This window comes from Rhinolophus sinicus, linkage group LG06 (genome assembly GCF_036562045.2).
Source record: "Rhinolophus sinicus isolate RSC01 linkage group LG06, ASM3656204v1, whole genome shotgun sequence".
Classification (NCBI taxonomy): Eukaryota; Metazoa; Chordata; class Mammalia; order Chiroptera; family Rhinolophidae; genus Rhinolophus; species Rhinolophus sinicus.
Window position 1 is genome coordinate 24,365,302 of NC_133756.1, and position 72,089 is coordinate 24,437,390.

The 72,089-nt window shown below is 42.7% G+C and overlaps 1 long non-coding RNA gene across 1 annotated transcript; it reads left to right on the top strand.

Moving 5' to 3' along the window:
* The first annotated feature begins 9,805 nt into the window (after positions 1–9,805).
* On the top strand, positions 9,806–22,608 carry LOC141572371 (uncharacterized). The gene is made up of 4 exons (XR_012497730.1): positions 9,806–9,991; positions 10,125–10,293; positions 18,504–18,663; positions 22,060–22,608. It is a non-coding gene; the product is annotated as an uncharacterized LOC141572371 (long non-coding RNA).
* Positions 22,609–72,089: the final 49,481 nt, after the last annotated feature.

Consider the following 72,089-nt stretch of genomic DNA (forward strand, 5'->3'; position numbering starts at 1 on the left):
TGGTACAAATTCATAATGAATAATCCCTCTGATATCAAAAAAGTTTAGCAACATCGTTGCAACAAGATTGTGATCATATTTGTCCAACCTTACTGGTTGTGTGACCACAGCAAAATAATTCCTTTCTCTGGGTCTTGGCTGTCGTTTCTGAAAAACTGAGGTTGTTGTTTGTAAGAGCTCTTTGAGATGTTCACATCCTCAGGACACAGTTTTGATTCTGTAGTTTATTCATCTATAAGATGGAGATAACGCTAATATCTGCCTCTCAGAGTTGCTCTGCATAATAGTTAAAATAATCGACATTATTATACATATTAGAAGGATGAGTTTTCTGCATTTTCTATCAGCCCACATTGTAAGGAGAAGCCAGGAAGAAAAGTTCCAAACTGTTTAGTTGAGGCGTAGGGAGGGAGGAGTAAGGATGATTTTGGCTGTAAGTAACAGAAGACCTCAAATATCGTAAATGATAAGATAATTTGTCATTTCATATTCTCAGCAGCCCCAGTAGCATACTTTCGCATTTCACTGCTTTCTCCCCTAAGCATGAAGCTGACAGACACCTCATCAGAAAGTGTATGAGAGCAGGAAAAAGCAGGGCCTGGCTGTTGAACAGACAAGCAGCAGTGTAGCATCTCCCCCAGAGTGTCACAAATATACACCACAAACCCAGCTGTGGGGTGGGGGGATTACGGTTGGTTCTAGGTCAACGACTACTTCAGAAATAATTCAGTCTGCCTGGTACAGAGGGAGGTAACATGATGGACAGGGAGACACATAGTATCTTTAGAATCAGTTTACCTTCTCAAATTTGGCTCCATCATGACCAGACATGAGTTTAGACAAATATTTGATGGCTATGTGTTTCGTCAGTCAAGGGAATGCAAATCAAACCCATAATGAAATACCACTAAATACCAACCCACAAGAATGGCTAAAATTAAAGAGACTTTAATTTTAGGAGTTGGAAGAACTGCGACTCTTATAACATTGCTGGTAGGAGTAGAATAGTATAATTCGATATATACTCTATGACTGATTCAGCCATTCTGTTGTGGTTTATGTCTAATAGAAACAAGTGGTTATGTCCATCGAAAAACATCAGTAAGAATATTCATAGCAACCTTATTCATAGTAATGCAAACTGGAATCCACCCAAATGTCCGTTAACAAGAGAATGGGGAAATACCTTGAAGTATGGTGGACATGGTCATGTGCTGCCCAGAACCCTCTTCAAGGTGGGAGTTGTAGCCCCACCTTTTGGGGATGCTGCCAGCAGACAACCTTTAGGCTGTCAGTCCCTTCCAGAATTGCCCCAGCTGCAGAGAGCTCACTTGCTCTAGGCTGTCTTTCCTGGGGCAGCCCACATTCACACAGCATGGCTAAGATGGGCCGTTTTAGCTTCAGAGCTCTGTGTGGGGTTGGCTGAGGCAGTCCTCGGGTCTGCTTGGAGCGCTGAACTTCTCCCTGTTTGTTCCCAATCCTGCTTCCTGTCCCTCCTTCCACAGCTTCCATCCCAAAGGCACTTCCTAATAACTACACTGCTTGCTAATCTGTCTCAGCGTTGGCTTCCCAGAGAACAAACCTGCAGTTTGCGGTGTAGTCATACAACAGAATATGGTACAGCAAGAAAAAGAACAAACTATGACACAGGCAACGTGAATGAATGTCAGGGGAGGTAAGCCACGTATGAAAGAGTACTCACTAAACAATTCCATTTAAATGAAGGTGAAAAACAGCAAAACCAATTCATAGTGTAAGAGGTCAGAAGAGCAATGACCCTTGGTATCAGGGAGCCTTGTGTGGTGCTGGAAATAGTCTGTATCTTGATTCAGGGGGTAATTATACACACATGTGTACACCTTGAATTGTGCCATTTACTGAGTTAAGTTACACCTCAGTAAAAATAATAAAATAATAAAAAGCCCAGATTGTATTGTAATTACTGATATACCCTGATAGTCTATAACTCCCTGAGGGCAGTGACTGCTTGGCTCAGAGTGGGTGTTCAATAAACATTTTTTTGAATGAATCAATGAATATTTCCATAGATGATGAATCTACCAGTGTTGTGTTGGGTAGACGTGAGTGAATCTCACCACTTCGTGAACTTCATTTTACAAGAAAGGAGACCCACACAAATAGCAAACTCTAATTCATAGGCAGGTTATACAAATTACATAAGATAATTGATGGAAGTATGCTTTGTAAACTTCTGTTTAAGAGTTAGTACACAGGTTCTGAAGTTGGACTGACACAGGTAAAAAATACACTCCGTAGCTATCAACTGTGTGACCTTGGGAAAGTTACTTAACACCTCTGTGCCTCAGTTTCTTTATCTGTAAAATGGGGTAAAAAAAAGTACCTACCCTATTGGGTGACTCTGATAATTGAGATAATCTGAGTCACTTACAATAAATAGTGGCTGACACTTAGTAAGTTCTCAAGTGCTAGCTAGGATCCTGTAAAGAATTTTCCTGCAGGTAGCATCTTTCTGGTAAAGCATTCCTCTCCTACCCCTTGCCCTACTTGGCTTTCTTCCCCTTATCTCTTCTCTGGAGCTCACTGGCATCCTGGGATCCAGTCATTTGTAGCCTTAAAGAAATGAGTTTTCCCACAGGGTAACTGGCCTCCTCCAAAGGAGATTATCCACTAGGCAGCCCCACACTCCTGATCAGGAAGTCTGAGCATCATTTTTTCCGCCAGTGGAGGAAAAGAGGTGTTAATTGACTGCTTGTGAAATATCTGGGCTTCTCTGAGCAGAACAGCCTGTGAAGGGGTGCTGCAAACGGTGAGGGGGCAGAATGGCGCTCACCTGTAGAAACCTTTAGCGCTCTTGAGGCCTTGAGGGCAGAACATGATCTCAGAGTAGACTTTTTCTCCAACACATGCTAGACTGGGTGAAGTGGCCAAAGATGGAGTCAGGTTCCAAATAAAAACCAGACTCAGCAGGGGTGATGTGGTGTGGCAGAAGCGGGAGTCCCAGCTTCCCCAATACCTAGCTGTACAACCTCAGCTTGTCACTTCATCTCTAGATTTCAGTAAAATGAGCCATGGGGACTAGATAATCTGTAAGGACTCATTCAACTCTGAATTTGGGGATTCTAAGAAGTGCAGCTTGGTACAGGAGGCTCAGGGGAAATGAAATTTAAATCCAGCTCTGCCATTTGGCAGCCCTATGTTCTGGGGCAAGTGATATCACTTTGTCCCTTTGGGTTCTACCTGTAATAGGGGGTAATAGAAGGAAATAATAGAGGTCTGCTGTAAACAGGAGCTTAGTAAGTAACTGTCCCTGTGATGGTTCATTTTATGTGTCAACTTGATTGGGCCACAGGATGCCCAGATATTTGGTCAAATATTATTCTATCTGCGAAGGTGTTTTGGATGAACTGAACGTTTGAACTGGAAGGCAGATTGCCCTCCCTAATATAGGGGCTCATTCAATCAGTTGAAGGCCTGAACAGAACAAAAAGGCTGAACTACTCTTGCCCGAATGACTTTGAGCTGGATATTGTTTTTTGCCCTGCCTTTGGACTTGAATTGAAACACTAGTTCTTCCTGGGGCTCAAGCCTGACCTTTTGGACTGAAACTAAACCATCAGCGCTTCTGGGTCTTCAGCTTGCTGACTATAGATCTTGGGACTTGTCTGCCTCCATAATTGTGTGAGACAATTTGTAGTAAATCACACACACTCACACACACACACACACAAAATGTAGGTTCTGTTTCTCTGGAGAACCCTGAGTAATACAGTCCCCTTCCAATCTGCCTTGTCAGTTTTTGCAGAAACATATTCATATTTTGCTTTCATGTATCTCTCAGCTCTTACTCCCCACTCCCAAATAAGAGAGTGACTACTTACAGAGAGCAAAAAGTCTCCAACAATAGAATACACTCCATTTGTCTTATGTTGTTTGTGCCCATTTTTTTACTTCAAGCATTTTTATCATTATTATCTAATCCTAGGGACACACCACCCAGAGAGATAAATAAAGTAGAAATTGTTCCTTTTTATTTTAGCAACATTATTAAGGTATAATTGACATATAATAATCTACACTTACATAAGTTTACAATTTGATGAATTTTGACGTACATATGCACACCTGTGAAACTACCAACACAATCAATATAAAGAACATACTCATCATCCCCTAAAGTTTCTTTATGCTTCACTGTAATCCCTTCCCATCCCCCCACCCCCACTACATCCCAGATAAGCACTGCTGATCTGTTTCTGTTTTTATAGTCACCGAGAAAGCTGAGGACCAAAAGGTGACTTCTTCTGCCTCTGCCACTGCTGTCATCCTGTGTCCTGACACAGTCCAGTATTCATTCTAGCAGAGACCATCTTCAACCATCCCCAGAAGAAAAGGAGAGGGAACTATTTACTGGGTAAATATGCTAAGTCCCAGACTAGGTGCTTTATATACTCATGTGTAGGTATAAAAACAGAGTAGTCTGAGTACCCTTTTGGCTTTAGGTGCCTTGTCTCTGACGAATGTTCTCCTTTGTCCGAGTTCTCACTGAGCTCACGTATCTAAGTATGATTTTGGCTATGTCTCTGCCTTGGATGTCTAAGAAGTATCTCAAACTGAACTCACCTGAACATCACTTTGCTTAGAATCTACCTGCCCCCTAGCGCCCAATCTATAGCCCCGCTGAGTCATTTGCTCAAATGCTCAAGTCAAAAAATTTGAGTCAACTTTGATGCTTCCCTTTCCCTCACCTGGGACATCTATCTAATTCATTGGCAAGTTCCATTAGGTATGTCTTCAAAAGAATCCCAGTCTGCCCTCTGTTTTCTATGTCCACTGCCACCGCCTGATCCAAGCCACCCTCATGTCCCACTTGGTGTCCCTGCTCTCACTCTTGCCCAGGCTTCTGCAATCTTTTCTCTATGCATCAACCAGCAATCTTCTTAAAACAAGTCAGATCATGGCAATCCCGTTCCTGAAACCCCTCAATGGCTTCTCAACACATTTGGGTTCATCTTATATTCTCATTCAGCCTTGTGAAGTTCTATGTGATCTATCACCTTCGGGACCAGGTGCTGTCATCCTCCAACCCCAACCTGGACACACACACAAGTTTCAGCCAAGCTGACCTTCCTTTTGTTGTTTGAACATACCAAGCTTTTTGCTGCCTTAATCACTGCCTAGAACACCATGCTTCCCTCTGCTTAACATGGATAATTTCTATTCTTTCCTAAGGTTTCACCTGAGAAAAATAAATCGTGGTTATCACCATTTGAAATTATCTTGGTATTTGTTTGATGACCTGTCCATTGCCGATCTTCCTTCTTGAGAATGAGAGTAGGAACCTTGTCTGTTTTATTTACTGATGTGTTTACTAATATATTCCCAACACCTAGAAAATCATCTGGCACATACTAGATGCTCAATGAGTATTTGTTGAATAAATGATCAAATAACAGGGATCTTAATTTTAGTAATTGTTAACCCTCTTTACAGTTAAATACTTCTGTATCGTCATATAAAAATTCAATAACTCTTCCTAATTCTTTCTCCCCTCAATGTTTTACTTGGCCATGTGCTCTCCACAGTGATGAAACATTTAAATGTTTTTATTTCTTCATTTTCCTACTCCCTTGTGGAATCTTGCCCCCCCTCACCCCCGACCTCCGGGTAAATTTTGCTGAGTAAATTCAGAACTTTCATTTTGTTATCCCATATTTTTTTTTTTATAATATGCCTCTTCTGTTTCAAAAATCCTTAGTTAACTCATATTACAATTCCCAGTCCAGCATTCATCATTCTTTTAGATTTAACTATAAAATACTATAAAATTTATTGCCCACCACTTTTTCTTATACTTGTTACCTTCCCTATCTTGAAACTTTTGTTTTAATTTCATTTTCATTTGGTTAGAAGTCTTCTCAAGTGATTTCCTCAGCTAGGGGCATGGGCACAGACCCTGACTTCTTTGATGTTTGAAATTTTCTTTAAAAAACAACAGCAGCAGCAGCAGCAACAACAACAAAAATATATCTGGTAGTAGTTCATGCTGTTCCTGGGCAAAGGGGGTGTGACAGAATAGTCAAGGGCCTTACCCTCAGGGAGCTTACATTTTTCTCTGGCCTTTGCACTAGTGGAATAGACTAGCTTATGCCACTCCAATGTCAAGGGCTTAAAAAAATAATGTTTCCTTTTTGCTCATGCAGAGTTTGCTGCTTGTCCCAGGGAACTTCCTAGAGAGGTTGTTCACCATGTGAAAGCTGAGTGTTGCCTGCTCTGTATCAAGTTGGGCTTCCCAGATCACAGCAGCTAGGGGAGAAAGCACCGGAAAGTTTTGTGCCACTATTAAATGCTTCTGCTAAGGGACATGATCATTTTCATTGGCCAAAGAATGTCACCATGTCAAACTGCAAATGGGGCAGAATAATGTCAAGTTCCTTGAGTACCTGGAAGGCAGACAACTGGAAATACTTATAAGCACCATTGATATCTAACTCAGCCTCCACTTAAAATTGATGTCTTTGCAGAATATAGGACATTTGAAATGCATTATTTTCCTCTCAGTGATCTAAAGATTGTGATTCAGTCTTCTATTACCAGAGTTGCATATAGAACCAGATTTTCAGATCTATCTATCTATCTATCTATCTATCTATCTATCTATCTATCATCTTTCTATTTATCTAGCATTTTTATCTATCATCTCCTTCCCCCCCCCCACACACAATTTACCTACCTATCTGTGTTAGTTGAGGTCAGCCAAGATGACACAAAAATAGGATTAGATATGTAAGCGATTTATTGAGACAGGAGCAGGTAAGGCTGGGAACTCTTCAGACCATGACGGAGGTCTAAAATGTATAAAAGCAGAGTGGAAAAGAAGCATTGAGGTAGGAGTTGTCTGTGACTACAGCACAGCTCCAAGAGAGGTTTGACCAGGCCTATAGGGAGTCCTTGAGCCAAAGTTGTCCATGGCAAGAGTCCCACATCTCTCAGGAATGGTCCTTCTCTAGGACCCTGCACATTTAGTCACTGGCTGGGAGCAGTCTGCAGGAAACATGGCCTCAGCGTGAACATGGCAGTAGGTTGAAAGAGGTCGTAGATGGGGCCATCAGTTAACTAGGTTTGCTGTAGTAGGATATCTGAGAGGCACATCTTCATGGCTGCCACAAGACTCTTATAAATATTTTTTCTTCTTTTTTTGGATTTTGGTAATTTTGCCAGGGCATATCCAGGTGCGTGTCACCTAAAAATTACTCCTATTCATCACAACTTCCATATGAAGTTTCATGTCTTTCCTCACTTCAGTGAAATTTTAATTGTATCTTCCATTATTAATTCTCCTCCATATGTTTCCTGTTTCCTTTTTGGAACTCTGTTACTTACATAATATATCTCTTGCATATGTCTTTCATGTCTCTTACCTTTTCACATGTGATTTTCAATTTATGTAGTTTTTGCTCTGTATTGTGGGTTGTATTTTTCTAATATTTAATTTTCTAAAATGCTATAGTTTTGGAAATTAATGCTTAGTTTTGAAATTTTTCTATTGAATTTTAAAGTTCAGAAATCATGTGTAAATGGGATTTATAGATGATGTAATACAGAATTGTACACCTGAAATCTATGTAATTTTACTAACAATTGTCACCCCAATAAATTTAATTAAAAAAAAATTTCCGAAATTAAAAAAAAAAAAAAAAAAGAAATCATGTGTAAAGGACCAAGACCTATTTTTTTGGTGTGTGCTTTCAAAATATCTCATTAAGAATTCTGACTATATCTTGCCTCCTTGAAAGCTACCTGTTCTAGTTGTTGGGACTGGTCTCTTTCCTTCACTGGCTTTTGATCACTTTAATAATATCTGCTCTGTACATGCTTGTTTTGGGGGGTATGCACACCAAGCATTGGAGTCTTTTGGGTCATGGAGATTGATAGACAGTGGAAGATAGGGAGAAGTTTATTTTCTAGTAGGTTGCTGATGACAGGTTTGTTAAAATTGGGTGAGAAAGGGAGGCCTCTTTCCGTTCTAATGCCCCAGTGGAAATGGGGGTGTCCTCAGCCCTACATTGCCACGCCCCTCTGACTCAGATGCCTGTGAGAATAGCTGACCTTCCCTTGAGTTACACATAGCTAATTTGAGGAATGGTTCCCCTTTCCCTCCTAGAGGATTGACTCATCGGGCTTTCTTCTAATGACCTCAAAACTGAGGTTTTCACTGCAGATTCTTCTAGAAAGGCAATCCTCTTTCCAGGTAAGGTTTTGGGTCTTCCCTTGTTATTACCATAAGTGAATCCCCTGTTCTATGTCTTCTTTCCTAGTATTCGAGGTGGTGGCCATATGTGACTTCTCTAGGCTGCTATAACCAGCCCAGCCAAGTTTGTTTTGGTGATTAATTCATCCCAGGGAGTTGGAACAGTGAGAGGATCCTGAGCACATATTCAGGTCATTATTTTGTAGAATGCCCCAAGAACTTCCCCCTAAATCTTGGTAGTTAAAGTACCCCTCCCATCTTATCTTCCTGTGCCTCCCCTTCCCCCCCTTTTTTTGTTAGTATTGGTATATCAGCTTATTCTCACCAAGGCAGTCTTACAAAAGGGGGAACAATAGTTTGAATTTGTCATTGTCACTGCACTTCTACTTTCCTACAGGTGAGATACCCTACCTGGTGTTGACAATTGTCTCTCCTAACTCTGGGGTCAGCAGTCTAGAGCTAGCTCTGGGAATTGACACAAGGCTGTCATCATTGGAGTGGTCCCCAACCAAAGATGGGCAAGTCGGCTTAGGCACAGTGGGAGAATGTGTCTCTGGCCAAGGGGAGTGAGTTAGGTCATGTAATAGTTGTGATAGTGGTAGTCTCATCATGAGAGGATACCTTTGAAATGCTTTTGTTGTTTAAGTTTCTTTCCTGATGGTTGGCAATATTGCCAGTGTTTCCAATCAAGAGGTATAAAGGGCAATTAGTGTGTCCAAGCTCTGTGCAAGGCATTTTACACACGCTAACTCATTTACTCCTTACCACACCTCTGTGTTGTTATCTTCATTGTACAAAGGGGCATCTGGGGCTCAAAGAGAGGAGGTAAATTAGGTGGCAGAATTGGTGTGTGAATATGGTCTGGGTGATTCCAGTGTCCATAAGCCGGTTCTGTGCCACCAATCCATGCTGTGTTCAATTGTGAGCTGACTTTTGAAAGGTGAGGCAAGATTTCAATAACAAAGAAGGAAAAAGAGGGCAGTCAGTGTGAGACACCAGCACATGAACAGGCAGGGAGTCAGGCGTGAATGGGAAACTGGAAGTGGTCCCATGTGATTGGATTATAAATTACACAAAGGGGTTGTTGTAGGGACAGATGAGATTTGAAAGAGAGGTTAATGCTAGATGGTCAAAGATCACATAACTTCCAAGCTGTGAGACCTTAGGAAAGTTTCTTCACCTCTCTGAGCCTTAGTCTTCTGACCTGGAAAATGGAGATGAAATGCAAGCACGTGTGCGTGCGTGCTTAATGAAAGCATGTAAGAGCTTAATGAAAGTTCATCCTCCTCCCTGTTTTTCAGGGAAGAGGCAGCTGGCTGGAAGGGGGTGGTGAAGAGGGAGTTAGGGGTGGGAGTCATGGAGGTCTGGCAATGTTTTAGCAGCTCCACAGGCCCCAGGTTTCTTCCAATCCCAACAACCTCTTCATCATTTGAGAGATCAGTCTCGGGCCCATTTGGTGTTAATTACAACAACCCAGGCTTCTCTCTGCAAAGGAAACAGGCCCTCATTTCTCTCATTAAAGTAAAATATGACCCATTTTTATGCCTGCATATTTTGTTGCCGAGATTACGAGAATCATCCTCTCTGTTTATACGGAACGAAGAAACGTTATACCAGGAGAGTGGCCTGGGCCCCGGAGTCTGGGGAATAGAAAGCAGATGTTGTCCTCGCTATTATTTTCCTGTCTACCCCCAGCTTCCACTCTCTTCCTCTCTGCTTCTCCCTTTCAGAAGCACAATGCTCATTTCAGATCAACACGAGGTAAGTGGATTGTAAGAGAAAAAGCTCACATTTATTGATCTCTTTACCAGGTGTCAAGCCCTATAAACAAGTTTCCCCTTTAATTCTCCCCAGAAGCTTCAGGAGTTGTTGGTATTAATCTTTTCTTTTTCAGCTCCAGTTCTCTCAAACTAAGAATGCTCAAAGTCTTCCTGCTGCCCTGAGATGTGAGAAAATCGAATCCTGCTGATCACAGATGTAATGACAGACCTTTGTGCACTGCCTGGCAGGGTCCACAGAACTTGCATATGCATCGTCCTTGCAGAGCCTCAGCACAGGTCAAGGTAACTAGAGGTCACAGGGGTTCAGGGATTCAAACCAGGTCAATTTAGCAAGTGGTAAGGACTTGGGAAGATTTTAAGGGGAGAATTTACAATGTAAGATGTATGATTTTGAAAGATTGCCCTGCTAACAGTTTGGAGAATGGTTGGGAGGGAAGTGAGAGTGGAAGAGATGTAAAAAATCTTCCCCAACATGGATATAAGGCAGAGAGGTCTGTGTGCCTTCTCATGTATAAGCCAGAGCCGCGTCTAACAGGCCCACCCAAGTCTTACTTAATTCTCTATGGCAGGGTTGACAACTTTTTCTGTAAAGGGCCAGATAGTAAATATTTTAGTCTTTGTGGTCCATGTGGTCTCCATTGTAGTTACTCAACAATACCATTGCAGCCAGGAAGCAGCCAAAGGCAGGATGTAAACAAATGAGCATGAGTGGTGTAAATAAAACTTTATTTACAAAAATAGGAGGTGGCTGCTGGCTCTTGCCCTGTTGGAATGTACTTTTGTTGGACATGTTATTTACTATTGATTAGAGTCTAGGTTCTGTGAAATTACATGTTGATTTGTGAATTTTTTTCTGAAAGAAATGCAAATCATTTCTCTCTGATAAAAAAAAAAAAAAAATAATTCCAACAGTTCTGTTTTTATTTTCCTGAAGGACATTAACTCATTTTGTATCTAACAAGAAATCTATTCCAATGTTCTTTCTGCAGTGCTACGTGATATCACTACTCAGCTCTTCAAATACTTTCTGAATCAGCTTTACCATCAGGCTGGTTCCCTCATTAATGAGTTAAATGACTCTCTAACTGTACTAACTTTATATTAGTATGGCAGTCATTTTATTTTAGCTCTCTGAAAATGAACTGTAAAACAGGAGGGATTGAGGCTGAGGCTGTTGGAGTAGAGTCCATAGAAAACATAGAAACTGTGGAGATGGAGCCACTAGGACATGAGACTTTTTCGAAAGGTATAATTGATAGGACTTGATGACTGATGATACCAAGGAATGAACAAGAGGAGAGAGAATGAATGGTTCTCAAGTCTAGCTTGCTATGGTGACTAATAAATGACACTGCTCTTCACAGAGCTAGCAATACCATCACAGAACAGTCCCTAAGACTTGGAAAGTTGTATGGTTGAGAATGGACCTGGGAGGGGTTGGGCAAATGACAAAGGACCAGGCCAACCTTTAAGGCCCACATCCTCTCTGCTTGTTGGAAATTCAATTTCCTGCATGTTGATAGGTTAGTATTTAGCAACCTGACATGACCATTCAACTAAATTAATTCCTGGAGTTTCGAGATACATCTGGATTAGTTTTTAGGGGAATATAATAAGGAGGTCCATTGAGTGTCACTTATGGGGAGAGGGGTTAAAAAGGGGAAAGCACTGGTTATGGTATCCTTTCCAAGTGGGGCTGTGGGGTTGGAGGGTACAGAGACCAGCTGGGACCTCAACTCTGGCCCCGTGCTTGGTGAAGACACATGTCCTAGTCCTTACGAGGCTTATGTTTGAACCCTTTGAACCGGGGAAGACATTACACTGTATTATAACTGCCTTTTTCTCACTTCTGGGAATTTCTCCTATAGACATACCTGCACACTTACAATATAGCAGGGATACAATCTGCATTTTCATCAGTGGGGACTGATTCCATAAATTCCATACAATAGAATGGTCAGCTACTGTAGGAAAGAATAAAGAAGTGCTCTATAAAATGACAATAATTTCAAGGCAGAGTGTGAAGTGGTCAGAGCAAGGTGAGAAACGCATGTGGAATGCGCCACTTTTCATGTCAGAAAGGGGGAAAGTAAGAATCCGTATTTTTATTTGCCTGAAGTAGCTCTAAAAGGATACACAAGAAACTAATGAAAGTGGTGATTTGTTGGGATGAGAAAGGTGTGTTGGATGGGGCAGGGTTCGAAACCAGGTTTCCCCAGTATACCATTTTATGTTCTTTGGATTTTTTTTTAACCATGCAGAAAAATTACCTGATTACCTAACAAGTGAAATGAAAGGGAGAGTATAGTCTACTCATAGGAGGAGCATAACCCAGCCTGAGGTAACAGGGAAGGCCCCTTGGAGGAGGTGACATTTAATCTGAGGCTTAAGAACAGCTGGAGCTGTTGGGGAGCAGAGCAAAGGGAACAGCATGGGTGAAAAGCTTAAGGTGAGGGAGTGGGGAATTTAAGGAACCTTAATTTGTTGTGGCTGAGCAGAAACCTTAAAGCTCAGCAGTGAGGTAGGAGGAAAGGGTCTGACATTATCAAGGGCTAACTTTAGGTCTTGCCAATGACAGCCACAGCCTGCATGGCGCATGGGTTTCCCAGACACCAGGCATCTTACCTAACCCACTACCTGCATTCTCTCATCTGTTCCTCACATGAGCTAAGCACCATTTTTTTATCATCACCCCCACTTTCCAGAGCAGAAACAGGAGCTCGGAGAGTGTAAACAACTTTTCCTGGGTCGTGCAGCCACTGAGTGGCAGACAGTCACCCAGGCCGCCTGCTCCTCTGTTGCGTCATCTCTAAAATGAGGAAGCCAACCTCGGAGATGATACAAAAGGGATGGGGAGCCCCTCGCTCAGTGACCGACATGTTACAAGGATGTGCCTACTCTCAGCTACTACTGACGGGTGGCTCCCCAAATCCAGGCAACTCACACTAAACAGTACAGCCTGCTGGGAAGGGCTGAGTCAGAGAGAAAATAGAGCTCAGCAGCCAAAATCCTTTACTAAGAGAACAAAAACAATTATTCTAAAGAATGGTACAGGGGGACCCGTAGTCAACCCAAATCTCCTAAATACAAGATTCTCAAACCCCTAATCTTTTGTGGCCCGGGCAAGTCATTTAAAGGAGGTGACACTGAGCAGAGTTGCCCAGAGCACTGGCCCCCTGCCAAGCGCTCTGCAGGCTGTCTCCGCAACAGTCTCAGTTACTCCTTCTGCAGCTGGCCAAGCTGCACACTGTTATTCCCATTTTATAGACAAGGAAACAGAAGCTAAAGGAGGTTAACTGACTCGCCCAAGGTCAAGCAGGTAGTAAGCACTGAACCGGGACTTGAACCCTGGTCTTGAATGACAGCGCTCTTTGCATGTGAACATGTACCCACGTGATTAGGACACAGTGTGAAGAGAGCAGTGGTTCCACCTAAGTCTATGGCTCAGTGAGCCTGCAAAGGAGGGGCCCGGAACCTTTCAGAAGAATGATGAGGTTACCTTTGATTGGAGTCCTAAAGCACAAAAAAGCTGGCCAGATGGAGAGGAGAGGGAAGAGTGCTCCAGGGAGAAGGGTCAACCTGGACAAAGGTTTGCAGGGACCCGGGTCTGTGGCTTATTTAGAAAGCAAGTGGCCTAGAATGGCAGCGGGAGGGAGTGGGAGGAAGATGGGGGGCAGGCTGTTAGCAACTGGACCCGATTTAACACATGAAACAAACTTATCTTTTCCCTTAGCCAAGTCCATTGTCTCCCTCTAATCTGAAAATGAGAAGAGAGAGGCCACTGAAAAGTGTTTTCCCATTTGAACCAGGTTTGCATTGAGAAGACCCAGCTGGCTGGTGGCTCGGGGAGGATCATGTGTCAGGCCTGGAAGGCGTCCAAGGAGGGTCTTCTGAGGGGCTGCAGAGCACGGCCAGCCCGGTTCCGTGCCTCTGTTTAATCACCCTGCCCCATTTGCTCTCTCATTTGTTCCTCGTCCAGTTGCTGCCCCCACACCTCATCAATCACCCAGGGCTCATGGAGAAAGACCCACCACGCTGCTGTGGACACCCCCAGAGCCTGGTGCTGACAACGGAGAGCTGGATTCCATCTGTCCTGATGATCTGGGAGCAGATAAGGGCCATTAACACCTTTCTTAATTAGGGAACCCCAACACAGGCCTGCAGTCCCTGACAGGCAGAGCTGGGACTAAACATGGAGTTCCAGGCTTCATCTTATTTATTTTATTTAAATGAGTTAATCTAGGAAAGCCGTTGGAACCGTGCCCAGCACAAAGCAAGTGCTGTAGAAATCTTTGCTATTGTTGTTATTACTGCTGTCATATTTATAGGTAGAAAGGGGACTTGCCCAGTTACACAGCAAGTGACAGGCTGAACTGGGACAGGTCCAGGCCTGGGCTCTTTCCAAGGCATCTTGCTGCCCGAGGGAGGGCTCCACAGGCTTTCTTTACAACCAGTGACTGACGTTTTGTTTCTGATTTAGGGTCAGTTCTAAAAAAAGGGCACATTAGGAAGCTTATTGGCTGAGGGGATGCATGACAAAGGCCGTCCTTTCTCACACACACAAAAAAGGCTCTTTATTTGATCTCATCTTCAAATAGCACTGTACAGTAGATATCTCCAGTTCATGGGTGGAAAAATTGAGTATATACATACCGCATCCGAGACACCCTCTCCGAAGATGCTCAAGCAATTTTAGCTTCCTCAGTCCTCTGGGCGAGTGCAGTCTGACTAATGGAGATGTCTGCCTTGCAATGTATCTCCCACCCAATGCTGACCTTTCTCCCCTCCCAGAGTGAGAAATGAGAAATGATGACCAGGAGAGGGAGAGACTCACCAGCTTGGTGGGGTCAGGGCTGGATGGGCAGCCAGTGGGTGGCCAGCTGCTGAGTGGGACAAGAGCGCCTTGAGAGGCACCCATTTGTTTTGTCCCTTGACATTTGGGGTAAACTTGTACCTGCTACCCACTCTGTGAAGCATCTGTACTATTTGCTGCTGAGAAGAATGTCTAAATAGAATTCAAGCACGCTGACTTGAGAGAGTTTCTGTACCAGGTTGGGAAAGGTGGGTCGTGGACCAGGGTCACTGAGATGTCCTCAGCCCAGAGAGGTAAAGCTAAAAGGAGAAAATCAAGGAGATACTTGCTCAGGGAGTGGCCACCAAGGCCTGTGGTGCTAGGCCAGAATCATTTCTGAAATTTGCTAAAGCTGGTTTTAGGGGAAGTGAAAAGCAGCTAGTTCTGTTTTACCGAGGGGTATAGCTTACAAAAGGGGACAATACAGCACATTAGTTTAGATCCCTGTCTCTGGAGCCAGGGTTCAAATCCTAGTCATCCTGCTGCTTACTGTGTGACCCTCAGCAACTTTCTTAATCTTTTTTGTGCCTCGGTTTTCTCATCTGTCAAATGGGATAATATTGCTTGTACTTGCCTCATAGAGTTGATGCGAGGATTAAGCGTTAGTGTTCATAAAGTGCTCAGAACAGTGCCTGGCACATAGTAAGCCCTATGTTGCTACTATTAATGTTATCATTAATGTCTAGTATGTGTCCGGTGCTTTCATGCATTGATCTCTTACTAAATCCTCACAACAGATTCTTCCCACAGACAGTAAGTGGGCTGAGGTGTGGACCCTGATTACCTACCTCCAAAGATTGTGGTTTATTCCCCCACCCCTACCCGGGCCAGGCTGACTCTAAAATTCTTTTGGTCCTCCTCTGAAATCTCTCTTTTTCTTGAAATGTCCTTCACTTTTCCCCATCGGATGAGAGCACGGCGAGATGAATGAGAAGGCGACTTTATGGGCATCCTCTATGCTAAGACGAAGCTAGAAGTCGTCAGCCTCGTCTCTGAGGCCTGTGTTCTTTGCTGGGTAAAATGGCGCTGTGCACACAGCCTGCTGTCAGACGTCCTGGTTTGCCTCTTGCGTTGTTCTCGGCAGGTGTGTGGCTGCAGGCAAGTCAGTTCTGGGAGCCTCATTTCTCTCTGCCTTTCCCATCTCCACAGCACTGTGGCTGGGTGGGCAGCTCCTGGGGGACTGACTATGTGGAGAGCTGCTTAGACATGCAGTTTTGCAGAGATTAGAAGAGGCCTAAGCCATTGCCAGCTTGGAGATGCTTCTATAAAAGAAAAAAACCCAAAACATTTAAAAAGGCAAAGAGCATTATAAAATCGGATGTGTTTGTAGTCATACAGTGAGCATGCCCTTCCTCTAATGCTGCTGGGACCGTGCATAGCACCTCCTTTGGAGCCTACATGGAATGTCTAATGAGACCCTCTGGGGCTGCAGGGTGGGGCCGAGACCCTGCTGACTCCTCTGAGACAGGTCATGGGTTTCAGCTCTGCTGCTACCCCTGGCCAGGCCTAGACTGAGCTCCTTGTGTGGGGCCCCCATCTCTATTCCTCAGAGTGCCTGGCATACCAGTGTTGGAGAATCTGTCTGACAGAAAGAAATTGACCTTCCCTCCCTGCTTCTAGGATGCCTGGAGTCTCTTACCTCCCTGCTTTTTCTCATCAACTGTCTGGCAGGCCCTTCCACATCTCCCCACCTTCTTCTGTGACTACTTCAGGCTTAGAATATAGGTCGCCATTCCTGTGGAACAATCACTCCCTCCTCTGTGCCGCCTCAGCTTTTGGTTCCCTATAGAGGTATAGAGCTATCGAGGCCTAGAGCTAGAGAGCCATAGAGCTGGCTAGGCATAAAGCTATAGAGGTTTAGCTATATCGAGGTCTAGAGCTAGACAGGCATAGAGCTAGAGAGGCATAAAGCTCGAGAAGTCTTAGAGCTATAGAGGTATAGCGCTGTAGAGCTAAGAAGTACAGTGCTATACTTTTGTGACAGTGCTGTGTCCTACACGTGGGTGGATGAGAAGAGTCCAGTCACCTGGGCTGTGAGCAGCGCAAACCCTGAGACCAGATCTGATGATGACCCAGATAGCCAGTGCCTAGCCCAGAGCCTGGGACACATCAGGTGCTTATGAATGAGGGGAGCTGTGAATAAAACAGACCTGGATGCTGGCTTCCAGGTCCCCATGGTGTACCCCTACGCGTCTTTTCTTCCTTCAGTCACAACACTGACCCCATTTCGTGATGGATCTGTCTCCTTTGCTTATGAGCACTGGGGCTGGCTTTGTGTCTTGCCTCAGTATCTTTAGCACCCAGCATAGAGTCTAATACACAGCAGGTGCTCAATACATATTGAAGGGATGAAGGAATGAATGGCCGGGTCCTACGTTTTATGCACCTGTGACTGCAAACTAGAGGAGCCACACCAGGTACTGGAGCCCAAGTGTAGTGAGCTCTACTTCCATCACGCTCTTCCCTGCTGCACACGAGCCACTTTATAACTCCAGGCAGCAGAAGGAAAGTGTTGTGGGAAGAACAAGGTGGGAGTCATGTCCAGACCTTTCAGGAAGCATCACTGCAGATACAGCCTGCAGTAAACGGGCAACTCTTCAGAAAACAGAACCAAGACACACTGGCCTGGAAGAATCAGTTTTCTTGCTTAAGTCTGCCCAGAATTGGTTCATCTCCTAAGTGGCCAATGAGTTCCCTCCTCATTGGAGAAGCATGTTAGTAGGGGCCCATTCAAGGTTTAAGTGGAACAAAATGTGTCCTAAAAATTCTTTCCTAAGGCTCCTCATTTTACAGAAGAGGACTTGGAATCTAAGAGTTAAGTTACTCTCTCAAGACCACATGACTAATCAGTAATTATACTTCTAGCTATGATGTATTGAACATTTACTGTATATTAGCCACTAGCACAAATGCTTTGCATGTATTATCATATTTGATCCTGGTTAAAACAACTTTATGGATTGCTTAATTATCCCCATTTGACAGAAGTAGAAACTGAGGCTCAGAGAGATTCAGTTAACTTGTTAGCTATTGGCATAGCTGGGACTCCTGTCCAAATCTGGCAAACTCAGAGCCAGTGCTGCAGTTCTTAGCACAATGTATACATTGGCAGTGTCTCTGACACTTTTTAAAAAAACTCATGCCAGAGCCCCACCTCAGACCTGCCAATTCAGAACCTCTGTGTTCTGAATAAGCTCCCTAAGTGTTTCCAGTGTGCTCCCATGCTTGAGAACCTCGGTATAAACAACTCACCTTCTCTGAGTCTCAGGTTTTCTTATCTGAAAAACATGGCCTGCAGGGACCGAAGGCTCTTTGCAAGGATCCAAAGAGCTTATGCCTGTGAAAAGGTCCAACACAGTGCAGGGTGCTCAGTAATTGTTGACTTCCTTGTCCCAGCAACCAAGAAGTGCCTGGAGGGCTTCAGGTCTCTTGTGTGTGTACATGACCCCACTTTGCCAGAGACCCAGAACACTGTTTTCTGGGCTTTGGGGTTCAGTTTCCTGATTGTTTGTTATTATTCTTAATAGAATTCAGGAGAAGGCCACGAGTGGGCCAGACATCTGTGATAAATCTGCTGGGGTTTTTACAGGAAAGATTTCCCAAGTTCACTATATTCTATATTTCTTGCTTTTCTTTCCAGCTACAACACAGCCAGGAAAATATCTTGCTTGAACTGAAAGAAAACATCCCGTTAGCCTCTGGTGAAAGTTGACTTAGGGAATATGAGTGTCGTATTATATGGCAAATGAAGGCAAGGATATTTGGAGCTTTCTTTCTGAAACACCCACCTGAAAGGGAAAGTGAGTATTTATTGCAAACCTTCCTTGTTTCAGTCCTTGTACCAAGTGCTTCACATATGTTATCTCATTTCATGGAGGACCTCCCTCATGGGGAGGTGAGGAGCATTATTATCCCTATTTTACAGATGAGGAAACGGAGGCTCAGAGGGTTACATGACATGACCAAGGTCTGGCGGAGAGTATGTGGACTCAAACCTCATCTGTTTGGTTTTGAAGTGTGGAGTCTTCTCTGTACCACAACTGTCTGCTCAGGTCTTCTGTTTTCTTCTAATAGCAACAATAACCTTAAATTAATTTCGTGACAAAAGCAAACAAATTTTAAAAGCTTGCTCCAAAAAAAAAAAAAATAGTAGAGCTCTTTCCAAAATGTAACATTCTTGCTATGTTTGATATCCTGCATGCTGGATTCTAGAGGTGTGCAATAAATGACTGGAGATTGAACAGACAAATGGGTGAATCTTCTGCCCACCTGCTGGGGCATCCCACGGGATCTCTCTGTGCTCAGTTTTGCCTCCACTTCAGGCTTTCTTCCACTGTGTCTATGTCTGCTCCCTGGAAACTCCTTTGCTTTGTGGCAAGTCTGGATTCCAGGGTTTCCCTCTCTCTGTTTAGCTTATTTTAGGAATAAACTAGCTTCTCAATGCTCCTTCCAGTACTCGTGGGTAAGTCATTTTTTTTCTCTCTAGATCTACATTCTAAGATGTTAAGTCATTATCAACTATATGTCCAATTTTACTTTTAATATGTAAAATAATAATAATAATAATAATAATAATAATAATAATAACAATAACAATGGATATAATTTTTAGGGCTTCCTATGTTCCAGATGCTCTGTTGAGCACTTCAAATACAATGTCTTAAATACTCACGATAATCCTATTATAGCGGATTGAATAGTATCCCTCCAAAAAAGAAATGCCCAAATTCTAACCCCTGATAACTATGAATGCGACCTTACTTGGAAATAGGGTCTTTACAAATGTAATTAAGTTAAAGATTGTGGGATGACATTCTAGATTTACAGTGGGTCCAAAATCCAATGACTGGTGTCCTTTATAAGAGAAAGGAGAGGGAGATTTAACAAGGAGCCCCCGAGAAGACCACGTGAGGACAGAGGCAGAGATTGGAGTGATGCATCTACAAGCCCAGGATGCTCAAGGATTGCTACCAGAAGCTAGTAGAGACATGGAATGGATTCTCCCTCAGAGTCTCCAGAGGGAAATAACCCTGCTGACACCTTGAGTTTGGACTTTTGGTGTCCAGAATTGTGAGAGGATAAAGTTCTATTGTTTTAAGCCAGCAAAATTTTGGTAATTGGTTACACCTATAATATAGGTGTTATTTTCTATTTTACAGATAAGAAAACTGAGACTGAGGAAGATTTTATAACTTTGTCCAAAGTCCCAGAATTAGCAAGTGCTCTAGACTGGATTCTAACCCATTTCCAGGGCTGCCACCTTTGCACTCACGAGGGCCCTGTGTTTGTTTTAATGCTCTCTTGTTGCCTTGAGATTATGAATACTTATTGAACAAGGAGCCCCGCATTTTCATTTTGCTCTGGGCCCTACATATTACCGTGTTTTCCCAAAAATAAGATCTAGACGGACAATCAGCTCTAATGTGTCTTTTGGAGCAAAAATTAATATAAGACCTGGTATTATATTATATTATATTATATTAATATTATACCAGGTATTAATTATATTGTATTATATTGTATTGTATTGTATTATATTATATTATTATATTAAAGACCTAGTATTATAGTAAAATAAGACTGGGTCTTATATTGATTTTTGCTCCAAAAGACGCATTAGAGCTGATGGTCCAGCTAGGTCTTATTTTCGGGGAAACATGGTATATAGCTAGTTCTGACCAGGTCTGTCTGGTCCCCGAATCTCTGCTCTTTCCTTCGTCATCTGTAGTATCACAACCCACACACATCGTCAGTCTCCATCCATCCCCACAATCCCAGCCTCCAAACCAGTCTCCCCCTTGTGACAGGCTGAATAATGATCCCCAAAGGTGTTCACATCCTAATCCCCCAGAACCTGTGACTAGATTATCTGTCATGGTAATAAGGTCTGTGCAGATGTTATTAAATGAAGAATCCTGAAATGGGGAGTGTACACTGGATGATTGATCCAGTGGGCCAGATGTATTTATAATCACAACTGTCTTTGTAAGAGGGACACATGAAGAGTTAAAGTCCAAGGGGAAGGCAATATGATGACAGAACAGAGATGGGAGTGAGGCACTTTGAAGATGGAGAAAGGGGCTGCTAATCAAGAATTACAAGTGGCTGCTAGAATCTGAAAAAAAGCAAGGAGATAGATTCTTCCCTCATAGTCTCTGGAAGCCAGTCCTGCTGACACCTTCCTTCACTTTAGCCCAGTGAAAATGTGTTTGGAGTTCTGACCTCCGGAATCGTACAAGAATAAATTTGTGTTTTAAGCCACTAACTTTGTGGTAATTCGTTATAGCAGCAACAGGAAATGAATACACCCTGCTTCCAGGACTCCCTCCTACTCTCACCTTTAAATCTTTGGAAGAAAAATAAATCATTCTGGTGGTATTAGGGAAGATAAATAGAACTCTAGCTCAACAGGAAAACATTCAAAACATTTACATAACATTTACATATAATTGTAGAAATCACAGGTTTTAAAAGGCAAGATTCTTTTTTTGAGGTTCATTTAGTAGGCTGGGGAAAATGTTTCAATATTTATAGTTAAATCATCAAAATTACCAATGCAATACAATAAATACTGATTTAGGAAACCAAAAAAATATTTAAAAAGTGTGTCTTTTTAAAAGCTGTCAATGCTTATTTGAATCTTTCATTATTCTGAAAGAGAACATGATTTTAATGTTTGTGTTTATTAATAGTTAGATTTCTGCCTACTACATTAAAAAGTTAAACCTTAAAAGACGACTTTAAACATGAATTTAACCCTTTTAGATAAAAATGAAAGAAAATCAATCAAAATTGTACAACACCAAGCAAATAAAACACAGAAAGAGATAGAGCTAGAGGGAGAGAGAGAGAGAAACCAAAATCCACTTTTTTAACTTAACTTTCAAAGTTACTCATCACTTAGCCTTTGCCCAATATTCCTTCCACATCTGCCACCAACCCCCGACTCCATGCAAAGATGTGCAGCTGAAAAAGCATGAATTTGAGAACAAGTTTTGTTCCATAACTTCCTGCCTGTGTGAGTTTGGTCAAGTGACTTCATTGGTCTGAGTCGCATTATGTCCATTTCATAAATGAAGAAATTAGTCCTCAGGGCTGGGTTGTAGAGGAAATGAACTGTGCCTAGCGTGACACTGCGTCATAGGTTTTGGAGATGATGCCGTCAAGTATTAATTGCTATCCCTTCTTCCTTTCAGGTAGCAGCCGACATCATGTTCTACACTCAACTGCTTGTGGGGCACGGTTGTTAGGGCAGAAACACTTTTTAAAAAGGCAGCTTTAGGATTTCTACGTGGGCATTTGAAACTCTTATCAGTAGTCTACAGAAGACAAAGTCTGGACCAACTCAGGGCATGAAGTTTATGCTTTAAACAGCTGGGAGTCCAGGGATGATGCTTGTTGTCTTCCATAAGAAGAGCTCAAAGCTTTCTGAATCGGTAGAAAGATGGAACCTCTGAGGAGGAGGACAATAGAGTGAGTCTCTCATGCAAGTGTCACCTTGTCCCTCTTGGAGATATGAGGCAGAAGGTGAAGGAATCCCCAGATAGACTTGATGACTCCCAAAGAAGAGGGACTGGGGAGTCTCTGGCCAGCATCTGGGACTCTGTGAACCCCTTGTTCGGGATGTCGTCAGTCCCACAAGGATCTTATCTTGCCCCATCCTGGATGAGTGGGGTGAACATGGCCACATGGGAAGAGTAATAGGATGTTTGATTAGCTTCTTCTTTTTTTTTAATTAAAGTGTTTTGGGGTGACAATGGTTGTTGCGTCCAGCACGACGAGGGTTGTGGGGAGCGAGGAGGGCGGCTCAGTGTTAAGAAAAGACAGTAGCCATGAATAGAGTTTAAGTGTGAGGGCCAAGGGACTGGCAGCCTCAAAGACTGGGCTGTGGGTGCCTAATTGGGCCAACGCATTAGTTTTTATTAGTTAAGTGGGGAAGTAAAGGAGATAAAACTTGTCAATCTCAAGATTTGCGAATTCCGTACACCATAATAGGACACTGATTCAAGCCAATCACTCTTGCCTGCAGGCAGCAGGACCAGTAAGTCTCAGGATGTGTGTACTTCCCCAAGGGACAACATCTTTATGCATATGAATAGATGGAGAGCACATCATTGAATCTTTTCCCCTGCAGGTTGTGGGAAGGAATGCAGCCACAGAGGCAGAGGCTCCCCTTAGCCTGGGGAAGGTGGGGGGCTGTGCCCACCTCTATGAACCCCGTGGGTTCTCCTGTTAGTTCCCACTCAAATGCTCCTGGCTTGAGTTGTCCCCCACGTGGGGAATCTTACTTGTCATTGACTGACCAGCCATCTTCCTGGGACCAAACAGGGAGACAGAAGGTGCAAGCACACAAAAGTGAAGCAATGTCCCTGAAAGGATCCATCTCACAGACTCTCCTTTCTTTGGGGGCAGGTGCAAGGAGACAAACGGGTAGGCTGCTGCGTGGTGACAAATGGTTAGTAAAGTTACATAGATTTCGACTGTACAATTCTGTAATACTTCATCTATATATCACCACCCAGAGTCAGTTCTAACCGAGCCCAAAGTAACATTAAATGAGATAGATTATTTCTGTCATATAAAAGTTTAGATTGGTAAGTGGTCAAGGGAGGAAAGGCAGCTCTGCTTCATGTGTTCTCTGGGGCTGTGGTTCCTTCTTTCTTATTACTCCATTATCCCCAGTTGGTTTGGTCTTCCCAGCTACAGTTAGCTCTCATCTACCACATCTGCATTTCAGTGAGATGGAAGAGGGAAGAAGGGGAAAAAAGGATGCATTTCCTTTTCAGGGTATGACCAGAAGTTTTACACATGGCTTCTTTTCACATCCTATTGGCTGGAACTTTTTCAAGCAGTCATCCCCAGCTGCAAGAAAGGCTTGAAAATAGAATCTAGCTGCAGGGCCACGAAGCCAGCTAAAACTTCCAGGTGTGGGACTTTATCGTCAACAGGAGTCAGGATAGAATGAATAATTAGTAACCCTGCTACTGAGAGCCAACATAGAACAGCAAATATTTTTCTACTGGATCAGGCAAAGTTCAATGAAGGAAGTAGAACCATTATGACTATTATGGAATAAAGGATTTATTATAGAAATAAGACACAGTTTTGGGAGAAGCTGGGGTCTGAATGGAGCAGTTAACACGTTGCGTACGGATCACGAGAATCTTCACGAGGGATTTAAACCCCGCCGTACGCAACGTGTTAAGAGACAAGAGAAGTCTAACCAATGCTTCTGAGAAAGGTGCAGGTAGACAAATGAGGGGGAAGGAGAACATGCTAGATCTTTGGCACATCTGCAGCTGTTGTTTACCTCATTTAAATATGGCAGCCTTTAGAAAACTATGGCTACTTCTTTACCTCTGCTTCTAAATCTTGCATACATTTCTCTTTTGACCAACTCCAACTGATATTGTATAGAAAAGGAATTCTGGGAAATGTAGTTTTAGCTTAGCCTAGTTGGCACAGTTACAAACCGCCATATTCATGTTGTTGAAAGCAGGAGAGATTGACATAACATTGAGATGGAGTAAATCTGGAGTTGCAAGGCTGGGCAAGGGGATAAGAGCAGCAGGTTCTGCATGGTCCCCTTGGGTAACATTCAATCAATGAATGATGCTCTTGAGAATGAGACAGCTCTGCTTCCCCAACTCTCCCTCCAGTGCCTTGACACCATGCACCAGTCCCCCCCACCCCCTCCCATCAGGACTAGGGTACAATCTTGGGAACTGAAATGCAGTCTTGGGGTTGGTCCAGGAGGGAGAAAACTCCAACTTGAGAAAACCCTACTTCTTTTTCTTTTTTCTTTTTCAAAAAACAAAAACCTCAAATTGATTACATCAGGATTTCTGCCTTTAGGCAGAATATGGGCTTAGAATAGAAAATAGAATGCTTTATAGAAAAATAAGTTGAATTTCTCATACACTGGAATAGGTACAGTGAGAAATTAACATATGTTAAATATAATAGATAATCAACAAATCTGCCTTTTTTTTTTTTTTTTTTTTTTTGGTGAGTTCTGACCATCAAAGGACACCATTAGTCCCTCAATGGGTCATGCTCTGGGTTTTGCACATGTGCTTCCTTCTTTCATGAACGATCTTTCACTTTGGTCACATTGATTGTAATTTAAGCAGCTGGGGGTGCATTTTTTCCTCAGTGACTGGGCTCAAACTCCTGTGTGAATCTTTCCTGCCTGGCCTCCCTGGTGTGCCGCAAGGAGTTCTGTCAAACACTTATATGTGTGCCCGACTCAATGTACTGTCTTCCAGACTAAATTGTGAGCCCCTTTAAGCAGGGACCTCACATATCTTGCATGTCTGTGTGCCAGCACCAGGGAGCAGGTCTTAATGACCCTTGTCAGCTGACTGAGGAGGCAAACTTTTCTCCACATTGTGAACAAACAAATCAGATGATTGCTATATTCTGAAGAGAACACTGTTCCCTAATTGTGTAAATATAAATGACACACACACACGGTTCTCTGCTGATATTGTTTGATTGTGTTGATAAAAATAGGAACTTTCTAAAACTGTGTGTAACAGGGCACTTTGGGTCTGCAAGTGTATGTCTCCATCTCCTTTCATTTCCCTTCTAAGCCACTCCCCACGTCCTTTCTTCTTGCCTGTACTGCAGAGAAACATCTCTTACTTTAGGTTTTTGTTAGTGCATTAGTTTCCCATGTCTGTTATAAAAAAATACCCCAAACTGAGTGGCTTAAAACAACAGAAATTTATTCTCTCACAGCTCTGGATGCGAGAAGTCTGAAGTCAAGGTGTCAGTAGGGTTATGTTCCCTCTAAAGGCTCCAGAGGAGAATCCTTTCTTGCCTTTTCCTAGCATCTGGTGGCTCCCAGCAATTTTTGGTGTTTTCTGGCTTGTATGAGTAGATACATCTCTCCTATCTCTGCCTCTGTCATCACTTGGCCTTCTCACTGTCTCTTCTGTATTTTCACTTGGCCTTCTTATAAGGATGCTAGTCATTGGATTAGGGCCCACTCAATCCACTATAGCCTCATTTTAACTTGATTACATCTGCAAAAATCCTATTTCCAAATAAGGTCACATTCACAGGTACTGGGGGTTAGGACTATAACATATCTTATGGGGGGACACAACTCGCTCCACAACTGTCACCATAGCTTATATTCTTTACACCTAGAGGTGGATGTAGTCTAAGCTTAGATACTCCCAAGGACACCTGCAGTCAGCCATTGCATGAGGCCCAGCTGAAACCCTGCCAGCACAGGGCAGAACCCTGTCCTCAGGACCGCTGTTGGGTGCAGTGACCAATATGGCAGGTGATATGGTCACTGCCTTTGAGTGTCCGTCCCAGCGTCACACATGAAATCACACAATACTTGGTATAATATATTAGAAAGTCCAGAGGCCTCGCATAGCATTGGTTCTATCACCAACATGCTGCATGGACAAGCTACTTCTGTGAGCATCAGGTCACTACTTTGTTGAGTTCTGCATGAATGAATGGGCAGACACTTCCTGACTATTAGTGTGTGCCAGAGCGGGGGCTGGGTACTGGGCTACAGAGAAAATGAACTCTTCCCACAATGAACCTGGCATCAAGGAGGGGGTAAATCACTAAGTGTGAGGTGTTGTGAGGATCAAAGCCCTTTTGTGGTCCATAATGGGCTGGGTGCCCATCAGCAGTGAAGATGACTCATGGGGTTCGGGCTGGGACGCTCATCGTTCCTCCATCAGGCCTCTGACACTGCTACATGCAGCAACTTACAATTCAGAGGAGAACATTTACTTTTCATTCACTTGTTTCTCAGTTTCAGCACTTATCATGTAGCAGGCACAGGGCTAGGTTCTGAAGATACGCAGTGAACACAGCAGGTACAGGGGCTTAGTCATAGGAGACACAGACACGCCGTAAGTGGCAAGTGCTGACATTCCCAGAATCTCTGGCTTTGGCCTTAAAGGCTAGGTAATTTTTTCAAGGTTCTCAACCTTAAAACTAGTCTTAGTCCATTTGGGCTGCTGTAACAAAATACCACAGATTGAGTGGCTTATAAACAACATACATTTGTGTCTCATAGTTTTAGAGGCTGGAAGTCCAAGATCAAGGAGTCGTCAGATGACATGTCTGGTGAGAGCAAACTTTCTGGTTAGTAGATGGCCCTCTTCTAGCTGTGTCCTCCCACGGCAGAGGGGGAAGGGAGCTCTCCGGGGTCTCTTTTATAAGAGCACTAATCAGACTCATGAGGGCTCTGTCCTCACGCCCTAATCACCTCCTAATGACCCCACCTCCAAATATCATCACATGTCAGATTAGGTTTCAACATACGAATTTGGGGAGGGGACACAAACATTCATTCTATAGCAAATATCAGTCGATTCCAGATCTAAACGCAGTCTTTTGACTTTTGTTCAGGAGTCTTTCTGCCTTGGTCTAGGTAGGAAGCAAGGATAAGATCTGCCTCTGCTCAGAGCAGGGCTGTTGTCCTACTTGAAGGAAGTCACATCTGAGAAGGTACATGCTAAGGGTTAAAATGTTAGCAAGGCAAAGGAGTTCTCATTATCTGGGGCTATCTGGATATGTGCAGCTGTGTGTGTTTGTGTGTGAGAGAGAGGGAGAGAGAAAATAGCAAGCACAGAGGCTGTCCTGTGGGTCCCTAACTCCAGACTCGCCTTTCCTAGAAGTTGTTAGGTTTGAGTCCTGGCTGAGGTTGGCATTACAGAGACCTCCACTGAGGTTCCTCTGCTCCAAGATGCACAGGCCATTTGTCCACTACAAGGGACAGGGACTTCACTATTATGTAGAATGGCACTTGCACTGTTGGAAAACACTCTCCCCTCCTCTCTCCTTCCCACATGCATCCTCTGAGCAATAGCCAATATGCAGTAGCTCCTGTGCTGGATTAAAAAAGGAAAGGCAGGTGGGTTCCCTGTCCTTACGGATCTCACTGATGTTTGAGGGTCTCAGATAACAAACAGACAATACCAATGCAATGTGGGAAGTACTGTGCTTGGGCTTGGGGTACCCTGTGCTTATCTCTGGGGGAGCAGCTGCCTCAGGGCACCAGGGAGACCACCCTGAGGAGGTACTCCTGGGCTGAGCCTTGAAGGATGAGTAGGTGTCAGCAAAACAGAGGGGAAGGAAATGCCAGCAGAGGACACAGCGGGTGCAAAGGTACAGAGCCAGAAAATAGTAAGACATATCCACCCACCCTTAGCCTTGGATTGGAAGGGGCTCAGCGGGGAGGTTTCCCTCCTTTTCCTCCCCCTCCTCTCCCAGAATTGTGGAAGAGTCAGTCATCCATCCCACACAGTGAAATAAACTGATGAACATGATTGGGGGATGATGGTGCATTCAAAAGTCACGCACAGCAGGGTGGCTCTCTGCTTTGCCCCCATAGAGGCAGTGGCAGCAGGGAAGCCAGGGCCCAGCCCACACAGAGTGGACTCAGCCTCGTCCCCTCTCCTTCAGTCTTGTGCTCAAGTACTTTCAACTCTGGTCTCTCCCACACGGCTGGTGGCCTGGTAGTATGAACCCAAGATGTAAATTTGCATTTAAGAAATCCACAAAAATCTCCAGGAAACTCCACTAGGAGCTTTTGAGTACAAGTCCAGCTATTAATATCATCTTTGATTTTTTTTCTGTGTAATGGCGCCTCGGCAGTCCTACATCCCTTGGTCTAATAAACCCCAAGTGTACCCCACAATTGTTTGAACACCATCTGCCATGAGTGCACTGGCATTCAGCCTCCTCTGGAAAGCCTCCTTTCTTCACTTCCTTCTTTTCCCAGCTGGATCAAGCAGCGCCCACTCTCACTCGAGGCAACTTCCCGTAGCCCTTTTACTTAGTCCACTTACTCCTTCTATCTGTGTTTTACTCGTGTTCAGATCGTCCTAAAGCCTGGAGGAGCGCTCATGTCATATGTTGTATCTCTTTCATCTTCCCCACATTCAGGGCAAATGCTTAATAAACATTTATTGGAATAAACTTTTCTGGCAGTGAAAGGGGGGGTTAATACCTGGATAACTGATGTGGGCTTAGGGCGAAGATGATTTGTTCATTCGTGCCTCCAGCAACTGCCCACTGAGGGCCAGGATGAAGGCAATATGTCAGCTGGTCACAGACTACCTGACCTCGAGGAGCTGACAGTCTCATTTATCCCCATCACAATGCTGAGGTTATTTTATTTATTTTATTTTAACAAGTAACTCAATGTTTACCAAACAGGAAACAAAGAGACTCTGGATGGGGAAGGCCACCAAGGTTGCAAGTGAGAGGGCTGGGACCAAACTCAGGTCTGCAAGGAGTGGAGGCATGTGTCCTGGGGGGCGGCTTCACCTTGGTGCTGTACTGTCTGGTCTCCTGTAGCTACCAACGCATGTCACTTGCATGTCACTTGTGACTGCAGTCACCTTTCTCCCCACTGTGGCAGCATTTCTAGGACCTGGAGCGAGACGGACTGTGGACCAAAGCCAGGCCAGCTACAAGAGTTCTTTTTCTCCTCTGAAATGACCTATCTCGCAATGCGGGATGCTTTCTCCACATGGCCTTAATTGGACGGTCCCTCCCTTTTAGTAATCCTTTTAAAGAAAAACCAGAGCAACGCCCAGATGATTTGTGATTACCAGGGTGAGATGCACTTTTTCCATCATCCTGACATCCGGGAGATGAGCAAAGCAGAACAGAGTGTTGTGTGCTTGCTGTCTCCACCACCTTCTCCCAGCAGGCTTCCCTCCAGCCAGCAGGCCTGGGGGTTGGGAGGTTGCTGCAGTTGGCTGCTCTTCCAGGAACGAAGTCCATGGATGGCTTTATTCCTGCTGATGTGCTCAACAAACACACACTCCTCAGTGCCAGACCTGTGCTGGGTGCTAAGGGGCCAGAAATGAGGAGCTGCGGCCCTTGTCCTCAAAGACGTTCCCTCAGAGCTTGATGAGTAGGGGAGCGGGGAGATTTTCACCAGGTGAAAAAAGGGAAGGCATTGCAGGCAGAGGCTGTTTGGGAAGGTGGAAGGGTGTGTGTGTGTGTGTGGTGTGTGTTCCCCAGAGAGACTGTGGCTGGAAAGGGAGGCAGGGTCCACTTAGGGAGGGCTTGAATAAGGATAAGGAGATGGGTTTATCCTTTAGGGGATGGAGAGACACTGAAATTGTAAGATAGATGATCCCTGCTTCACTCAGGATTCATTTGGAGAAATGTGAATATTCAAAACCATGGGTATAGCCAGGCATCATTTTAGGACAGACAGTAAAATGTTTCCTTTCTTCCTTCCTCCTTTTCTTCCTTCCTCCTCCCCTCCCCTTCTCTTCTTTCTTTCTTTTTTTAGATTAATTATTAAGGAATTAGAAACTCCTGACTCACAATCCTAGCTTTATGTCTTCAAAATGAACACCACTATATTTGTGGCTGGTTGAGACACAAAAGTAAACATCTGCCAGTACCCCAACAGGGGGTCTTCCTGCACCCCAGTCTCGCTGGTGGCAGGGCAAGAAACAGAAAGTAGGAGCCACACGACCCGCAATCCCCCATCCACGCTTCTCTGCCAACAAACCACTTGCTAACTGCAATCTGCGCCTGCTAGCGTAGCCACGGCAGTTATATCAGTGACCAATGGCTAACTGGTTACAGCTGATGGCCAACTAGTTACAGTGGATGGCTATCTGATTACAGCTGATGGCATCTAATAACAGAGCCAGCACCTTTCCACGTGAGGCTGAGAGCCTGGAAACTGCTCTCTGGGACTCTGTCCCTATAATTGCCTCTAATCCTCACAGGCTTATGGTGTAGATTAAAGTAACAACAACAACAACACATAAACAGATGTCATTTGCTCACTGACGAATTATTATGTTCTAAGTACTATGGGAAGACTTTTAACTTGTTGAAGTTGGTACGATTGTCATTCCCATTATACAAATGAGGAGACTGAGGTTGAGAGAGCCTGAGAAACTCACCCAGGCCAGCATGGAGAAGAGACCAAATTGAAGCCCAGGCTTGTCTAATTCCAAATGCACACCTGTCCACACTGCCATCCTGCCTCCCGGCTCACCAGTTCCTTCTTCTGCAAAGGAGTGATGACCTTGACCTGCTGCTGGACACAGGCGATATGAAGGTTGACCTAGTTGTTTTGCAAACTGCAAAATACACACGCGCTTGTGAATTGCAATTATCACCAAGCAAAAGAATGATTCCAGAGAGAAAAATGTTATCACTGAATGAATTCAGCCATATTTTTATTTTAAAAAAATTCTGAGGTTTACTTATTTTGTTTACTTAGATGACTAAGCCACAGATTTCTTTGTATTTCTATAACATTAAAAAAAAACAATTTGGAAATAAGGCAATAACTTAACAGTTGATTAAAAAAGAAAACTCTTATGAATGTGTGTGTTAATGAAAGATTTCTTATGTGGTTGGTTGATTTCTGGAGAAGACAAGCATTGACGTGTCTAGTGAGTCTTGGGGACATTTTCACTTAAAAAGGAAGATGGTCAGACGGCCACCACCATCCAAGTATGAGGGTATTTCCAGAAGCACATGAAATGCACAGGGTTGCTTAAGTCTCCTTTCTCCAGAGCATTTCACAAAGCACGCTGATCATCTCTGGATGGAGAAGCACGGAGCCAGGCTGGGCCTGCTGTCAGGGAGGAGGCCACGGGCGGGGAGGCGTGCTCTGTTCCTTCTTACAGCGCCTTTCCTGGACGTCAGTGGGGTGGAAAAATGGCCCTTTCTGGTAAACACAGATGGCCTGAATACAACCCTGAGTTGTTACTTTAAAAGGATAAAAAGTGAGCCAGACTTTCAATTAGAGACAGGTGGGAAGTGTCCTGTGCTCAGGGAGCTGGCTGCCCTGGAGGGAGGAGAGGCCTCCAGAGGGGCTGTCTGGTTTGCTCTCACCTTCCTCCTCCCCCTGCCTGGGGTCGTCCGTGCCTCTCCTTAAGCCCCTCCACCCCATCCTCTGCCCTGAACAAGGCCCGAGGACTTCAGTTTCTCCCCTCTTCTCTCCTCTCAGCTCTGCCTCTGCATCAAATTACTAAACAAACCTCTACCAGCCTTGGTTTCTTTCTGGGAAAAACTGTGTAATGTAATAATCCTGCAAGGAAGGTCCTGGGATTTCAGTGAGACACTGCACAAGGTCCTCGCCGTGCCGGCCTGGGCCGTGCTCAGTACAGGCTGGGACTGGGAGCTTCTGCTCTTTACCTCTGAGGTCATAAGCAGGCGGTGACTCGTCTCTCCTGAACCTCTGAGTCTGCCCCTCTCTCTCCTCTTTATCTTCACGAACCCCTAGGCCATGCCATAGTTGATTTCATTTTATCCTCACATCACCCATGCCAGGAAGAGCATTTTTCTCCTTATCTATAGCTGTATGACAAATTACCCCAAGATGAACCTAAAGACATAAAAGCACAGGCAAGTCTTATCTCACCAGTTTCTGAGGGCGAGGGAGCGGGGAGGGGCTTAGCTGAGTGGTTGTGGATCAGGGTCCCTCATGAGGCTCTACTTACGCTGTCAGTTGGGGCTGTGGTCATCTGGGCTGGGCTGTCAGTGGACAAGCTCAAGCTCATAGGGTTGTTGGCAGGAGAGTTCCTGCCATATGGGTATCATTATAGGGCTGTTCACGACATAACTACTGGCCTCTCCCAGAGCAATTGGTGAGGGAGAGAGGGGGGCGGGAGAGGGAGAGAGGGAAGCATCTTTTATAACCTAATCTGAAAATTGACATACCATCACTTCTGCCATATTGTATTTTGTCACACAGATCACCCTGGTCCAGTGTGGGGAGGGGGCCACACAGGGTGTGAACACCAGGAGGCAGAGATCATTGGTGGTCACCTTGGAGGCTGGCTACCGGGGTCACCCTGATAGTCACTGGCAGTAATGGGCTTACTAAAGAAGTTTTAATTCTTACAACATGGATTCCACCTTCAAGAAATCCTTCCTTTTCATCATCTTCAACCTCTCCTGCTTCTGATCTCTTCCTCAGGCCTTAGTTTGGGCTGCTTCGCTCAGCTTGAAGATACTTCAATTCCTCCCCTCCCTTGCCCACTCCGCACTCCACTTGCCCACCAAAGCCACACGCGTCTCTTCATCTATTCATGGCCAAACTTATGCTGTCTGGTTGCCCCCACAGCCTCACCAATCTTCACTGCCATCGGCTGTCACCTGACTGACTCATCCTTCACCGAAGAAGTAAAAGGGTCTTCACGACCTCGTTCCTAATGACTGACACCTCCGTTCTCGGCAGGGGGCCTCCTCCTCCCTGACCTCTGCCCATGGGCTCTTTGCTGGTTGAGCTGCGCTCCTTTCTTGGCTTCTGGAAGAGGACCCCTCCTGGATGACTTCTCTTCCTCCGGGCCCTGATGTGGTTGTGGTGGTGCCTCTGGGTTCTACCCCACAGCTCCTTTCCTTTATTTATTACACTCTCACGATGTACCTCTTTGTAGGAGCCTGACTCAGAGAAACTATGCTATCCGGCAGCACATGACCTAATTCCTGGAACCGTCAGTTTGCCCTTAGAAGGTCACGTCTCTGATAAGTAAAGCCCCTTCCTCATTCCGCTCTCTCCTTCCTCATTCACTCTCCGCCCAGTTTACCCTAATCCATATAATCTTGTAGCTGCAATAAAAAATTTGAGGCTTGATCAGAACTTTGTCTTGCCTCCATTTCTTCGCGCCTCCTATTTTCTCTTTTCAGGGTGTCTCCCTTCGGTCCCTGTTGAATGCCCCGCTGGTCGGGGCACCTCTTTACTTGGAATTTGCTTCCCTTCCCTAACTTGCCCAGCAGAAAACTGTACGCCTCCTTCTAGGCTCAGGAAGGGCAACCTATGGCATCTTCTTTCTAAATATCTCTCCTGTTTGTTCCCTCATTTCTAACCTCCAGCCTTTGCTCTAATCCAATTTTTTACCTGGGTTTTGCTGTAGAAACTTCCCACTGCTGCCTCTGAAGTGGTCTCTACCTCCAGGTCTGGCTGCCCCCTCCCTTCTCCATGGAAGCATGCTATTGGGATGATGTCACATCCTAGTGATGTTTTTTTAAATAGCTCCCTGTTGGGCAGAAGAGAAAGTCTAAAGCCCTTGCAGGGAACCCACGGTCCTTTGTGACGTGGATTTTGCCTACTTGTTCAGTGACATCACCCACCCTTTCCGCTCTCCTTCCTCATTTTACCATCAGACATAAAGTACCATCCCCTGTACTCCTCATTAGGGACCTGCTGTGCTGGTCCTGCCAGCCTCAGTTCAAGCCCCACCTGTGGTACTCTCCCTGACCCTGCCAGGGAACCGTGCCAGTCTCCAGGAAAGCAGTAATGAAAGGACCAGTGCCTGGCAATGTGTGCAGTAGATATTTGATGAATGAATGAACGACTGGCTTTCCTAAAACTATTGTCATGTTTCTGTGATACTAAAATCTTCAGCATTATTTGGTGGGTTAAGTCCAAATTTCTGACCCAGACATTTATGATCTTTCCCAACGTGGCCCTAGCCCCCAGGTTCAGTTTCCCAGCTCAAGCCTTTGCTCAGGTCACAGTTCCTGCCTGGGCTGTCCAGAAAGTTCTTGAACACAGCTCCTCTTCTGTGCCTGGTCTACGAGGGTGGTACCTGGGCTCCTCTGACATTCTGCTGGCCTTCCCTAAGCACTTGGCTGTGGCTCAACAACCTTGGCTGGAAAGGAATCGTTCTGCAGAGACTGGCCAAGCGTTTCTGACTGTGTCTTCCATGTTTTGGTCGGGTTTAGCTTTTCTTGCATCTCAAGAAGACAAAGGCATTTTAATTTTAAGCGTGTGGCATAGAGCACTGACTGAAGGATCTCTTTGTCCTTCTCCTGGAGGAAGTTAATGACCAATGCTTTCCCTCCCACTATTTCATGGGCAGCATACCAGCCAGGATTGATGCAGATGCAGCCTTCCTGTACTTGTAGAACGTATGGTTTTGACTCCACAAGTGAATTATTCATGCAAATATCAGAGTTGAAGACTTTCTACACAGGAGCAGTGAAGTATTTGTCTCCACATCGACCTTGATTAGCAATCGGTAAAATGTTCTACATTTAGGTGCTTTTAGGAGCCACATATTTTATAATATCAAGATAGAAGAAGAAAGTCAGTGAAAGGCTTTGAAATCCTCATCACAAGGTTTAAAGAGTTTTTAAACCACAAAAGCTTGACTTCAAATTCCAAATGCAACAGTTTCTAGAGGATCACCTGCTTCAGCTCTTCATCCCCACTTTACTAAAGAAGAAACTCAGATTTTTGAAGAAATGTAAACTGGTTCTGTCAGCACTGTGCTTCGTAGGAGCCCAATATTCACGATATTCATATATGTAAATATATGTATAACTTGATTATCTCTGAGCTTCAATTTCCTCTTCTATAAAATAGGATTTATCTATGTCTATGTCTATATCTATATCACTTTCAATACTAAGTCTGTTTCCTCATCTATAAAATGGGGATTCTTATCCCTGCTCTCTCCATCTCATGTGATCCTCACCTCTCAGTGAGATAAAGTAAGTGAGCCTCTTGTAGAGCAGTTTGCTCTGTGATAATACCCATCACTAGTAGACTTTAACCATGGCACAATATGGAAAAGAACAGAGGCTCTGAGTTCAGGAAGACTTGGGTTGAAATCCTGGCTTGGCAACTTACTAATCGTGGGGAAATTAGCTAATTTCAGCGCTTCTTTGGTCCTTAGTGTTTTCCCTTATAAAATGGGGATCCCTCCTTTGTTGGTTCACTGTGAGGATTAAATGAGGTCCTGTCTGGAAGACCTACCTGCACGAGGTAGTACCACTTTCTATTCACTGTCCCAACCCAACCCTTTAGATGTTAGTACTTTGCCTAGTACTTGAAAGAATGTATAAGATAGATGTACGAGTGAATTTTTCCTAGAGGTAAGCATAGCAGTTTCTTGTTCTACAATTTTCATTATACCTTAACAAAAATGAAAGATATTGAAAGGAAAAATAGAGTTTGGATGCTTAGAGTCCTGTTCTCTCTAATATTGCAATGTAGTCAAGTACCATCTTTATTCCCTGGTTGTCCTGGAGAAGAAAAGCATGACAGCCTTATTTATGGTTTTATTCCCATATCAGAGAGGAACAGTGGGTTCTTTCTCCAGTTGTCCCCATCCTTAACTGGGGAGAAGCCCAGGGATGTATTTCATAGCTGCATTTGGAGAGCTTTTCTCCACATTCAGACTTAAGCCTTTAGCAAAATGAACAACTGACTATCTTAGTCAGTTAAGACCATCATCTACTTTCCAAATAAAACTTCACTTCAAAGACGAACTTGTTTATCCACCAAATATTTACTTATCACCTACTACATACTAGGTGCTGCTTTGGCAGTTTGGAGACAGAGATCAAGGCAGAGAGATGACTAGGGCTGTGTGGTATGATGAAAAAAGTCCTAGTTCTGTTGCCAAGAAACTTGGGTTTACCTCCTGATGTCTGAACTTACTTTCTGTGCAAACTTGGGAAAGTCACCTAACCTCTTTGAATCTGGGCTATAATGAATTCCTGTTTCATTGGGTTGTTTTGAGGCATGTGGTATCTAGACATCCTAGGTTCACACAGACCTGGGATAGAATTCTAGCTATGCCTTAGGTAAGTCACTTCACTTTTTAAGCCTCAGTTTCCTCATCTGCACAATGGAAATAATAAGGAATCTTTTGAAAGACTGTTGGGATGGTTTAGAGCTAAGAGTAGCAAATGAAAGCACTTTATGAAGTTCAAGTCAGAGAGATTTTTCCAGGTGAAATTAGAATCCATTCTGAATGTCTTAGCTCTTCTTGAGTCTAATTTCAATTCTTACTTGATTAGAACTGTCTGAAACAGTTTGCAGAAGGACTTGAATCTTTGAGCTTGTGCTTTCCCATTTTCTACAAAACAAATACTTGGATGCTAAAACCTAAAGTGAAAACAAACTGATGTATCAAGTTCCCTTCTGCAGCTTGCTTTCCCTTGTCATGGTCTCCCCTCCTCTGGGTGGTGGCCCCAGCTGGCTTTCTTTGCATATGTACAACAGTGCTTTGTATTATACAAGGGACTACCATCTCTCCTCTCCCAGCTCTTGCCCCTCCCAACTTTTGCTATCAAGTTTTTTCAGGGAAAGCACGAACCTTGTGCTTCCCTCTAGATGGGGCCAGAGTTTCCATTCATTGGCTCATCCTGCACGTGCAAACACAATTACTAAATCTTGGCATTCTGCACTGTGGTAGTCTGGGGTGCAATGGCCTTTCTGGGCAGGGCACTGTGAGTCAAGAGTGGAAAATTAGAGTAGCTGATGTCCTGGATCTAAGTGTCCCCATCCCTCCACCCTTAGAGGGCGGAGGCCACCCTAAGGCCCTGCTAAGATTTTCCTTAGGGCCCCATATAGCAGGGGTGTTTCAACAGAGCCCAAAGTTGTGTTGGAGTAGGGCTGATGGCAGAACCTGTGGCATGGTGATCCCCCTAGGGCCCTCTTTGCTGGAGCTGATATGTGTGGCATTTTTGAGGGGGAATTGAAGGAGGAAGAGGTCAATGTGTGTCCTGTGGTGAAAGGCATAGTGTGGCACCTGTGTTCCTGAAAAACTGGGACATGAGAAGATCTGGAAAACTGGGACATGATAAGTAAACAGTGGATATTGGTAAAATGTGAAAGTGAGATTTACTTCACTAATGAAACAGGCAGGGGTGTTTCTTGTCATTAACCCTTAGTTATCATGAGCTTTCAGGGCATCAAATTTGTAGGGTTTCACTTTCAGCTTTTCAGATTTGACACCCATTTGGGAGATTGTTCCAAGCTCTTCTCTCTGAAAGCCTCAGTTTCCTCATTTGTACAGTAGGGATGATGATACTTTGTGCCCCAGATGCTGGGTGCAGAAATCGAGTTGGGTGTCAAAATGTGAAATTCTTCAAAAACTCTAATCCCCTGGGCAATTATTAGAAATCTGGAAGGAACAAAATTAGCTTGTGAAAAACCTATGAGAGAGAGGGTCATGGGGCAGTTATACCTATGTTGGCTCAGGATCATAAATGGAAAACTTGGCTTTGTTAAAAAAAACAAACACCTCTTTGTTCAAAACAGAGCATTCCTCTTTTTTAACTGATTCCCTTCCATGGTGTCCACTGTGATTCTGGTCAGTGGAGGTGCCCGCTGTGGACACTCACCAGGATGGCAGATTTCGAGGCTGTTAGTGATGGTCGAGTCATCACAAATCTAGAGGCTCTTCCTTCCTATGGAGAGAGAGAGAGAGCTCAGAATCTGGCCAAATTTGGGCCAACTGGATCTTAGAAACAAGCTCCCAAGTGTCTTTGGAAAATCCCTGGAAAAGACGAGGAAAACGCTTTGCCTTCTTTGAGCTTTTGATAACCTTTATGTGACACTCCTGCTCCTTTTGAAAACAGAAGTTTGTTTTGAGTTCATAGAATCATAGAATTTTGGACCTGGGTGGTGATGAGAGGACTTTGAGTTCATTGAATCCAATCCTTTCATGGTGTGGTAAAGAAAATGTGAGTCCAGAGTGGGAAAGGGGCTTGCCTGAGGTTGTGCAGCCAAGTCATGTTGGGAAATAAGCCTTGCTCTTCTTAGTGAAGATTTTATAATCAATCAAGAAGTAGATCCAAATCTTCTTCTCGCCCTTTAAATAACCCCTCCAGGCAAGTAGGGTCTCTTGGGACCTTTACATCAAGTTTCCTAGGATGAGTGAGCAAATGAGCCCTCTGTAACTTGAGAGTGAGTGCCTCCTTAAAGTTTGCACCCTAGGCACTTCACTTGCCTCAGTAATGCTGGCCGTGACCTCTCAGCTATCACATGTGCTATGCCTTCCCTCACCTCAGTGACTTTCCTTCTGCCTCTGAAAATTGCACGGCTCCCTCACTGCCCTCTGTCTGGGCTCTCAGTTCACTTCAGAGGGAACTTCCCTGAGGTAAGACAGCTGCACCCTTCATTGTCATCCCCTCACCCAACTTTATCTTCACCACAGCATTGGGCAACTCCCAACCCATTTATTTACTGTCTCAGGCCTCCATTAAATGGAACTGACAGCACCCAGCAACACACCGACACAGAGCAGACCCTCAATGCATATTTGTTGACTGAAGGACCGAAAGGATGAATGAGAGATGCCTTTCCTTCCTCCGTCTTCAAGATGTTGCTTTCCATTCAATGCGGTCCCTCTCACCAAATCTTTAGTTTCATCATCTCCACAAGAATCTCTTCAAAATATTCAGCCTTAAAGTGCTTTGACTGATCTAGTTCATGACACAGACTCAGACTTCTTTTCAAAGTTATTTTATCCAATTTTTTATATTAAGTTTCTTTATAATCGTATAACCCAGAATCCAGAGGCCAAATGTTTACTGAAGTTGTTCCCTGTGTTTTACAGATATCTGTAAAAAGCCCAGTGAAATGGTTGGACCTGGGGGCTGACTGTCTTCCAGAGGAAGTGCATTCCTGTGTGTTCCCCCAGTACCCTCTGTAGAACAGCTGGATTCTTCATCACTCCCTGCCCCATTCAGAAACCATCCAAGGTCACCCATGGCCTGTAGAGTAACATTTGAACTCCTCAGCAGGGCATCTGTAGCTTGCTTTTCCAATCCTTTCTCTCTCTCTTGCACCCCAAGAAACTTTGCTCCAGCCAGACTTGCCTCCTTATTATCCTCCCAATATCTGTGTCTGTGGCTCTCTCCCTTAGGAACCTCATCCGGTCTCACAGCTTCAACTCCCTCACCCCACCTGAGTCTCTGTTTCTAGAACTCAGCTGCATCTGGAATTTCAAATTGGCTGTTGGCATCTCTTTTCTGTTCCAACTCAAATTCAACACGGCTAAAGCCTGCCTGTATTTTCCCTCCCCAACTCCTCCTCCTCACCCGTCCACCATTTCCGTCAATCCCACAGTCCGGGTGTGACATCGCAGAGTCTGCTGCACTGTTCCTTTTCTTCTGCCACCCACACTTAGCGACTTACCACATTGTATCAATCCATCCAAACAACAGCTATTAGCATAGACTAATCACAGATCTACTACGTGTCATGTAGTTTGAATATATTATCTACAATCTCCGAAATAAGGCTGTTGGTGACCTAGAGTATAGATGAAGCTGGTGCAAGGAATGGACCTAGGTATTCAGTAGCAGAATAATTCCTCTATTACATAATAGTGCAGAGGTAAGTGGTCCAGGGTGGGTGAGACTTCTCTTGTTCTCACAGGGCATCCAGGAACCCAGCTGGTAGGTCAGTCTGTCATCTGCAGGTTTGGCTTTATACCTGCTCTGGTTGTCCCCATTTCCCAACTTGCTGACAGAATAAAAGAAGTCCTATAGCAAATAGCTGAGCCGCTATTTAAGAAGTGACTTGAAAGTTCCATGTTTCACTTTTGCTAGGGTCCCATTGCTCTGAACTGAGTCATATGACTACATCTAGCTGCAGCTGAGGCTGGGAAATACAGCCTTTAGCTTGTGACATGTGTGCTCAGGTAAAATGGGATGGGGTTCTACCATAATAGTAAAAACTAGAATGGATACTGGCGGGTATTGTTACCTTTAGTTTAAAGATGAGCACACAGAGGTTTAGAGAACTGAAATGACTTGCCCTAATGTCCCAGAGCTTGTCAGGCCTGACTCCCAGGTCTACCTAACTTGAGTTTCTATTACCTGACAGGTCCTCTCAATACATAGCATAGGTATGACCAGTAATAAGAGATATAATTAAGAGAACGGTCACTATGAGTCTGAGCTGTCTGGGCAGGTTTCACAGAAGAGCTCGAAGGAGGAAAGAGGGAAGTCTGGTTAAGTGGAGAAGAGGAGAAAGAGAAATGTGATTATTTATTTGTAACAAGTGAGTGTATAAACCATCTTTAGGTTTAGTCACTTCAACTGAAATCAACAAATCCTCCTAGAGTGCCTCTTATGTGAAAGGTTGAGTTTGAAGGAAGATACAATAGTGAACTATGAGCAAAATCCTGCCTGAAAGCCTTCAGTGTCTGAATTACCTCAGTGAGAATCCACATACCCTACTTGGCCTGCAGGCCCTCCATGACCTGGCCCCTGCTTTGGCCTTGAGCCTTCTGTCTCCTGCTGTTTCTCTTGCTCTGACTTGCCATGGCTGGGCCTTTCATACCCAGTCTGTGCACATGCCTTGAATGGTCTGGATAATAGCTGTTAGTACTTCCTGACAGTTGGGGAGTTTCTTCTTCAGGAGAAGCCCCCGGACCCATCACTTCCCTAACTGGGTTAAGAGATTCCTTTGTGCCCTTGGGCATTGCATTCCCCCATCATGCTACTTAAATTACTACACGTAATATGTTTGTAAGTTTGACTCTCCCACTAGAGTATGTGCTCCATGAAGAAGGCCCACAGCTTTTTCGTCCCAGTGCCTCCAGCACCTAGTACAGGACATGAAAGAAAAAAATATTAGTCTCCTCTTAAGACTGCAGACTTCTTGAGGGTTGGCCCACTTGTTTTTTATTCATTATTTCTTTAATTCAGTAAACACAAAAATAATTCATGATCTGCAGATCACAGTCAATGCTTTAGCTGGCTGTATTAGTTTGCTAGGGCTGCCATAACAAAGGACCACAGACGGGGTCTCACAATTAATATTCTCACAATATTCTCACAATTTTGCAGCCTAGAAATTTGAGATCAAGATATGGCAGGGTTGTTTCTCTGAGGCCTCTCTCCTTGGCTTGTGGATGACTTTCTCCCTGTGTCTTTACATGGCCTTTCTTCTATGTGTGTCTGTATCTTAATCTCTTTTTATAAGGACACCAGTAATATTGGGTTAGGGCCTATCTAACCTCATATTACTAAAGTAACCATATTACTAATATGGTTACTAATATTACTAATATGATAATATGACCTCATTTTACATTAGTTATCTCTTTAAAGGCCTTATCTCAAAGCACAGTCACAGTCTGAGATACAGGTGGTTAAGACTCCAACATATGAATTGGGGTGGGGAGGGCAGGAGTCAGCTCCTAACGTTAGCATAAGTTGCTGTGGAGAAGGGAAGAAGGAAGAATAAATTCTGACCAGAAAGGGCAGGGGGATATTCATGGGCGGTGTTAGCATAAATCCTTAGGACTGTGGGCTCCTCAGGGGGGAAAGATTGTGGCTAATCCTCTCTCTATTCTGCATGCCTAAAGCAGGGCACGATTTGCGAAAGATGTTTGTAAGATAGCGTTGAAGAAAACAAATGAACAAGCAAATGAGTGAACTGGCATTTGATCTAATAATGCTGTGATTTGTAAAGCATCACTTCTCACAGGATAACTGCTCTCCGTGGCTTTTTGGGCCCTGCTCTCCTCGGCAGGGTCAGTAGAGCAAGGCTCCACGTTTCTCATTTGCTTCCAACAATGGTCACCAGGATCAAAACTTTCCAATCCAATTAAACATTTGGGTGGTTGGGACCTGCCCAAGGAAAACAACAGTGCGCTCAATCAAACCTTTTATTTGGAAAATGGTTTTCAGCTGAGAGACCCGGGCGCCTTGTCATTGCCTCATTCTAGGATCCTGTTGCTAAAAGCTGGAGTGGAAACGTTGGAAAATACAGCAACTTAGACTTAAAAATGATAATCCCTCAAATTTGTTAAATTCTTTACAGGTTTTACAGAGGCCTTTCACTTCCATAAATTGATCTGACCCTCGAAACAACCCTGTGAAGTGGGTGACAGAAAGTGTGGGCTTTCAAGTCCAGACTAGATTCCAATCCCAGCTCTACCACTTCCTGGTGGGGAGAACGGGAAAGCTGACAAATTTCTCAAAGATCTGATTGTCTCATTTGTAAGATGGAGATGATAATACCTACTTCTTAGGCGTGCTTTGAGGATTAATTGATATCAGGTATTAGAAACAGCCTGGCACATTTTGACCACTCAAAAAATAGAAGAAATGCTGGAACCAGAATTTGAATCTTTTCCCTCTCTCTTCTCCCTTTTCTTTCTTTCTTTCTTTCTTTCTTTCTTTCTTTCTTTCTTTCTTTCTTTCTTTCTTTCTTTCTTTCTTTCTTTCTTTCTTTTCTCTCTCTCTCTCTCTCTCTCTCTCTCTCTCTTTCTTTTTGTTTTAAATAGAGAGAATACAGTAAATATTTCATAGGATTGTTTTGGTGATTAAATGAACAATGCATGTTCATAATAAGTGCTCAGTACAGGTATTTATGTCTGTTTTTTAGACTCTCGATGTCTCTTTTAAAACAATGAGATCAGTTGCTAGCTTCCTTCTGAATGTTGCAAACTAAATTACCTTTGACTTAGAAAAAAATCTTGCAACTTCCAGCTTCAAGAAAAATTGGCAGCTGTGTGGAAACACCACCAGACTGGGAATGAAGAGCCTTGACTTATTTGGTTTTGATGCTTCGTTGCTGTGAGGTCTTAAGGAAGGTACTTTCCTTCTCTGGGCCTCAGATTCCTCAACTCTGCAAAGAGCAGATTGAACCAGGTGAATGCTCTTACAGCCCCCCGAAATCTATGTTTTGTCCATAAATCTTTTGCCCAAGTCCAGTAAAAATCCTTAGCACTTAAAGGGGGAAATTTAATCAGAATTTTTTTCTGATTCGTGAGCACTTAACCAAACAGAACCCTACTTTCTAAGAGCTCTTTGATGTTGAAGCTGCCTTAAGGATAATTTTTTTCTCTTTTAAAGGCTTTTTTTAAAAGTTTTTTTCTTAGAAACAGGAAATCAGGTTTTGGCAGGAGGGAAAGAAATTCGAACACACCAAGATTTGGGGGTGGGGGTAGTTGGTTTGTTTTCAATGGGCAGGATTTGAGAGGGTTCCTGAGATTGGCAAGAGTTGGCCTAGGCCACCCTCGTGCAGCCTCCCAAGGGTCTGCCAACTTGAAAGGCTGTGTGAACGTCTGGGGAGGTGGCGAGGGACACATGCCTGAAGCATTTCCCAAGCCTTTTAGGACTGGTTGAATGTTTTCTTTTCACCCTCAGTCCCACGTCTTACTTCTTTCTCCTTTGCGATATTTGGCAATCCAAATTGCCAAGAACCTTAAATGATCTCTAAGGAAAATATTTTTCACTAGATGATCAGTTTTTTCTTCCAGAAAAAAAAAAAAAAAAAAAGGAAAGAAAGAAAAGAAAAAAACAGACAAGAACACACAAGTGAGTGCGTGTGGCAGAGAGAGAGCGTTCTAGTTGCCTCTGGAAGGCTCCTAAAATCTCTATATGCCAAGTCAGGAGGCTGGGGTGGTGGGTGGAGGGCCCAGATCAGCCTTCTGTCACCCGCAGGGCTTAGAACAGGTCCCTTCACCCCTGAGCTTCTCGTCTATCATCTGCAAGATGGAGAAATGAGGACTGTTTCACAGCATTGCTGATAAGGTCTTGTGAAATAATACATACTTTGAGATTCCCTAATAGATGCTTGATGAATGTCTCCCCCCACCCCCTTCCTTTCCTGACTTACTGGCCTCAGTGCATGGGCAGTGCTTTTGTTGAATGACCAGTCTGCCCCTGGTCCTTCTACAAAACATCGATGTGGATGCTGCAGGTAGTGAGTGATGGTGTGCTGTGGCAAAAAGAGTGCTGGGCCAGGAGCCAGATGACCTACCTCTAGCTTCTTTTTCTGTTTAATTGTGGTTAAAAAACCACATAATATAAAGTTTATTCTCTCAGTTTTTAGGTGTACAGTTTAGTAGTGTTAACTGTATTCACATTATTGTATAACAGATCTCTAGAACTTTTTCACCTTGAACCCTGAAACCTTATACTCATTGAACAACTCCCTAGTACCCTCTTTCCCAGGCCCTGGCAACCACCATTCTACTTTCTGTTTCCATGATTTTGACTACTCTAGATTGCTCGTAGTGTTTGTCTTTTCGTGGTTGGCTTATTTCACTCAGCGTAATGTCCTCAAGGTTCATCCATGTTGTAGCAGGTGACAAGATTTTCCTTTTTCTCTTTTTAAGGCTGAATAATATTCCATTGTATGTGTATCCCACGTTTTCTTTATGCATTCATCTGTAGATGGGTACTTGGGCTGCTTCCACCCCTTGGCTGTTATAAATAATGCTCCAACGCACATGGGTAAGCAAATATTTCTTTAAGATCCTGCTTTTAATTTTGTTGGTTATATACCCAGAAGTAGGATTGCTGGATCACATAGCAATTCTAGTTTTAGTTTTTTGAGGAACTTTTACATCCTTGCCAATACGTATGTATGTATGTATGTATGTATGATAGCAGTCATTGTAATGGGTGTGAGGTGATACAGGCATCCCTCAGAGATAGCGCAGGTTTAGTTCCAGACCACTGCAAGTTGTGATCCTTTTGCTCGTGAAGGATCTTGCCATCCATTTGTAAAAAGTGCAACATCTGTGAAGCGCAATAAAGTGAGGTATGCCTGTATTTCACTGTGGTTTTGATTTGCAGATGACATAGCTTCTAATGTCCTGTTATCATCTCTTTTACTTGATGGCTCTGTGACCCTGGTGTAATGTCTAGTCTTCTTGTGTCAAGGGAGCCTGTGGTAGGCCTTTCTAGCATGATAGGGGTGTGGACTATGAACAGGAACGTTCCCAGGTGTATTACTGTCTTGGGGCCACTGTAAGAAAGTATCCCAAACTGGGTGGCTTCTAACAATAGAAATGTATTGTCTCATGGTTCTGTAGGCGAGAAATCTAAGATCAAGGTGTCAGTAGGGTCTGAGTGAGAAAGATTCTATTCCACGCCTCTCCTCTACCTTCTGATGCTTTGTTGGCTATGTTTGGTATTCCTTAGTTTATAGATACTTCACCCTGATCTCTGCTTTCATGTTCTCATGGCATTTTGCCTGTGTGGGTGATTATGTCCAAATTTCCCTTTTTCATAAAGACACCAGTTATATTGGCTTAGGCATACCCTAATGACCTCATTTTACCTTAATTGTCTCTATAAAGACCCTAGTTCCACATGAGTTTACTTTTTAGGTACTGTAGGTTATGACTTCAACATATCATTTTGGGGGGACACAATTCAACTCACAACACCGAGCACCTCTTAGCTTGCATCTAAAGATTACCTGAAACATCCAGGAGCTGAAGAGTTAGAGGGGGATGGAAAGCTGGAAGCACAGAGGATGAGGACACCAGTTGGGGAAGTAAATTTCCTTCAACCTTTCCCAGAGGCCAGGAAGAGAAAGAAATCTGTAAGCCAGGCAATGCTTGGATGTGGGAATGAGAGTAAGATCCCGAGCAAAGCAAAAGGGGCTGGTGTACCTGTTATCCTCCGTGTGGGTGAATTGGTTTGATTTGAAGACACACGATGATCTACGGCAGTGGGCTCTTTCTTAGCCAGTATCAGCCTTTCAGGAATGGAACCAAAAGTAAGTTGTGGAGTGAGACATATCTATTTCCAGCTTCCGCTTACAGGCTGGATCAACCTGGGAATTTGTCCTGGACTGTGTTACAGAGTTTAGGGCAGGATCAGATATGCCAAGAGCTTGAGGACTGCAGGTCTGATCTTTATTGGGGGGCACAGCCCCTGTGGTGGCCTGAGTTACTCAGTGCTGCTTGACTGAAGGTCACCCATATTTTGGAGGCTGATCTAGGTCTCATGCTCTTTTGGTCCAGTAGGCTACACCATGACATCATAATGCCTAACTTGACCTCGTGGCTGCTGTAATGTGCCATCTCGATGCCTCTCCAGCAATGAATGACTTATCCCCCCTAGTGGCTGGAAATGCTTTTGGCCTTCTCTGGAACTTGCCCTAGGCTAGAGAGAGTTTCCTCATCCAAATCCGGGATTACTTTCTGGGGTTGTACTTTCTGGACATCCGATGAGTTCTCAGTGAAGAAAGCCCACTGTTTTTGCTGTAAAAATGGGTAATTCCAAAGGGCCTCTCCAGCTTCTGAGCTCCCAGTAGGGTCAGCTGAAGCCTTTAATGCAGCCTGGCTTTTCTTTCTGCCCCATCCTGCATCCTTTCCTTTCTTTCCATGGCTGTAGATCTCGAGTATAGCCTAATAAACTTCCTGCATGCTAATTTCCATCTAAGAGGCTCACTTCCAAGGGAACCCAAACTGCACATAACATGTTCCAAAAAGAAGAGGCCTGAACTTGAAGAAGGCAAATATTCCAACTCCACAAAGAAAGGACCTGGAAAAAGAAATGACTATATCTGGCATGTGATTGTACCCAGAACATGTTTCTCTCATAAATTAAATGGGAAATGGACAGCTCCAAGCTCCAGCTTTCAAAGACACATGACTAGAGAACATCTTTTTGGCTTTGATTCAAGATCCTGGGTATACGAAGGGAATCGCAGTACCGTGGAAAAGAAGTCTAAATGTATATTTGTTTAAAGATATTTTCTTAATCAGGGAAGTCTCTTTCAGCAGAAAGCAGGCACACACAGAGTTGTGACTTCTGACAGGTGTGAAAAGCAGAGCATTCAGGTGATGTTTTCTGTCCAGCCTGTGGCCATGCACAGAGAGATAGGAGTTCTTTGGCCCTGGTTCTGTGAAAATGTATCCCATCTGCTGGGAACTTCTCAGCACTTGGCCAGAGCCACTTTCTAAGAAAAGAAGAATTTAAGAGGGGCTTTTGCAAAGTCAGCAAATAGAACTTCCAGCTGTTTGGAAGATGTTTTGGCTGGGCTGGGGGTATGGGGCAGTAATAACTGACTAGAGGTAGGGATGTGATTAGAAACCTCCCACCTGCAGTGCTGGACAAATACACATGTCCTCATCGTTATTTACTTCGAGATGGGTCTTAAGTGCCCTTTATCTTAAATGCAAATGCTTAGGCATATAGGTCTATGTGCTGACAGGCATAAACACAATTAACATATCTGGGATTCATAGGTTGAAATCAGGCCTCATGGTAAAACAGATCCCTGTTTTAGATCTAGTGTGATGTCTAGTCTAATAGAGCCTCAATTCTTCATAATGCCACTCAATGCTTAAAACCTTCCAGGGCTGTACACTGGCTAACAGTGTAAGTCTACTCTCTTCTCTTGGAGCTCAAGGTCTTCCATGACTGAAACCTGAGGAAGACCTTTATGCCGCTCACTAGTATTTCTGGTCTCCTGCTTCCAGGCACATGGAGGTGATTGTCCTTCCAGCCTTTGACATTCACCAAGACCATGAGACTGATTCGGCCAATAAAATGTGAGTAGAATTAACATAGGTCATTTGTGGGTGGAAAGCCATTCTCCATGGTCCTTCTTCCCTTGCTCTTGTGATCATGGATGTATACATTGCAATGGAGGTGCCATAAAATTGAAAAATCCTCAAATGCTGATCCAATACGGAGGAAAGCTGCCCTAGATAGCTACTTGGACTGACAAGCGACTTTGTGTGAGCTAGAAATAAACTTGTTTTTATGCTTGATCACTGAGATTTTAGCTTATCATGATTCATAACAGAATTCTTTCTCTTATTCTAGCTTTACCTGTAGCTACTTCCCTTATTGGGAAGAAAGTGGGTTTTGACATCAGAAGACTTACTCATTTTCATAAATAGTATTTGCCAAACACAGTGGCTCATAGTAGGTCAGCATAAAATATTATTTCATTTCTTCCCTCTACCCCAACCCTTCAACCATATTAGAATACTTGCTTTTTGTCTCCTTATGCCCTGCATTTTTAGACAAGGAATCTGTTCTGAATTCTTTATTTTAAATTTGAGTTTTTGATGAAGTATAATATCATAGGGGGCATTATTAGGACCTAGTTAGAAAGCAGCCTGGAGTTTATATATGTCAAAGAAGCTGATTTTGGCTTGTAAACAGAGAAAAGTAAGCATTCCTGAGAGTCAGAAAGATGAATGGATTAAGAGTATGAATTAGGAAGGTAAATGCTTTAAAACCAAGCTCTCTTACAAGTATAGAATGTTAATATTTAATGAAAAGTGAACACTTGAGTGGCTTTTACTTTCAAGACTTCAACAGTGTACTGCATTTAGTCATTCATTCAAAAATATTTACTTAGTTTCTACCATGGGCCAGGTGCTTCAGGCACTGGGGAGAAAGCAATGAACAAGATAAGAAGATCTCTACCCTTAAAACATTTGCTTTTTAGGAAGGAGAGATGTTTAGTAAACAAGTAGGTAATAAATAATAAATAAATAAACAAAGCTACTTTCAGATGATGACAAATGTTATGAAGAAAGTCAACCCTGCATGGAAGAGAGGAACTCTTTGGTCCAGGTCATCCAGAAGACCTCACTCAGAGGTAATGGGTGTGCTAAGCACTGAAGCTGAGAGCCAGCCAAGAGGAAAAAGCAAGTGAAAGACTTTGGTGTGTGAAAGGGCTTGGAGGGAGGAGAAGGGAAGCCATTGTGACTGGGGCAGTAGAGGAGAAAACATGTGGGCTAAGGTGAAAGAGGTAGGCTTGAGCCAGAATAAGCAGAGCCTGTGGGCCACAATAAAGGTTCAGAATAAAGTTCAAATGGCAATGCGCTGATGTGAAACCAGTGAAGGAATTTTTTCTTTTTCCTTTTTTTAAATTGAGGTATAACTGACATAGAATAAACTGCATGCATTTAAAGAGTATAATTTTATAAGTTTTGACACAGGCATGCATCCATAGGACCATTTCCACATCAAAATAGTGGACATATCCGTCATCACCCAAAGTTTCCTTGTAGTCTTTTATAATCCCTTCCTGCTGGCCCTCCTCAACTGGACTCCCCACCGTCACAGACTACCACTGACCTGCTTCCTGTCACTATAAACTTGTTTGCCTTTAAAAGAACTTTAAATAAAAGCAAGCATATCATGTACTCTTTAAAAGAAATCTAGCTTATTTTACCCAGCACAATCATTTTGGGATTCACCCGTGTTATGTATCCCGAAGGTTGATGAAGCAACCTGGGAATACAAGGCTAAGAGCAGGCAAGGGTGACAGAAGCCTGGCTCAGATTTGTCCCTGTGCTCCTTCCAGGTGGAGGGTCATAGCTACCTCATGGCTCAAAAGGAGACTTGATTCTCAGGTGAGACCTCCTTCCTACCTGTCCAGCCATGCATGAGGCATGTGTTGGCATAGTTTGACAAAACTTAATAGATTTTAAAGGGCTGTGGTATTAAGTGTTGAGAACCTTCCAGATTGAGTTTCTTTCAGTTCCTTAGGCATTCCAAGCTCTTCGCCCGTGAGCTTTTGCCCATGTAATCATCTCAGTTTGGAGCACTCTCGCTCTTGCCTACTCCATTTACCTAGATTCTACAGCTCTCAACTTAAGATGAAACTTCCTCCAGACAGTTTCCCTCGAGCTTTTCCCAACCCACTACACACCTTAAAGTGTTAGGTTGTCCTGTGATGTGCCTCTATTGCACTCCCCTGCCCATCTCAAATGATGCCCCTTTCTTTCCAGGGTTTATAGTCTAGCAGGGAGAGGGAAAAGGAAATGAGCTATTAAAATATGGCACAACATCTTCTTTACATCTGTTATTTACTCTAATGTCTCAGTGCCAGACATTGTTTGAAGCACGGCAGACGGCCAATAATACTGTAAAGTGGCTGAGTGAGTGAGATTGCAAGTAAGGCAGGTGTATTGTTTGCGCAGAGAGAACCGTGACCCGGGAAAGGAAGGCTAACCTCTCGGTGTTGGAGTATTCAAAGGTTTGAGGGACAAGGAGGATGAACTTCCTTAATAGCATAGGGAGAGTTAAGGCCTTTTCCCTCCATACCTTCCTGCATTTTCCCCTCCAGCTGCATCTCTAAGCATCCAATGACCATCTGTGATGTGGATTGTCCCTCATGCCCCAACCAAGGGGTCATCATATTGACTCCTAACAGCATATATTAATTTTACCTGTTTTTGTTAGAATGATGTAGCATGTGTATGTCTTTTCTTGATGAGCTCCTCTTTTTTATCTGACCCAGAAATTGTGCTTCTTGTTTGTCATTATAAGAACACATTTAAAAAATAAAGAAAAAATTTAAGTGAGAAATAGATGAATTAAAAATAAAGTAGGAAAGGAGATAATTTTAAACTTCAGTAATCTTATTTTTAAATATAAAGGGCATCCTTGAGAAACAAAAACAGAGAATTCAAAATCTAGTAAAATGAAAGGCTAAGAGTTGAAATAAAATAATGAAATATAAATAATAATGAGATAATCTGAATGAGATTAAAAATAAGATAAAAGGCTAAAAAGCAATGAATAAAAATATGAAAATAGAGTGTTAAAAGGATGATGATTGTGGGCCATAACTTATGAGGTGAAAAAGTTAAACTGTAAGTTATTTTTTTAAATAAAAAAAAGAATTAAAAAGCTAAAAACAAAAGTAACAAGTTCAAAAATATATACATACATATATGTGGTTAGATGATTAAGGAAACTATTTTTAAAAGAAAATTAAAAATTTAAAAATACAAGAGAGGAGAGATTAAAAGCAAAACATGAAACTTAAAAAAAGATCACTGGAGAGGCTGGGCATCTTCCGGTCACCTTTTAAAGCAGCAGGAATTTGGATGGGCAGAAGTCCAAATAGTGGTCCTAACCCTGCCAGCCTTCTACCAGCCAGCCCAGAGACAGGACCTCTGTTAAACAGTCGGTGGGACAGGAGCCTTAGGCAGAAGGTTCAAGCCGTGGTCATCCTGGTCTTAGCATTCTTCCCAGGCACACATCCTGACAGCATGTAGTGGATATTTGCTAAGTGTTCTAAAGGATTAGCTGATAGGTGAAGAGAAGCAGCAGAAGACACAGCACAGTGACAATGTCGAACTCCACTTCCCAGGAAATTGCAGAAGGCTCAGATGATTTTTTATGATGACAATGATAACGATAATCGTAAATATGTATTTGTCCCTAGCACTACACTAGGTCGGCTTTTTCCCACAGAGGCTCTCACTTTTGGAGCTCATAACCTTGTGAGTGCCATGCTTCATAGATTCTAAGATGCCACGTTTCTGTACATGAGCATCTCTAAGATCAAGTTGCGTCTCGCAATCTATGTGCTAAGTGAGGCTGATATTGCGATTTAATTGTCAGTGTTTTATTTACGTGTACATAAACAATGGTGAATCTTACAATTTATGGCGTGTTAGATTTGATGAAATACAGTAGATGCTACTCTCCATGCTTTCCAGATGGAAAAACAGGCTCCAAGAGGCCAAACAAGCTGCCTGACCTCATATGCTGGTAAATGCAGAGCCTGATGTGACATACAGGTTCCAAGACTCCAAAACTTGTGTTTTTTTTCTCCCGCTGGAAATCCAAGGGCTGGAAATCATCTGACCCACATTGGCGAGGTTAAACCCCAGAATTCGAGAGCTGAAAAACTCCCAGCTGACAAGCTGGTTCTGTATACCAGGACAGAGGTGGCCTGGAATCTTGCCCTGACTCTCCACACTCCCAGTTCACTGCACCATACTGCCTCATCCCATGACCTGGGTTCTGCTTTGAACACCTTTCCTGTTTTCCTAGTTTTGACTTGTTTTGAGTTTGTTTGTTATCTTTTGCTTTTGTCCTCCCAGCGGCTGGTTTCAGCAAAGAGTCAAGGAGACACCCAGCAGGAGGGAACAATCAGGCTCCCATATTATTTGTACTTTCCACTCCTATCCAGTTACCTGACAGCTGGCTGGCTACCTCTGGAAATAGATTATGGCCTCTGAGATCCATGAAGTAGAGAAGGATCAGCAGAAGCACCATACCTATGGCATTGCCGGGCCAGGAGAAACAATATTATCTCCTTGTGGGAACAGTTTATTCCTGTAGTGCCTTGATTTAAACTTACAAGGAGAAATGGCCAGTTACGGAGTAATGTCTTTGAATGTTCTGTTTTAGGGGCTTGGCGGTCCTTAGTGCTAAATGGTAATGGCCCACATCTGGAGAAGCCTGGTGGGGTCTCCCTGGACACCTTAGCTCTCTGGTTTCAATCAAAGTGCCTTATCAGTCTCTCACAAGTGCTTGCAAATGTAGAAATGAATTTGCGAAAAGCAGATGGAAATGCAGAGTTGAAAGACCCTTTGATCCAAGCCCCTCATTATATAGATAAGGAAAGGGAGGCCCAGAGAGGTGAAGTGGCTTGCCAAACTCAGGCAGATTACGGCCAGGACTGCAGTCTGCATCACTGACTCAAGGTCATCCAGGGGTTTCCTTAGGATGAATTATATAAAATGTACAATATTTGCTGGGACTCTTTCTCCTGTAAGCCCTTTGAGCTTGAGCAGGCTACTTGCCTGCTCTATGCATTAGCCTTCTTACAGGTCTCCTTGCCTCTGGCTCTCTTCTCATGAATTAACATGTACACGCTGCAAGAGTCACGTTCTTGGTGGAGCTTCTAATCACATCTCTTCCTGTTCAAAACCCTTGGTGGCTCCTTGACATGGAAGCTGCACAGTCTGGGTGCCAGGTCCCTCCAGCCTCTTTACCTTCCTCAGTGTCCTCGCTCAGCCTGAATTGCTTGTCATGCCCTTTTTAAGCCTTGAAGGCTTTGCTCATGCTCATAGCTGCTGAAACATGATCCGCGTTTTCTTTAAGATCAGGCTTGGTGTCAAGGAGGTCTGCTGGGCCAGGGCTGGGTAGAGGGGGACATGATGGAGACTGCTTATTTGTTATTGTGAGACTTCTCTGTCTAATGAATTACAGGCAGATGGGCACTGCCAGGTGGGCCAGTGGGGGGCATTCAATGCAATGTATGGGAAGGCATTTAGGTTTGGGGACAGTCTGGTAGCAGATGGTTGGTAGGCAGTGAACAGCCAGGTAAGCTATTTGGCGGCAGGTATCAGAACTCCAGCTTCTGGGGTGGGGCATTTGGGGGCCCGGATCTGGGAACACTGAAGCGAACCACACAGATGTGGCCTTACCTACAGGAAGCTTGCAGTCTAGTGGGTAAGACAAATGTTAAACATAGGTGATTTCTTTGAACACTCATCAAAATCCTATGACTATCACTTCACAAATAAGAAAACTGAGTCTCTGAGATTGAAAAAATTCCCAAGGTCACTTAGTGAGTCAATTTTAGAGGCAACTCCAAAGCCCATGATCTCTCTCTTCAGAGACAATTTCATTCCAGGAGGAACCAGGTCAGGGCTGAGAAGTCGGACTTGGGCCTAGAGTAAATATTATTACTATTAACAATGGGGCTTATTCGTGGGAGAACAAAGCTTCTTTTTCCTTCCATAATTATTACCTGTCATGTGTGAAACAGAATCCTAAGTGCTTTACATATGTTAGTAAATTCTAAATTTCACAATAACTCTGTACAGTAGCAATTAGTCTTCCTATTTTATAGCTGTGGACAGCAAGGTCTAGACTGGACAAACAATTTGTCTAAGATCACCCAGCTATGGTAGAGAAAAGTGTTCAACCTAGATCTGACTGGCTATAAATCTATGTTCTTTCCAGTGGGCCAGGCTACTTCTTTACCACCATTTGTCTAAAAACCACTAAGGGCCTTTTTTTTTTTAACCTTCTTCAAGGGAAAGAGGAAGAATGAGAATATAAGGTCTATGCTGACAGTGAAAACAGAGAGATACTAAAAATAGTTTAAATCCTAAGAGCCACCTTTGATTTCTCTGCATTACTTATTACCCATATCCAGCTAGACTACCAACACTTATCCTAAATCCACCTACTTCCTTCCATCTCCCCTGTTACCATCTGATGTTTAAACCATCATTCCTAGAATTTTGGCCTGAGCACATGTGTGGATGATGGTGCCAATTACTGAAATGGGGAAGACTAGGGAGGGTCAAGTTGAGGGGCGAAAGTGTTATAAATCAGAAATTTTGTTTTGACTGTGGTAAACTTGAATGTTTATTAGACCGGCAAGGGGAGATGTCAAGTAGGCAGTTAGTTATTTGAATCGAGAATTTGACTCTATGTCTTATGTTTGATGGCTGATAACTTTCAGACCCCACATCTAGCAAGCTGATAAGAAAGCTTGGGCACTGAAGGCCTGAAGGCCAGCTTCCTGCTCTCCTCTGTTTCCCTCCAACTCAGGCTTCTTTAGAGCGAAAGGGGTCCTTGCTTCCTTGGGTCACAGTCAAGCCCAGGCACCCAAGAAGCTCTGACCTGAGCGTTTTCTATGCTGTGCTTGGCCTGAGTCATAAGTCAGGGGCTCTGCCTTGGTCTTTCCTCCTGGGTCAAGAGCTGTAGCCTTGCCCAGCATCCCAGTCTTGAACCAGGACGGTGTCCAGCCTTCACTCGCAGCCAAAGGTTGGGGCCCTGATGACCCAGGGTCCTTCCTACGTTAGAGGTATCCTCCCCAGTCTTATTACTGAGCCCCCAGTCAGAAGTCCTTTTACATATGAACACCAACTCCCTGTCTGATTCCCACGTCCTGACCTCTTACTTCTTCTTGGATCCAAAGAGCAAGAAGTAAAACCTCACCTCAGCTGTAGCGTTTAGCTCTTTGTGTCCTCAGTTTTACACGTGTCTGTCTCTCCAACTAGCATGTTCTCTTCAGCCATCTCAGTAGCCTCAAAGGGAACACACACACACACACCCCTACAGGCACAGAGCAGGCTGTCAGGAACCATTTATTGACTAGATACAGAAAATCCTCTGACGGAATTGGGGAGGATTGGTGGAATAGCCACAGAAGAATTAAGTCTAGTCTGACAAAGAAAGAGGAGGTGTGTGGTGAAGGGGAGACGAGGCCACTCCTTTCTTCAAGAGTAAATGCAGTTTGAAAACTTTCAGAAATGATACAAATTCCCTCATGGAGTCAAGTTTCCCCATTTAAAATGTTTGGTTTCCTTCCTTCTTAAAACAAAACAAAACAAAAAAATAAACAGGTATATAAAGGATCATTATCTCTTATTGGGCTACTGAGATAATCACCTGACTGATCTCCCTGTTTTTATTCTTGCTTTTCTATAATGAAGAATCCACACAGTGAATTAAAGTGATCTTTGGAAACATAAACCAGACAATGTCACTCTCCCATTCAAAATCCTCCCTCACAAACCTCTTCCTCCCGATGGCTCCTCAGTCACACTCAGAATAATTTCAGTTCCATGTTGTGGCCTGCAAGCTCTCTAGGATATGTCCCTGCCTACCTCTGTGAGGTAATTTGTTTCTGCTCTTTTTTATTTTGCTCCAGTCCCACTGGCTTTCTTTCTGTGTTTTGACTATATGTAACTTATTCCTGACTCAGGGCCTTTGCTCTTGCTGCTGTCTTTATTGTCAATACAGTAAAGCATATGATTATTTGTGGCTGAGTTCTTGTTTTAATTTCAGTCTCATTTCAAATGTCATCGCTTCAGAGAGCTCTTCTTCAACTATGCTATGTAATATAGCAACCTTCCCTCCAGCAAATTCCATGTTCTATTTTTCTCCTTAGTTCTCATTATCTAAAACTATTTTTACTTATATCCTTATTTGATGCCTGTTTGCCTACTTATTTATTCTCTGCCTTCTCTCAGTACTCCTCTATACTCACTTAAGTGTAAGCTTCATCAGAGCGGGAACTCATTCATTCTTCTGTTTCTAGCATATGAAACAGCAACTGGCACATTCCAGAGAATCAATTCATGTTTTGAATACATAGAGAGAAAACTTAAAAACAAACCTTTGGTCTCTGTGCCCTAGGCCATGGTCTATTTTCCAGAGAGTCCTCATTACTCTATCACCTTGAAGCAGATGATGGTTGCGAGATGTATGGTAATTAACCAATGCAGATTGATTGGGTATAATCACAGGGTTCAGTCACTTATAAAAAGACCAGAACATTTATCTACCAGCACATGATGAGGAGCTTTCCTGCCTCCTAATAAGTCTCAGTGATTTAACATATAAGAGATCTTTGTAGATAAATGCTAGGCCAGGAAATGAGTGGGCCAGATCATCTAATTTTCTCATGGAATCCAAGTGAAGAAGAGTATTTATGATTACTGAGAAGATGTTTATTTACCCTAAGTTAATGATGTTTAGGCTTTGGGGAACCTCACTTGTCCAGGTGTCTTCCAAGGCTCTGAGAGGGCTTCTAGCAATGTGCTTGCACGGTCATATAAATCTGGACAAAGTTCAAAAGGAAGGCACTTCACTTAAATTAGTCGAGGCCACTGCCTCTTTGCTCCAACTTCCATCCAATATGTCACACTTCCCCTTGTCTTGGCCTGTGTTGGAGGAGCTGCAGGCATTGCTGGGATTTGGTTGAGGGGAAGTTGGGGTGGGGATGTGTTTGGTTTGGGTTTAGGGAGATGTGCTAATGTGAATCATTGTCTTCTTCCTGTAGAGTTAAGTTGTGGTAGCCGTCCTGTGTAGGAAAGTCTTCCAAGACTATTTCCACCAGGGCCAGAGGCAGGATCCCACCATGAACACATGTGCGATTGTGTGGCAGCAGAAATATAGGGACAGGGGAGGAGAAGCGATATTTGAAATGTATGGGACCAGAAGCTGGTTTGTGGAAAATGTTTACCATTATCAGATGTTTAAAATATTAAGTGGTAGATTTGGTTCTTCTTGACACTTTGTCAAAGTGGAAGTTGTCTCCTATTAGGAATATATTCAGTAAGGCAGCAAGCACAAGTATAAATGCTCCTTACGTTACCTGCATGCAATAGAGTTTATGAGCATTCCTGCATTCACAGGGCACAGAGCTGGATCAGTACTGACATCAGTATGTCAGCGTGAAGTCTCAGGTCTTTTGCATCCCAAAGGGTCAAATCCTGTCTTAATGTATCTGAAAAATCTCGGTCTCACATTCCGGTTCCAGAAGAAATGGTACCTAAAATGGTACCTAAAATAACTAATGCCACAAAATAGGCTGCATATAAACATTCATGTTGCTTTTACTGTATACTAATTGCTGTGCAGGCCGTGGTAGAGGACAGAAAGAACAGTTAAATACAGTCCTGACCTCATGGCACTTACAAGCAGGCAGAGAGATAAAGCATGGATGAAAAGATGGCTGCTTCCCAGGAGAGAAAAAGCAGAGCAGGATCTAGTCCGCATTTCCACTTGGCTTGTGGTGGTGGTTCTTAAAATGACACATTAAAGAGACGTGAGTGGTATGGGTCTGAGCCAATGGCAAACTAGAGGAGTTTGGGTGCAGAGAGAGAAAAAGGGAGGGAGAAAGAGATGGACTTGAAGTGTTTTCCATGAGGATGAAGATTTGAAGAGAAGGATTTCTGGGTGGGAGTCTGTGCAAATTGTGCCTTGGACAAAATCAACATGTAACTCTCCATTATGATTCAAATCTTTCAGAGTGAGACCAATGTTTCTCTGATGTGGCATCTTATAGATACAGGTCTTGAGAACTTGTGGCTTCATATGGGTTACCCATGGACACAGATATTTGTAATAGAAGGCGTGGGGTGTGGGTTGGGCAGGGGAGGAGCTGCGACAGAGCAGCAGATGAGACTAGAGAAGGTGAAGACATGTTCTATTTGGAACATACTCTTTGTCACCCTAGGGCTCTCCACACCCTAGAGTTCCCCACAATGTGAAGCTTATCCAAAAAGATGACTGTTGTAGAGATAGCAATGATCTCTCCGGGTTGTAACCATTGCTGTAAACATTGGTCCTCTCCCCTCCCTGGCTTCACCAGCCGTAAGCAAGAAACAGCCAAAACCCCCTGGCTTTTAAACATACTCTCAGACTCCTTTCAGCCTTCGAAGCTTCTCAGAAACCCTAGCTAAGTTTCTTCCTCCATTCAGATGTAAACTCTGAGAGCCCCCTGCAAACTCATCCTCCTCATTGACCTTCCTTTCTACCCTGAGAGTGCATTGGCCGTAGTTTTTGAACACATCCGTGGTAACTAAAGTGGTATGTTATTTCTAAGACTTGTATTTTATAAAGTACATCATGAAATTCAATCCTAGGGCCCGGGTGGTTTAGAGAATGTTTCAAATGTTCTACTTATTTGAAAGCAAAAGGGGTTAGTCTTTAAAAAAAAAAAATCCTTTTACATCTTGGCCAAGTCCCTGATGTACAGTTGGACCACATCATAAAAGACTCTCAAATGGTTATGGCCAATGTCATTGGACTGAATCATCTCCCTACCCAGATGATGAATCTATGGGATTGGGGCTGTTCCCAAACCCAGAGAACTTTAGACTGAACATGGGCACCTGGGGACTTGGCTGCAGCCACCTGCTTTCTTGGAAACTAAAGAGGAAAAGGCATCTGTCGATTGTGTTCCCTTGGTACTAGCCCCCACTGACGCTCTAAAAACAACATTCAGTGGAAAGTAAGTTCCCAAATGATGTCAGAGTTGGGAAGAAATTGCATCCTGAGCATCATTCATAGCCAGCAGTTAGTTCTTGAATTGTTTTTTTTTGTCTCTTGTCTTTCCCAGGATGGATATTCTTTTCTAGCCATGGCTTGTAGTCTACAAACCTGCATCTTCCACTTCATCATGAACTTAGTGAACTCTAGATGCTTTTACCGTTGGGTAGGGAACTTTGGGGGGCGGGGTTGGGGGGTGGGTTGGCGTTAGACCTGGCTCTGATGACTGAGTGAGCCTGGGTGGGTCACTTTGCTCTCTGTTTTCATTTTCCCACATGTAGAGTGAAGGCTGAAAGCCCCCATCATGGATTGTCCACATTCTGATGAAAAAGAGATTGTTTTCTCCAAGAGAACCAGAAATTCTGGTGGTCTACAATATGCTACCTCTTACTCTAGATGTCACTGGCAATTTTAACAAAGTAGCATGGTTCCAAAAGTCCCATATCTTCTACATCATCCAAACTAGATAATTAAAGAGCCTCCACAAGGTTACCACATCGAAGAGCTCTGGGAGAATCAATCACACTACATTCTATAGATAAATAGTGTCCCAGATGTGTGCAAACTGGCAAGTACGGAGGACGTGGTGGAAATCACTATGTCTGTGTGTTCCATTTCTTTAATGAAGACTCTAATCATAGTGATTCCTGCCTCCAGGGACATGACAGTGCTTTTGGTCTACTATTTTTCTATGGAGGGGAAACTGCAGGGGCTTCCCCTGGGCATTTCCTACTTGGCCTCTTCTTCGCGGATTAGGGAGCCAGTGTGTGGATTCTGTGAGTTTCTGAGAATATGTTTCCAACACTATATTCAGAAATTCCAGCATGAATTTGGAGTTCCTATTGAGCTTACCATGAAACAAAGTTGAGTCAAAATTCTATTTCTCACTTGACGTTTTCAGTCTGCCTGCTCGGCTGTGGTGGGTTCTAGGTCCTAGGATTTAGTGTTTAATTAAGGTTGGTGCCTAGTAATTTCTCAGAGGTATGTTTACCTTGTTTAAAGGCACAGATCCCTTTGGGGGAAGCCAGGAGAAAGAGGTATAGTGCATACTTCCAATAGTTTCCCATGGTTCATGGTTCTCTCTTCAAGTGTACTTGGCCATCCCTCCATTCAAGGTGCTTGGGGTTTGTTCAGATATGGAATTGCCTTGGGAACTGCAACAATATTAGAAACATCATATCTTGGTGTTATAAAATTTAGAGCTTTGCAAATTAAGTAGGTCCTTAATGAGTTGCAGGTCTATTTAGGGCCTAGGGTACCCCAAGGTCAATTGTACTCTCCACTCTTCTCCCTGCAGGTCGGACACTACAATGCTGCTGCCTATTATGATGGCCCACCTAGTTTACAAACGCAGGTGAAATACTTTTACTTGTCCTTGGTTGCTACAGCAGTTGCCTAACTTATGGAACATTCATGTAATGTACCTTTAAAACGAAATCATATTTATTCATTTACATGGCTCATTGCTATATTTTGGTCACATGGAAAAGAGAGCTATGGTAGCAGAGAAAGGAATGTTTAATTCTTTTCGCAGTGGGTAGGTTCGGGTCAAGTTGGGAAAAGTATGACAAAGGAGATGATATTTGAGCTGTGTTTAGAGGAATGAACAAGAGTTCGCTTTGGGGAAGAAAAGGGTAAAGGGAACTCCAAATTGAAGTCATAGTTTGAATAAAAGTTCAGAAGCATGAAAGTGCCTATTTTGTGTTATCTCTGTTTGTGTATGTTTTAACTCACTGTAATCATGAAGACACAAAAGAAGATGGCATAGTCCTAAACCATTGTTCTGATTTATCTCAATCTGATTTCCCATTTTTGGATGGATGTAGGCAATACGATGTAGGAAAAAAAGCAATCCATGTGTTTGACAACTAAACATAACTGTTGTTAACATTTCCAAAGATTTCAAAGATGAAAATCACAAGGTTGTAAAAAATGTTTGATTTTTTCCTAAATGCCTGGTGTTCTTATTTCTGTGGCCTTAGATAGTGGGTTGAACTGCAAACCTGCCTCTCTGAAACCTGGGTTCAGTCATAGTTGAGATGGTTGCTAAAAAATAGATGCCTCCAGTTGTAAACGTACAATTAAAATGATTACGTTTTTCAGCATAGACACAAAGGAATATGCCCCTTCTTTAGTTATCAGATGGTATAAATTGTATAATATTCGTACATATTCGAGAATATGTATCTAACATGTTTAACTCAGTCTGCCCATTTCCCTTTTTGTTTGAAGCTAAGATTTCCTGTACGCCATTATTGAACTGCGTGTCCAGCACTATGAGAAGAGTTCTGTATACCAGTAGGTCAGATGCTGTGTATCCTTGTTTTACAGATGAAGAAACTGAGGCACAGAGGTTGAGTACTTGTTCAAGGTTATATGATTACTAAGTTGCACAGCAGGAATTCGAGGAGGTTTCTTTGACTCCGAAGCCCATTTTATTAACAACAACATTCCTTCTTTTCTTCTCTTTGACATTTATTTTTTTATTTCCAGGGTATGTATTTTTAAACCCTGTCCAGGTTTGGGAGATATCAGACTATTATTTTTTGGATTATGTGTTTAATCATGTTTTTAAAACATCCCTCAACAACAAGTATTCTTTTTCAGTTCTGCCCTCTGGGGCCATGCTGACCTTTCATTGAGCCATGACTTCAATATAACAGTGGTCTCAAGTGTTTTGCAACACAGGGCAATTTCCTTTGGCCAAGAATTACCTTACTGGGTCACAGGACACCAGATTATGCAGGATTTCAAAGCATCCATATATCAGCATAAATCATCCTTAAATCTCTGGGTAAAACAAGGTCAGCTCCGTCTTCATTTTTTCTCTAATTTTTGGGTTCAGTAGTTAAGCTTTGATATTTATTGTCAGGAAATTGGTGGGTTTCATAGGAAAAAATGTTTTAATAGTTTGTGTTGTCTATCAGGGTTAGAGAAGCAAAAAGGAGGGGCTAACAGTAATTCAGTATAAACCATGTGTCAGTTAACATGTTTTTGCCCTTTTATGTAATCATCACCAAAAGCCTCTGAGGCAAATACTGTTATTTCAGTTTTTTACAGATGAGCAATCTGAGACTCCAACTTGTGCAAAGTCACCCAGTGCATAGGCAGTAACTCTAAAAATCAAACTGAAGCCCGTCAGATGCTATAGTCCGGTATCTCTTCACAACACGATGCTTAGGTGATGAGAATGAATTCTTCTATTTAAAGTAATTTCTCTAGCCTATTGTTTTTCCAAACTCTGGAGCCACAAAATTAATTTTGTGAATTGCTACTGACATTAAAAATAACAGAATCAAGTAAAAATATTAGGGTACATTTAAAAAAATAAGGACAATTATTGTTTTGTGAAACTTCTGTTTCAGTTCTATATACATATGTGTACTCAGTTGTGTCTAAGAATGTGTGATCTGGCTTGCCTTGTACAAGTATTTGATCATAGACTGCCGTGAAGGGCTTCTATCCCTGCCCCCCCCTCCCTCGTGCTCTGGTCCACGCACTGGTTATCCTGTAGACTTCTCAAGTTCTCAGGTTTAGAACGGACCTTTCCGCATTCCTTTGCAGCCAGGCTCCTCTTCCTGTGTGTGTTCTGTGTGTAAGTGGGTTAGGGGTGTCGTGATCACCTTCAACCAGTGCCGCTTTCTTAGCTATCACATCTAATCTGCTTTGCAGTTATATCAAATTTACTAATGAACTAAATCTCAAAATTGTCTCTCCCACTCCATCTTCTCCTGCTGGTGACTTTGGAGGCAAGGGTGCAGTTTAACCTAAACCCCCGCCTTGGGCAACTAGACAGCTGCAACCCTTCCTTTGTCTTTCCATTTCCAGCCTATCTTTGGCAGTGCTACCAGAATTCATCCCTGGGATTGCTCACTTATTATTGACGAATTAACTCATTTACGTTCTTATCTAATATGGATTGAGCAGACAGTACATCTGAACATATTATGTCCCTGTCTAAATCCTTCCATAGACCTTGTTGAGAGCAAAGGCTCTACAGAGGGGCACACATTTCTTAGATGGCGCTCAGGCAATGCTTTGGAGTGTGGGAAGAAAAGATTACTTAGTTTATTAGTAGAGAAATAAACACATACAGTTTATAAAGATATAAATACACATGTTAGGGGCATATACTCATGTCTCTTTTCTGTATGGTGAAGGGGGTACAATCACAATGTATGGCTGCTGTAGCATGAACCAGAGGTCTGTATGTTCCTTAGCTTTCCAGGCAAAGCCCTTTGCAATCTGGTGCCAATTTTGCTGTCCAGATTCATGTCTGGTTGTTTCCTACTCCTTTCTCCCTCCATTTGCGCTTTCTGTTCCAGCTGTATACAAAGCTAGCATATTTTCTACATTTGAAGGTATATGTCTTCCTATTCTAACATTTCTGAGACGCATTTTGTAGTTATTGCTAAAATAAATTTTCCAGCAGCCAGTTTGGGAATTAAGTTGTGATGGAGTGGTCCCTGCTTCTGTGTGTGTGTTTGTGTGTGTGTGTGAATGCAGCTTCCAAATCCATTATATCAGACTCTCCTGTCTTTGAAAATGTTATCATGAGAGGACTAGCTCCTATTTGTCAAAGGTTTCAAGACAATTTCATTGTGTGTTTGTTTTAAATAGCTTTTCAATGAGGCGGGACATAAAGAGTAAAAGAATATAAAAAAACACATTAGCAATAGTTATCTATGGGTAATAGAATTGGAGATGATTATGTTTTCTTTATACATTCCAATATTCAGACTTTTGTGTAGTGCTCAGACAGTACTTTTTATTATGACACATTTCATTCATAGAGAAGAACATGTTATGTACATATCAGGTATAGAGAATAATTAAAAAAAATACTCATGTACCCACTCCTCAGTTTAAGAAATAAAAAGTTATTGATATTTTGAAGCTCTCAGTGTGCTTCTCAGTTGTAACTCTCTTTTCTGCCAAGGGTAACCATATTCTGTTACCCAGGATTTGTGTTTATCAGCATGTTGTTTTCAGTATAATTTATTACATTCATATGTACCCTGAAATGATATATTGTGGACATTTATATATTTGGGGCTTTGTAATAAAGGTGTTATACCACACATGTTACCCTGCAACTTGCTTTTTAACTCAGTGTTATGTTTTTGAGGTTTATCCACGTAAATGCATGAAGCTGTAGTTCATTCAATTTCACTGCTGCATGGTTTTTATTTTTTATTTTTTATATGAATTCCTTCTCAAATGTATTTATCCATTTTCTGTTAACAACACGTGGGTTATTTATAGTTATTTTTCTATTACAAACAATGCTGTCATATAAACCTCTTGAGAACATCTCCTGCTACATATGTTCAAGAGTTTCTCTAGGCTGTTCCCCAGGAAGGAAATTGCTGGGTCATTGGATATGTGTGTCTTCACCATGCAAAGATAATTAATGCCAAATAGTTTGTCCAGTGTGATCATCCCAGTTTACAGTGCCATCACCAGCATAAAGTAATACCCAGCGCTCCAAATCCAGCCAACTTTTACTATTGTCTTACTTTTAAATTTTGCCAATCTGTGAGTAGGAAAGAGTATCTTATTGTGGTTTCAGTTAGCATTTTTCTGTTCACTAATGAGGCTGAGCATTTTTATACGTTTATGGACCATTTGTATTCCTCTGTTTACTTTTATGTGAAACGTCTGCCTATGCCTTTTGCCCATTTTTTATTAGGTTACTTATTCCTTTATTGGTTAAGAGGGAATTCTTTAATATGTTTGGATAATAATACTTTGTTACCTATTTATATGGAAAATTTCTCTACTGGTTTATTATTTTTTACAAGCTCTTTTGATAAACAGAAGCTTTTATTTTTAATGTAGTCACATTTATCAATTGTGTGTGTGTGTGTGTGTGTGTGTGTGTGTGTGTGTGTGTGATTAGTGCCTTCTGGCTTGTTATGGAATCTTTCCTTATACCAAGGATTAGAAATACCTTCTTACATATTTTCCTCTAAATTTGTAAAGTTTTACTTTTTACACTGAAGTACTTAATCCACTAGAATAAATTGTTATGTATGGTGTGATGTAGTATATAGTTAATATTTCCCCCCATATTTGTTACCCAATATTCCTAGCACCACTTATTAAATAGCCCATCTTTCCCATGCATCTGCAATAAACCAAGTTTCCATATATTCAGGAAGATATCTTGACTCTTAATTCTGTTATAATGACATATTTGTCTATCCTTGTGCCATTACATTAATGTCTTAGTACTATAGCGTTATAAGCTATCTGGTAGGGCAAGAATTCATCAAAGATAGGTGCAAATGGTTTCAAATTTTACAAAAAAGTTCTTGTTGAAATTTTAGTTGGAATAATTTTGGTTGGAATAATTTAACTCTATAGATTACTTTGGGGAAGAATGATATCATTATGATATCAACTCTTCCCATCCCTGAATACAGTAAAATTTTTATTTATTTGGTTCTCTTTTTAACAGTTACTTATTCTGAGTGTTTCTTTAAATATGTAATTGGTGTTTGCATATTGATGTTTTATCCAATCATCTTGCTCTCTTATTAGTGATAATGATTTACATTTTTTTCAGTTTTTTAAAATTATTTTTTATAGTTACAGTTGACATTCAATATTATTTTATATTAGTTTCAGGTGTACAGCATAATTAATGGTTAGCCATTTATATAGTTTATACAGTGATCCTCTGATCAGTCTAGTACCCACCTGGCACTATACATAGTTGTTGCAACATTACTGACTATATTCCCTATGCTGTACTTTACATCCTGTGACTATTTTGTAACTGCCAATTTGTACTTCTTAATCCCTTCACCTTTTTCACCCAGCTCCCCAAGCACCCTTCCCTCTGACAACTATCAGTTTGTTCTCTATGTCTGTGAGTCTGTTTCTGTTTTGTTTGTTTGTTTATATTGTTCTTTAGATGCCACATATAAGTGAGATCATATGGTATTTATCTTTCTCAGTCTGACTTATTTCACTTATCATAATACCCTCTAGGTCCATCCATGTGGTCACAAATGATAAGATTTTGTTCTTTTTTATGGCCGAGTAATATTCCAATGTATATATGTACCACATCTTTATCCAATTATCTATTGATGGGCACTTGGGTTGCTTCCATATCTTGGCTATTGTGAATAGTGCTGCAATGAGCATAGGGGTGCATGTATCTTTTCGAGTTAGTGTTTTGGGTTTCTTTACCCAGAAGTGGAATCCCAGGCTCATAAGGCAGTTCTAGTTTTAATTTTTTGAGGAACCTCCAAACCATTTTCCATAGTGGCTGCACCAATCTGCAATCCCCCAACAGTGCACGAAGGTTCCCTTTTCTCTGCATCCTCGCCAACACTTGTTTGTTGATTTATTGATGTAGCCATTCTGACAGGGGTAAGGTGATGTCTCATTGTGGTTTTAATTTGCATTTCTCTGATAATTAGTCATGTTGAGCATCTTTTCATATGGCTATTGGCCACATGTATGTCCTCTTTTGAGAAACGTCTATTTAGGTCCTCTGCCCATTTTTTAATTGGGGTTTTTTGTTTTTGTTTTTTTGGTGTTGAGTTGTATGAGTTCTTTATAAATTTTAGATATTAACCCCTTATCAGATGTATTATTGATGATTATCTTCTCCCATTCAGTAGGCTGCCTTTCCATTTTGTGGGTGGCTTCCTTTGCTGTGCAAAAAGTTTTTAGTTTGATGTAGTCCCATTGTTTATTTTTTCTTTTGTTTCCCTTGCCCGAGGAGATACATCAGAAAAAATATTACTAACAGCATGTCAGAGAGTTTACTGCCTATGCTTTCTTCTAGGAGTTTTATGGTTTTACGTCTTACGTTTAAGTCTTTAATTCGTTTTGAGTTTATTACTGCATATGGTGTATGAAGGTGGTCCAGTTTCATTTTTTTGCATGTATCTCTCCAGTTTTCCCAACACCCTTTATTGAATAGACAGGCTGTCTTTAGTTCTTGCCTCCTATGTCATAGACTAATTGACCATATAGGCGTGTATTTGTTTCTGGGCTCTCTCTTCTGTCCCATTGAGCTGTGTGTCTATTTTTATGCCAGTACCATGCTACCGTGATTTCCCCCAAAATAAGATTGGGTTTTATATAAAGTTTGGCTCCAAAAGATGCATTAGGGCTTATGTTCAGGGGATGTCCTCCTGAAAAATCATGCTAGGGCTTATTTTCCAGTTAAGTCTTATTTTCGAGGTATCACGGTAGTTTGATTACTATAGCCTTGTACTATAGTTTGATATCAGATAGCATGATACCTTGATTTTGTTCTTTCTCAAGATTGCTGTGGCTATTCAGGGTCTTTTGGGGTTCCATATACATTTTAAGATTATTTGTTCTAGTTCTGTGAAAAATGCCATTGGTTTTTTGATATAGACCATAACAACATCCATGAATATTTTCTATTTTTATCCTTTTTATATACTTTCTCTTGTTATTGACTAGGACCAAGAGTGAATAGGGAATAGGGAATAGTCTTGTTTCTTCCTCAAAGGAAATGCTTCCAATATTTTACCTTTATGTGTTACTATAGGTTTTTTTTTTGTGTTTGTTTTTTTTAAAGATTTTATTGGGGAAGGAGAACAGGACTTTATTGGGGAACAGTGTGTACTTCCAGGCCTTTTTTCCAAGTCAAGTTGTTGTCCTTTCAATCTTAGTTGTGAGGGTGCCGTTCAGCTTCAGGTTGTTGTCCTTTCAGTCTTAGTTTGTGGAGGGTGGAACTCAGCTCCAGGTCCAGTTGCCGTTTTCTAGTTTCAGGGGGCACTGCCCACCATCCCTTGAGGGACTCGAGGAATCGAACTGGCAACCTTGTGGTTGAGAGGATGTGTTCCAGCCAACTGAGCCATCCGGGAGGCAGCTCAGCTCAAGGTGCCGTGTTCAATCTTAGTTGCAGGGGGCGCTGCCCACCATCCCTTGCGGGACTCCAGGAGTTGAACCCACAAGCCTGTGGTTGAGAGCTCACTGGCCCATGTGGGAATCGAACTGGCAGCCTTCGGAATAAGGAGCATGGAGCTCTAACCACCTGAGCCACCAGGCCGGCCCTTACTATAGGTTTTTGACAGATGATCTTTATCAGTAAAATGTTCCCTTCTACTCCTAGTTTCATAAGAATTTTAAATTATAAAATTTTATTGAACATTTAAAAATCTAACAAGAAGGATATTATTTTTTCTTTATTACTAATTGGGTGAATTATGCCATTAATTATGTGAATTTTTTTGAAATGCTAAACCAAATTTGCATTCCTGGAATTAACAAAACTTTGTCAAATTGTATTATATTTTTTATTCATTGATAGAAACAATTTGAAAATGTGGCATTTAGAGTAACTCTCTGTTCTTAAGTGACAATAGCTAGCAATTTTTATTTTTTATGCTAGTTTTGTCTGGATTTGGCACCAAGAATATACTAACCTCATAAAACTAGTTGGGAGTATTTCTTTTACTGTTCTCTAAAAGAGTTTGAATAATATTGGAACTATCTATTCCTTGAGAGTTTGGTATTCACTTGTAAAACCATCCATTGGAGCCTGGAGTTTTCTTTGTGGGAAGATTTAAAACCAGTCTCCAATTTCTTTAATGGTTATGTAGCATTTAAGCTTATAATTTCATTTTGAGTCAGACAAAATGAATGAATGCCTAAGAAATATAACATAATAAAACAAAGAGGAGGTTAATTTTTAGTATTGCATAATTCAATTAAAGGGAGGAAATCTATGAGTATTGTCAAATAAGAAATACAAACAAAATCTTGCTATTCTAAGATACTTATTAAAATTATACTGTCAGTCATAAAGGTATAAATGAGGTCAAGATGTGGGGCATGTGTTGCAAATTTTTGTGAGTCACTCTTATGCTATATATAACTTCTAATATCTAAAGATGATTCAGACGAATCTTTGGATGCTGAATCTATAGAAGACATAAGGAAACTGATGGGATATATAATAAGAAAGTGGTCAATAAGAGTGGGGACCCATATAGACTGTCATGGGTAGATGATTTTTATATATGTTTATTTAATGTAATATGTCTGTCTTTTTTTATTCCCCCTTAAGAAGGCATAATTATTGATATGCCCAAATGCCAACGAACTCTTAGATGAAGGAAATATGATCCTTGTTATTCGTATTTTTTCATATTCATAATGCCTTATTTTTTCTCATATCTATCCTTTTGAGTAAAGGGTTTCCTCTCTTCATTGTCTGGGGAACTTCTACTTCTTTGTAAGACTCAGCTCAAACTAATGTCTTCTGGACAACTTTCTGAATGTCCTCCATGTACACATAAAACCCACTCAATCAGCTAGAAAAAGAAAAATCCTAACAGAAATTTCTGTTCTGAGTTTTTGAGTCATTCTTCCCCAGTCGGCTATGGGCTCCTTGTGAAGGAGCCATGTCGGAATCACTTCCATGTACCCTGTAGATAGTTCAATGTCTTACACATAGCAGGCAATTATTTTTCAATAATGTTTATTAGAAGAATAAGCTGTGCTTATGGTCATCTCCCACTCCCTTGATTTTTTCATAACTTATCTGTATGTAATCAGAGATCCATGTCAGAAATGAAACTGAGTGTAAAATCTTAGCAGATCATTTATCTTGCTCCTTCTAAATCCCTCATTATCTGGCTATTCAAATTGGTAGCTGGGGGATGAGGAGGGATTGGTGGCAGGCTTTTATATCTTGCCTGTTTTCATTCTGAGCAAGGTTTCACTTATTCTTGTCTGGTCTGATGCTGTAGGGTTTCATCCCTGGGGGCCTCCAAGTAACCAGACCTGTGGTGTAATCTTACACCTAATTAGACAATCATGCAGCAAGCCCTGGCCCCTGCCATTTGAGAGATGATTTATTTTTCTTTGTTGTGCTCAGGAAAGTAGAAACTGCAAAGCCATTTGAGAGGTCAAGCAACTCCTTGCCCTGCCCCCAAACATGTCCTCCCAGCCCCTGCTGCCTTTGGCAGTCTCTAGAGCGCCCTGCAGTAGATGTGGGTAGGTTGAGGGGTGGTCTCCTATTGTGGCATCAGAGGGAGACAGGACCATACCTCTGTCCTCAGTTGAGCTCCCTCAACATGGGTCTGATTGTAGCACTCTCCTACTTAAAGCCAACAGATAGCTCCACAAAACTCTCCAGCATGTGGAGTCACTCCTCAGGGTCCTGCTCCTGCTTTATTTTCTAATCTCACCTCTCAGATGATGGATTCACAGAGAAAAATTCCCTAAAACTGAAAAATTGTGTCATTCTTCAAGCACAACAGTCTGCTCCAGTTCCTTCCTTTGTGTGTAGTGCTTTCTGTCTGCAATGCTCTCTCCCTGCACCTCCTCATTTTTCTTCAGGTAGTCAGCTCAGTGCCTTTTCAAAATTATTTTTGTTTTCCTCCTCCTGGAAGCCTTCCATGACTCCCCCAGCCTAGGATAAATTCCAATTTTCCTATTCTCATTGCTTCCTCTTGCCCCATTTTCTAAGCACTTGTATTACATTTTATTATAATTGTTGATTTACAGGTCTTATCTTCCCAGTAGAGTGTAAATCTTGGACACTAAAGTAAAAATACTGTCAATGTGCCTAACAGTTCCTGGCATAGAGTAGGTCCTAGGCAAATATTCTTATTAAATAAAATAACTGATCAAAGAGGAGTTGAAGGGAGCCCAGATGTTGTGTAAGATGCAGGAAAGGAGCTGGGGAGAGGCGAGGTGGGAAGTGTTAAACAAATGGGGAGGCACACTGACCAGGCTCAGCCAGGGTGCTGTTTATAAGAGGTACTAGTGTGCCTTTCAGGAGAAACAATGGCTGAAGGCATTTGGTCTGATGGCTAATCCCAGGACGAGAGTCCCTTTTAGTGAGAAATAATGGAATAATGACAACTTCATATCCTGCAGGGAGGTATAAATATGGGATAGAAAAGGAACTCACTTCAAGGGGAACAATTTGGTGCATAAAATTAGTCTTCAACACAGGTTGGTGGTCAGTGGAGAGTGATGGACTGAGCAAAGTTCAGTGCAGGATCTTTCAAGTTATCTTCTGGTTGAGCCTAGGAAATTATATGAAGTTCCAAGGGAGATGGGGACTATGGGGGAACTGAAAGATGAAATTGGGTTAAAGAGTAGAGTCATTAGAGATGCTATTGGGTACCAGCAAAATCTGAAGTTTAACACACATGGGAGGAGGGCACTTTCCCACAGTAGGATGAGAGCCTTATATGTAGTGACTGTTGGAGTAAAACGGATAACCTGTTCCTAACAATCACCTTAAAAGTCATATCCACCCTGGCAAGACAATCTAAATTCTTCCTAAGATTCAGTCACATGTGCTATTCCCTATCTTAGTTCTGAACCAGTTCCTTAACTTCTAGTCATAACTGGTTCCCCACTGCCTCTGATCCTCCTGGTCTGGGCTTGATGAGGTTCTTCTATTTTCCACGCTTGCCTCACTCAGGTGATTTGACACTGGACCCCACTTCCTTGGCTCTCATCCCAGGGCCTCTAGACAGTCATTCTGGTTATGCTCCTCATTACCCTGCCTCTTTTTGTCTCTAGAAGACATCCCTACCAGTACACCCCACTTCCAGCACACTTGCTTAGCGCTTTCTTCTTCCCCTCTCCCAACAGACCTGCCCAGTCCTGTAAGTGAAAACCACCCAAGGACAGAGTAATGGCTTTATATCAACAAAGATGATGTCAGAGACGTCATCAAAATGGCGGCGTGAGGTGAGCCTCTGTAAATCTCCCCTGGCATTTACAACAAATCTAACAACTATAACTCCACAAAGGACTCCCTGCACAGCAGACAGGCAAGATGAAGAGACCCACTACTAAATTCACCTAAAGGTGGGCAAATCACGTGAGTGGGGGAGAAGGGTAGGGAAAAGTGTGGAGATGGAGACACGTGGGCTCAGGATGCAGACCTAGCTCAGTGCTCCGAGTTCGCTGCATCCCAGACCTACCGCAGCTGTGGGAGAGGGAAGAACTCGGACTGCTAGGGCTCCGCCAATGGCCCACAGGGCTGAGGGGGCTGAACCCAATGCTCATGGCAGAGACCTCGGAGAAAAGACTGAAGGAAGAAGGCTGAAAACGGTGGTTTAAGCCCTCACTGCTGAGCAGAGAACAGAAGCCTTAGGCACTGAGACTAGCCGCCCCCTTCCTACCCTCCAGAGTTCGCCCTGCCCCC